The sequence below is a fragment of the Castor canadensis genome, chromosome 17 (assembly GCF_047511655.1).
Source record: "Castor canadensis chromosome 17, mCasCan1.hap1v2, whole genome shotgun sequence".
NCBI lineage: Eukaryota > Metazoa > Chordata > Mammalia > Rodentia > Castoridae > Castor > Castor canadensis.
Genome location: NC_133402.1, coordinates 69338199 through 69408661, shown reverse-complemented (window position 1 = coordinate 69408661; position 70463 = coordinate 69338199). Strand labels below are relative to the sequence as shown.

Sequence of the window (70463 nt, the reverse complement as noted above, 5' to 3'; positions counted from 1 at the left end):
ATGAAAACCATGAATGATGATCGCTATTTCAAAATGTAGAAATATGGGAAGTGACATAAAATTGAAGTCCTCTCAATCCCCCACCTAGAAATAGTCACTGTGCCATTCCGCTTATGTCCTTGTCATCTTACCTGTGGATCATCCCAAAAAAATGGAAAAGAAAGAAACCAACAGCAGGTGAAATGAGGAATCCTATTCTGTTTACCCTTGGTTTTTCTCATCTTACACATTGTGGCTGCTTTTCTGCATAATAAACGTTCTTCACAGTTAAGGGAATTGTTTTGTTCAGTTTGTGTTTTCTGAGGCAGGGTCTCGCTGTGTAGTTTGATACGCTGCAACTCTCATGCCTCTTACCTCAGCCCAGTGCTGGGATTATAGGCATGCACCATTACACTGGGCATTTTAAGGTCATGTTTAATGACTGCAGCAGTAAAATTAGTCAAGTTCAGGTTGGTGGTCATTTTGCTGTTTTTTTTCACCTGTGATTTTAGAAAAAGAAAAAATAAGTACCAATCCAGGAAGGTGGTGTGTGCTGTAATCCCAGCATTGCAGAGGCTTATGACTTCAAGCTCAGCCTGGGCTACACAATAAGATTCTGTCTCAAAAAAACAAACAAACAAAAAGTACCGCCATAACTCAGCTCATGCATAAGGAGACGAGCGTTTCCTAAGAATAAAGTTCTAGACCTTCGATGGAACAGCACAGGCATGGGCAGAATCTCATTTCAGAGGGTGAAGTAGGACATTTATACCTTGGAGCTGTCTACAATCAAGGGTCCATCTCTTCCCAGCATCCCCACCGCTGGAGGCTGTCCTGTCGGTCTTCTTAACACTACTGCTGGCTTTTTCTCCTGATGGAACCTCAGACCAGGGTCAGGCTGTGCTGACTGTTCATCACCAACTGCATGTGTGCACATGTGTGTGTGTGTTGGTGCATGCATGTGTGTGCATGAATGTTTGTGTGTAGTGTGTGCACATGTGTGTGCTGGCCACTGAGCTCAGGCCATTGCTCATGCTAAACTAGCCCCCTGCTCCTGAGCACCCCCCAGCACCCCTGCTGACTTCTAATCACACACAGTTACTGGAGGTCTCCAGCTGCCCGACCTCCCTTTCTGTGACTCTCACAGGTCATGTCCACTCGCCCCTGTACTTCTTATGTGGACACTCATGCCCACAGGGCTCAGAGCCCTCCTAGGGGAGCAGAGGAGCTGCAGGCAGGTGGTGACCTCAGCTACACTTTGCCCATGAGGATGGGGTCATGGAGGGAGGCCAGGAGCTCTGACTGCCGTCAGGGACATTGGAACGTCATCACTTGCCCTGCTTGTAGGTGGGAGAAAGAGGTGTTCTGTCTCACCTTGTCTTTCTCGTTACTTTGTGAAAAGAGGGCCCGGTTGGGTGCCCCTGGCTCATGCAGCAGGAACACTGGTAATCACACATAAGTTCTCTTCTGTGACCCACTGCACCTGCAGTGGAGGAGGGGATCTCTTCCCAGTCCAGCCCAAGTAGTGACCTTGGGAGGTCGGCTGTGGCAGGAGAGGCGTCCTCTTACTAGGGTCACCAGGGAAAGTACAGAATGCCCAGGTAACTCTGAATCTCAAATAAACAGCTAATACCTTGGGAAGGATTGTGTAAGTATATTCCAAATGTCACCTGGTGGATACAGGGCATGTCATATTGTGACTTGCTAATCTGACAGCTCTACCACTTAAGTCCTTTGTGAATCTGACGGCTTTATTCCAGAACCGAGGGTGCTGAGGGGAGGAGCACTGGTCAGGCTGAGGCTGGAGCAACAGCAGTTGTGCAGGGGGAACCAGGCTTGGAAGAGTGGACCATATTGAGAACAGGGTGGAATGGGGTAGGGAGGGAGGCCAGGAGCTCCTAGCCTGGCAGGAAGCCTTGGACTCCAGCCATTCTTTGAGGCACTTTTGTTTGCTGGAACAGGGACCCGAGGTGCCTCACAAAACTGGTTCTCCAAGGCAGTGTGTGCTCACCTGCTAAGCCTGGCTGGATACAGATGAGACACACACGGTCAAAAGTCAACTTCGTTTAAAGTTTCTAAGATTAAAAATAAACCTTTGCCAGCCAGGAGAGTCTTCAAGGCCACACATACCCTCCCCCCAAAGCAGCATGTTCTCAGATTTCTGAGATAATAAATAATGGCTCCAAACTTGCACCCTCTCACCTTTTAGGAAGAAAAGGACCTGCAACACGTGCGTTGTCAGCTTTCTTTGGGAAACAGCATGGTCTTTCAAGCCCAAGATTTTAATTAGATTGTCTTCCCCAGAAGGAAGTTTGTAAAGTTAGCAGTCTTTCCTTATTCTTGCCAGTTTGGTGACACTGTGTGACAGTCGAGGTGCTGAGTGATGTCACCTTCTCACACTGTCATCCCTAAGACCGTTACCGCCCTGTCTCTTTGTGTTGCCTGTAGTGGAGGTGAGGAATTTACCACTAAGTTAGGTGAGGTGCCTAAAGGAAGGATGCTGGATGATGCGGGCTGAGTAAGTCCCAAAGGAGAGGCTTGTCCTGCTGCCCGGCTCAGCGGGGTTAACTGGAGGAGCCCACAGCTCTGTCATGGTCAAGGGTGAGTTGTATGCAGCTATGGATCCACTCAGAGGTGGATCAGGACCCTGACCCTGAGTTCTAATCATAGCTACTCCACCGTGGATGTGAACACATTTGAAGTGGAACGCACAAGCCGTCAGGACAGCGGTCTGGGTCCTGGTTTGTGTAACATTTCAGAAGAGTCATGGACACCTCACTCCCATAGTTTGTGTAAATAAAATATGTGAAACGGCTTTATCGAAAATGACAAAAGCAAACGGATAGGGTCAGAAATCTACAATAAAAATAAATGTCTTTCTTATAGGATCTCAAGGTCTATTGAATTTTTTTAATGCTAAGTTCCATAGTAAGTCTTCTAACTAAAGTAAAATTAACTTGATGGAGAACGTACTTGTTCACTGATCAACAGATAGTGGATAGGTAGAACTCAGGCAATGAACCAGTGAATCAAACAAAATTAATAGTCCCAGAAATAAGCTGGGAAATAATCTCTGACCACTCAGTGGCCTTTGAGGGGGCAGGTGAACACTTTTAATCACAAAAGAGCTAGTTTGGATTGTCGGGAGGGCTTTTGAATTTAAATTGAATTGCTGGTTAGCATGTGGGGTTTGCCACACTACACAAGGATGAACTGTAACCCTGTGTGCATGGTCTAAGGAGTGTTGAGAAGACAAGACCCCAACCAACAGTTCCCGGATTACCTGGTGAGCACACATAGTAGGTTATAACTGTCAGGAATTCAGCCTTACAGTTGAACTCATATACGTCTATACTTCTGTTCCATTTCCAGGTTCAACTCCCCAGTGTTAGAGAAAGTTGTGTCAGAAAGAGGAGGATTGGATAAATTTCATCCCTGGAACTCACATTTCAGATGGGGAGTTTGCCGTGGACCACTGGGGGTGTGGATGGTGGAGCTGCAGTGGCCTGAAGGACATGCCAGGGCTGCAGACTAACCAGGGAGGTTTTCTGATCCTCCTGCCAACCTGAGATGATCAGAAAACCTCGTGGTCTTTCATGAGGAACAAGCAAGTGTTGCCTATTATAGCATCTATGTCTTCACTACAAAATTATCTTAAAATTATCTCAGTCAAATGAGTCTCAAAGCGACTCTAGCAGAAGAGAAACTCTTAACTTTAGCTGCACTCACATGTAGATTCGTAGTTAGAAGGACATTTTCTGTTAAAAGAAAACACAATGAAGCCCCATTCATTCAGTCAACCCCAGCTCCTCTGAAGAAACTTCTACCCCATCAAGTATAAATGTGCTTAGTCCCTGCATTCTTTCATGTGGTTTTATTTTGTCACACTTCCACACTACTATTTGCAATAATATGCACACAATTTACAAATAGCTTCTACCTAGATTCCCACCTTCTTCCCTTTTTGCCCCAATTGCATGCTCATTTGTGGATTGCCATATATATATATATATATATATATATATATATATATATATATATATATATATATATATATATTTAAATCAAACTCCAAACCCCTGCCTGTTTCTCCTAAAAACAAGGACATCTTATATTAGTGTCAATCCACAGTCCACATTCAAATGTCCATAGTTGCCTGGACAGTGTCCTTTGCAGGGACGGGGTTTCCCCGTCTGTCCTGCGGTGCGTTTCCAGATAAGGCACTTCTTGGGTTTCAATCTAGAGTTTATGTGCACCCATAACAAAATGTCAGCTTGCCTTGTTTTTCTTTGAGCAGTTCTGTGACACCGGCAAATACTTTGCTAATAAACTCCAGCTGTTTCCTAGGAGCTAAGCAGGGTGAGGCAGGGGTGCCTCATGGTCCCCCCAGGGACTCGCTTCTGCCCTGGAGCTCAGGGCGCCTTCACTGTTCTCCATCGCTGATTGTTGTGGTTCAGTAAGTCATCCCTGATTACGTGGAATCAAATTTAATGAAATAGATGAAATGACTCAGTCCAAATCTGTCACAGCACCCATGACCTTCACTGGGGGTTATTCCGCTTGGATCCTTACTTCATAAACAGATGTAATGTGGTCGTGTTTATTGGGCAACTAACAGGTGTCTCTTGTTTGCCTGTGTTCTGACGCATCTCATTATATGTGTTTGTGTGTGAAAGGGACTCTGTGCAGGAGGGAGAGAAGGGAAACCCTGTGTAAATTCCAAACCCAAGGCCCAGGAAAAGAAGGGGCCCTATTTACTGCTTTCTGCAAAGACCTTAAAATGAGGTGTCAGGTTACACATCTCCTTCAATGACAGGACATGTTTGCACAAGACTGACCCATGGCAACCTGACTCCACATTTATGTCCCCACCCTTCCCCACATTCTCTCTCTCTCTCTCTCTCTCTCTCTCTCTCTCTCTCTCTCTCTCTCTCTCTCTCTCTCTCTCTCTCCCCCTCCTTTCTTTCTTTAGAGAGGTTTACTTAGAGCTAATTCCCCTGGGGGAAATGAGCACATGTTCCATAGGGACAAATCACATTTATAGCTGTGGGGTTTTCCAGGACTCAGGCAATGCTCTGCGAATGGAATCAGCCCTGGGGCTTTCTCTTAGCAACAAGGGTGCAGCTGAGAGCCAGGCTGCTAAAGGAAACCCCTCCGCCCTCCCCAGCCCAATTGCAGAATTTCTTGGCCCCTTCTCCCCTGGTGGGGCAGCCGTTAGCCAGACAGAGCATGGAAAGTGGACCTCAGGGTGCTCTCACAGGATGCCAGGGAAACTGGTGCTGTAGCCTTGTTCCCTAGGCAGGGTGCCTCCTTGGCTGTTTCTGTCCCTGCAAACCAAGGAAGAAGCTCTTCTGAGAGCCCACTTCCAAACACAGCGAGCCTGTGACTCTGGGTTTGGCGTGTGTGGGACTGGGGGCCGGAAGTGAAGGCACACATAAATTATTCCTGATCTTTTTCTAAAAATGTTGATTCATTGTTGACTCCTGAGCTACTGTGTGCAGTGGAAGAGAGTGTGAGGCACAGGCTCCTTCTGTAGCCAGGATGACCCTGCAGTGTGGGACAAAAGGTGGCTCCTGTGGGTGACCGTGCTGGGTAGAACCAGTTCCCTGGTCCACCCTGTGCACTGCAAGCAGTCCGGTTCTGGTGTGTGTCAGGCCTGGTGTTCCCGTTGGACAGATGGGACAGTGACCAGCAAGGCCTGTCTGCTGCTGTAGCTCTCCTGCAGCTGCCCATGTGGCTGCCTGAAAGCCAGTTTGTCACTTGTCAGAATCCGCTCAGTGGATCTCAACTGGAGTGGTGTGTCTGCCAGGAGATGCTTGACCACGCCTGGAGACATTTCTTCTTGTCACAAGTGGAGGCAGAGGACAGTTGCTACTGATGAATAAAGACCAGGAATGTCACCCCACGATGGAAAACTGTCTGATCCAAATGTCCATAGAATCCTGACACTAAACAAAATGTCAGAAAAGCCCCTGGGCTTTTTTTCTCCTTGTCTTTTTCCTCTCTGTCCCCTCTGCTCACCTGTGGTGGAACTGGGAAATGACTATCTGCAACCCACTTCTGCAGTGAACCTCCTCCCCCCTCTGCCCCGCCCAGAAATCTCCGGCCCTCCCGGTCCTCCTTGCCACTTGTGCAGTTGCCCCTGGTCCTCAGGGAAAGTGTTCCCTGTGGACACCTGGAAGCTAGTACCGTGAGTAGTCCTGACTGTGGCTATACTACGTTTTTTCTTAGACGTACAAACCTGTGGCAAAGTTTAATTTATAAATCAGGCACAGTAAGAGAGAGTAGCAACAAAATATCAAGTAGAAAGGTTATAACAATGAACCATAAAACCTTCTGCAAACAAACGTGGCCTGGCTCTCTCGCCTTTTTTGTGGTGTCAGGTGATACTGCATTATAAAGCCTCTGCTGACTCCTGAAAATATGTCAGGAGGAGACTCGTCCACTTCAAATGAGCTGTGACAGTGTCGGGTGGGTAGCATATGCAGCATGGGTACGCTGGACAGTGGAGTGATTTATGCAAGATTTCATCATGCTACTCAGAACTGTGTGTCATTTAAAACTTATAAATTGTTTCTTTCTGGAATATTCCCACAATATTTTCAGCCTGGGTTGACCCAGGAAACCAAAGAAGGCAAAGCTGTGGATGAAAGAGGACAGCTACATTTGAGTTGTTTATGGCTGCAGCGTTCGGTCCTTCTTGACTGGAAACACAGCAAACCTGGGGCCAGCTGCTCCTTCCCACTGTGTGTCCTAGGATAGTGGTCCACAGCCTGGTGACCTTCAAAACCCCAACCCGAGGCCAGGGACTGGTGAGATTCAAGATTGCTGCTCAGAGACACCTGGCCAGTTTCACGTGCAGCCCTGGGCAGTTCACACACCTTTCTTGTTTTGGGTTGTACTGGGGTTTGAACTCAGGGTCTACACCTTGAGCCACTCCACCAGCCCTTTTTTGAGATAGTCTCGGGAACTATTTGCCCCGGCTGGCTTCAAACTGCAGTTCTGCTAATACCTGCCTCCTGAGTAGCTAGGATCAGGTGTGGGCCACCAGCGCCCAGCTGGAGTTCACACAGCTTTAGAGGCCTCTCTCTGACCTTGGAGAGCGCTCCCAGTGTAGATGACATGAGTGACATGAGCATTCTGTGTGCTCTGCAATGTCATTCCGGAGCACTGCCAACGATACTACAGAATGGGATGCGGTACAGTGTGTGTGTGTGTTTAAACTTCAGGTCTTGTTAGCTACCAGGAGGTGGAGGTCAGGAGAATGGCAGTTCGAGGCCAGCCTGGACAAAAAGATCTCAAGACCCCATCCTTAACCAATGGCTGGGAGCAGTGCCACTGTCATCCCAGCTACATGGTGAAACACAAACAGGAGGAACGTGGTGCATGGTGCAGCCCCTCCAGGCATAAAGCGAGAACCCCCCAAAAGTATCAAAGCCAAAAGGACTGCGGGAGCGGCTCAAGTGGTAGAGTAGCTGCCTAGCAAGCACAAGGCCCTGAGTTCAACTCCCAGTACCACCAGAAAATAAAGTTTTGATCGTGGAAGTGTAGCCCAGTGGTAAAGGCCCTGGGTTAGCTTCCCAACATGGCAAAAAAAAAAAAAAAAGGTTAGCTCTTTTCCTCTTGGAGATCCTCCGTGCTCCACTTGCCATGGCGGTGGCTTGATGGTCCTGGAAACACTGCGTTCCCCAGGATGGAGGGGGAGGATGCACTAGCACCAAAGTCCAGCTTGCTTGGAAGAACTGGAGTAAGCTGAGACTTTCAGAGCGTGCTTTGTCTAAGTTAAGGCAGTCACGGGTCTTTTCTCGAGGGTCATTGTGGACAATGGCCACAGGCATTCCTGAGTAAGCCTTTTCCACTGGTGCAGCTTGGGGACTTTCCCTGTTTCCCACACTTAGGCCGAAGGAAGAGTTGTGTGTGCGTGTCGCTTGTCCACCGAGGAATTCAGACCTGGATTTCCTGCCTGAGAAGGAAATTTCCCAAAACCACGCCAGCCAGTAACTTGTCGGTGTTGCCGCGAGGGCGTGGACTCGGCGTTGCTTGTGCGTGGACTTTGTGAGCGTGCGTGGACTGGATGGCAGGGAGAGGCGCAGGTGGTGCTTTTCTGGGTGCCGTTTGCCAGAGTTCACGTCGTCCCTGGGCTCAGTCCTGGGCAGCTGGGGTCAGTGGGCATTCTGAGATCTCTTCAGACCCAGACATCGAGGGCTTGCTTCAGCCACCCAGCCTGCCAGGCTATTTTTACGCGTGTGTGTGTTTTCAAACTCCTGAACAGAAATAACCTCACCCACTGCTCACAGAACCCCAGCAGGCCCTGCACTCCTAGCAACAGCCCGGACTTCAAACACGCTTCATGCGGACTTCTTTTTTCAGGCCTTACCAAGTTGGGAACAGAGCATGACAATAAATGTGGATAAATTTGTTTGTCCTTCTGATCAAGTTTAGTTTTGTGTTTTTTTTAATACCAGGCTTTCAAAATTAGTCCACGGTTCAAAATGTTGAACAAGTAATTCCAGTCAACAAAGCAAATAACAGAGACATCTTTCTGCCAGTTTCTGTTTAAGACTATGATCCACTTTAGGTTCAGAGGAGGTGGGAGAGACGCGCACTTCTTCCTGTAAGCCTCTGTCGTGATTACAGGAGGCCACTCTCCAGGGTGGGGGCGAGACTGTCATCTCTTTGCCTCTAATCCTCCCAGTGACGACAGCTAACACCCTGTATGGAAAAGGTACCCCAGGACATCCATGTTGCTGCTGAGAAATTCATCTGTGAAGGTTAAAGTTTGACCTTTTTGACATTTACAAGTAGGGAAAAGCAAAGCAGCTGCAGGGTTTTGGGGTTTTTGCTTTGGGCTGGTATTTTAGCCATTAGACACAACACCTTAGAAAGGTGCCCCGGTTCTACCCTCATTCTCGGGGTAGTGGGAGACCAAAGCAATAAGCAGGTTGACCTGCCAGGTTGTGCTCCAACACGTGAGGCTGACTCCTTGTTTCACCCGAAAGTGAGCCGTGTTTCTTAGCTCTTTCTAGACACCAGCACAGAAGGCTGGGCTCCATTCAGAATCCAGGAATTAACACGGTTGTTCGTGGCAAGGTTTGGGAGCAGAAATCGAAATCCTTTCAGTGTGGACTTCTACCAGAACCGTGTGACCCATAATCAGGAATGCCACCCTGAGTACAAAACAGGAAAGGTCTGGTTCTGCCCTAGGAAGGCAGCGTCTGCATCAGAGAGCCCATCCAGTCCCCCTTCCTCCTGTCTGCCTCATCATGGAGGGGTTGCCCTTGAACCCGAGGAGGCCATCTCAGGGAAGTTCAGAGGTCGTTGACAGGGGGTTAGCCAGCTCACTTTAACCTCAGCTAGCTGGACCAAGGTGTCTCCAGGGAAAGCGCTTTCCTGCCTGCAGAGCGCCGGGTGTGGGTTCCAAGGAGAAGGTAGGTGAGGGAGTGTTTTCCACAGTGCCAAGGACTCTCAGGCCCTTCTCTGGTCACACCAGCAGTCAGAAGAAGAACCAATACACAGCCACCCCACAGTCCACCTGCTGGTCATAGATCTGAGCCAGGAAGAAGCAGAAGCAGACAGCAGAAAGAATATTGCTATTTCCAAAATGGTCTTCATGGGAAAGCCAGTCTAGAGATAATACTCCTTGTACAACCCCACTCCCACGCAATTGAATTCTTTTTTTTTTTTCAATTAAATTCTTTTTAAAATCCCACAAGTTCATCCCAGCTACTTGGGAGGCAGAGATTGGGAGGACTGCAGTTCAAGACCTGCCCCAGGCAAAAAGTTAACAAGACCCCATCTGAACAAACAAGCTTGGTGTGGTGCTGGGAGGCAGATATAGGAGGATTATAGTCTGAGGCCAGGCCAGACAAACCCACAGACTCTAGACCCTGAGTTCACACCCCAGTAAAACACACACACACACACACACACACACACACACACACACACAGGTTGACAAAAGGGCAGGCCAGCTAGGACAGTTTGTAGTATTTGTAGGAAAAGAACTTGAGTTCTCCTCTCCTCAGTGTCGGAATGGGATAGGAACACACTACATCCCTGGTTCAAGACCCTTGATGTTGTCTGTGACAAGATTCATGATGAATGGAAGTTGAGACATGTGACCTGAGAAACTTCACTCCCCCGAACGAAAGTAGTTACGAGCACAATTTAATCCCAGGAACTCTGAGTGGGAAAATAACTCATAGAAGTTGGTGGTCCTGGGTTTGAACTCAGAGCCTTGGGCTTGCTAGGCAGATGGTCTACCACTTGAACTGCACTCCCAGCCCTTTTCAGCTTTAGTTATGTTTCAGGTAGGGTGTCGGGTTTTGGTTTTTGTTTTTTTAACCCAGCTGATCTTGAACCACAGCCCAATCTCTGCCTCCTGAGTGGGGATTATAGGTGTGAGCCACTGTGCCTCGCCCAAGTCTCATAAAAGTTTTGAGAAGGTGCAGTGACGCAGGTCTCCTTCTCTCTCTGCAGTATGCCACCACGGGCTGTTCCCTGACTCTGCACCACACGGAGAAGCCAGAGCACGAAGACGTCTGTGAATACCGTCCCTACTCCTGCCCTTGTCCGGGTGCCTCCTGCAAGTGGCAGGGCTCCCTGGAAGCCGTGATGGCTCACCTCATGCACGCACACAAGAGCATCACCACCCTCCAGGGGGAGGACATCGTCTTTCTGGCCACAGACATTGACCTGCCGGGGGCCGTGGACTGGGTCATGATGCAGTCCTGCTTTGGCTACCACTTCATGCTTGTGCTGGAGAAACAGGAGAAGTATGAGGGCCACCAGCAGTTCTTCGCCATCGTGCTTCTGATCGGGACCCGAAAGCAAGCCGAGAACTTCGCCTACAGACTGGAGCTGAACGGTAACCGGCGGAGGCTGACGTGGGAGGCCACGCCGCGCTCCATCCACGACGGCGTGGCCTCGGCCATCATGAACAGCGATTGCCTTGTTTTTGACACAGCCATAGCACATCTTTTCGCCGACAACGGGAACCTGGGGATAAACGTCACCATTTCTACGTGCTGCCCGTGAAGCACCGGGTGGCCTCCCTAGGCCGTGGAAATTACTCGGGCGTAGCACTCCATGTTCAGTAAAGGTCTTGTAGAGGTTTTGATCAGGATGCCATCGCAAGTTTGGGCTCACAGTCACCACCATCAGCCCCCGACAGAGTTCACGAAACTGGGTGAGGAGGATTGGGCCGTTAGTAATTTGGAGGCTGTCCTGTGATCTAGAGTCACGTCTAGACTAAAGTTCATTTACTTCCTGAACAGTTGCTCCACAGACCAGCGTGTTAGGGCTGGAGGTTCCTTCCCTGCCTCCCCGAATCAACCCTCAAGGAGACAAAGCGCAGTGACCCTGCGGACGCCTGCATTTTTGGTTTTAGGGGACAGGAATAGTTTAATGCGTTGTAAGCAGTGTCTCTCACCTGGGCGGCTGGCCAGGGCGCACGGAGCCAGCCCAGCTGGTCTTAAACGTGCAGCTCTGGGAGTCTGTGAGCTTCACCGTCCCCAATCCCCTCTGGGGGGGTCTGATGCACAGTGAGGTTTGAGGACTGCCGCCTGGGTCGTGGGGGGGGGGGGTGCAGATTTGAAGGAGCTTTGCCATCGCCCTCTGCAGGTTCTGGCAGTCTTTCTACTGTTTCAACCCCAGCCTCGCCCACTCTGAATTAAAGTCAGAACCATAAACCCACACACACACGCCTGAGACCCGGTCACTCTCTGGTGTTTGGGGTGGGTCAGCAAGTCACGTGTCCTTGATAGTCCTCATGTCATCAGTTAGTTCCTGCTCGCGGTCGGTGTGACCTGTTTACACAGGGCTCCCCCAGGAGCCCTCCCTGACTAGCTGGGAAAGACGAGGTTGGTACTGGGAGAAGCTCTGTACCCGTGTCACATGCGTGCTGTTTAAAGATGTGTGATGTGCTTTCTGTTTGTTTTTGGTTTTTTGCCACATTCACTTTAGTTTTTAATAAATATTTTCCAAAAATGAACGTTTTGCTTCATTTCCCCCGATGAATAATATGGATTTATGGAACACCTCCTGTGCTCAGTGGCGGGAGCCTTACTTCTCCCTGTAGGGTTGGAGCTCTCACCGCTTCCACGGGAGGAAACGGTCTCTCGTCCAAAGTCATAGTGCAGGTCCATGGCAGCACTGGAGCCCAAAACCACATCTGTGAACTTCAGACAGTCACTGGAGTGGCCTTGCGTGGCAGGCGCCTCTGGGTCTGTGCGTGCGTGCTGACTGCAGCTCTGGAGCCCGGATCCACTTTCCAAAGTCAGAAGGAAGAGGCTGGGCTGGTGTGGCTGCCCAGGGAACTGAGGCTGACCCACGGTAGGTTCCACATGCCTGGCTCTCACAGACCTCAGATGAGCCCAAATGCCGTGCGAGGACGTAGGACCAATTACCTTGGTGGCCTGGTGGCCTGCAGAGCACCAGGTAGAAGTGAGGGTGGGGACCTGCAAAGGGACTGAGGCTGTCATTCAAAGAAAGGTGAAAACGGGGCCAGGCATGGAGTGGTGCTGACAGTCTCATCTGCGGAATGATGAGAGCCACAGCTGTGTCACGAAGAGTCACATTTCAAACTGGTGTGTAGGCTCCCTGCAGAGGAACCACGATCAGGATGAGGAGCCGAAGGGCCCTGACCTCCGGGTGATCCAGGCAACACATGGTGTGAGCCAGTGAGCTCCTCAGCATCACTGTATGTCCACGCTGCACCCTGCCTCGTGTCCACACCACATCCCGCTGTGTGTCCACACCACAGGGTGATTCATATCCACACTGCACTGCACTGTGTGTCTACACCATATGAACAAAATTCTGATCATGTGTTTTCCAGACTTGAGCAGCTTCCTTTAATCTCTGACTCTGGAAATCACATCATTTCTGCCTGGCTTTCTCGAAACTGAATTTTCTGCCAGAAAATGAACAAAAACCCCTGGGTTATTCCGTCTTAAGAAGAAGTGAAAGCAGCAAAAAAAATTATGTAAATTGACATGCCTTTTTATACCAAAAGTGAAGTTTGAACACAATGGCAGTTATCTGTCAAAACTTACCGCATGGCCACTGAGCACCAGATTTTAAAATAAAACAGAACAAGAATTGTTTCTCTTCCTTGTCCCAGCTCAATATTCTAACTTAGTAAAAAATCTGAATGGGCAAGCAAGATGGAGATCCAGCCTGTGTCTGGAAAAAAAAAAAGAAGGGTTCCCAAAGTCCTTGGAAGGGTTAGCAGCCATTAATTCTTAAATTAAAAAAGAAGCCAGCTTCGTGGATGGGGCTCCCCATTCTTTCTGTGAGAAGGTTTGGTCTTTTTTTTTTTTTTTTTTTTTGGTGGGAGTAGGGTTTGAACTCAGGGTTTCATGTTTACAAAGTACTCTACTGCTTGATTCACACCTCCAGTCCATTCTGCTTTGGTTATTTTGGAGATTGGGTTTCACAAACTATTTGCCTGGGCTGGACTGGGCTGGTCTTGAACTGTGATCCTCCTGATCTGAGCCTCCTAAGTAGCTAGGATTACAGGCGTGAGCCATTGATGCCTGGCTTCGAGGTTTGGTCTTGGTCTCCCTGAATTCTGAAGATTTTAGGATTGGGAGGTGGACTGTCCATGGGTTACAGAAAACTTCAGAGAAGACCTGTGGGCAGAAGCCACCTTGGAACTCTCTGCAGAAGAACCTCGGGCTCCAGGCTACATCCAGACCAACGGCACAGCAGCCAAATCACGGCACCATCCCAGGTGATCACCTGAGGAATCTGTCCCTTACAAACATCATCCAGGCTCTTGTGACCTGCCATGTAGCCAACAAAGTGACCCTAGGTGGCTCAGTGACCTCTCAGGTCCAAGGCTCCTAACCAGCCACATTAGGTTTACTTCCTAAATGTTTTTGCTTTGCACCCAGCAGTTGAATTATTTGATTTTAAAGATGTGTGAGAGTCATTTGGACCAGCCTTTACTGGAGGTGGCTCTGGGACTCCTGTGGCAAGCAAGGACGGTCAGCATTGGCAGGTGAGTCTGCTCCAGGGACCTCAGGGCAGGGCGGGGGGGCAGGGGGACACGCGGCCCCTGGGTGCAGAGACCAGCTTTGTGGTGGCCCCTCCTGATCCATGCAGCCTCTGCTTTTCTTTTGTCTTCTGGTTTCATGGGCCTGTGCGAGGAGGCAGGAAACCAGCTCTCCATAATGCTGGACCTTCCTTCCACTTCTGCTGCCCACCAAAGACCAACTTTCCCTTTTTTGTAAATAAAATACTGCTTATTTGAATCTGAGGCAGGAAAGGACCTTGGACCCCACCAACCTCAGCATCACCCCCACAGTTCATCTTAAAAAAGTAAATAAAACTAAGTAAATAAATGAGCTCTGCAGAGGAAAAAAAGCCACAGCTCCAAACCACACATCTGGTGAGAGTTCCTTATCTGGATGAGGTGGTGTCTCCTGCATTGAGTCAAAGGGGAAAATTAAAACGATAAGCCAGCACTTCACATTAATTAATGCAAATGAACGAAATTCACTCTCCATCTTTTTCCCCCTTTCATTTTTTGAGACAGGGTTTCAGTGTGTCACCCAGGCTGGCCTCAAACTCTCAATCCTCCCGCCTCCACCTCCCCTTCCCAAGTGCTGCGATGACAGAGTGCAAAGTCCTCACCATCTCCATTGCCACCAGCTGGGCTGAACCCCTGCCAGAGTGGACCCCCGTCCTACCTCCCTGCCCTCCCTTCTGCAACCAGGAAGCTCTTTTGAAATGCAAATCATGGTGTTGGGTGTTCATTCAGCCTTTCAGATTGCCTTTTCCTTCATAAATTTACCACAATTGCCATTGCTTCTTTTATTCATCCAACATCTACTTCCCATCGACAAAGTCCAGGGCTGTGCGGTTTTTGTTCTTCCCGGTGTCCCTGGCACCTGAGACCCAGTTAATAGCCGACTGAGTAAACTGTCACTAATGGGCCAGTCTGACAGCGGCTCAGGAAGAGTCAATGCTCCTGGCCAAGGTGAGGGGAGGTGAGGAGATGACCGCCAGCCATGGCCTCCTGCAGCTGGTGGCCCAGTGCCCCGTCTATGCTCCTGTGTGGACATATGCAAACTGTTGCTACCCTTAGAGAAGTGCAATGTAAATATGAGCTTGTGTGTGTTCTTCCTACCCTCAAATATGAAGTAGAATAAGCAGTTTTATTGTTTATAAGAGAAAGGTGTGGTGCCTCACACCTGTAATCCCAGCTACTCGGGAGGCAGAGAGCCCCTGCCTAGCAAGCTCAAGGCTTAAGAGAAACACCAACCAGGATAAGGAGGTATCACATGTGCACTCACAGAGAAGACGCACACCTGAAGTTCACATCTGTGTGTGCAGGATCACACCGGCCGTGCTCTATAATAAAAGACAGTTTTATTATAGAAGTAATATATGGGCTATTGTAAAAAAGTAATATAACAAATGCAAAGAAGAAAATCACGCACAAATTCTCTCCCAGAGATGATCACTGCTGTGTTTTGAAGTCTTCTTGTCAGATTATCCCCAGACACCAACACATTTAATTTCACAGTGCCCCATCTCTGGAAGTGTAAGTCTCTTTTCATACATCACCCAATGTCATGTATTTTGTCATAGGAACAGAAAAGGAGGTAAGGCACAGAGGCCATCACTAGAGCCAGAGAAATGGCTCAAAAAAGCTTTTCTCCTTTTGAGATGAAGAATAACACATTTATGGGTGATCACACAACAAAAGGACCTAGGTCCAGGATCCTTAGTTTGGGGACCATTAGGGGTGTTCAGGGTGGAAGGCAGGTGTGTTTATCCAGGTCTACTGCAGCACCAAGTCCCAATCTGCAGTGATAAGGACTGCCTGGTCCTGGTTGGGGAGGGCACCCCATCTCCAGGAACCTTTTGTGACTCCTTGGAGGAAAAGGAAGATCAGAAAGTCCTCCCCAAAACTACAGATTCTCCAGTGCTCTCAGCTTGCACTAATCAAGGTACCAATTCAGCATATTTGGGGTGTCACATGTCTTCAACGCCTTCCTTTGTATAGTTTACAAACTAGAAATAAAATTGAGAAAAAGAAAAGCAATTTGCTGATCAAGAGGGAAGAACTGTCTAAGAGGCAAGGACTGGCTGCTCAAACCAAGAGCCCTGTAGGCTGAAGGCTAAGGCTGAGACTGCCAGATGCCCCAGGCCTTCAGACGGTGGTACCAGGTAACCTCTTCCTACGGGTCTAGTCCCATGGGGTAAGAACATTCTGGATGGGCTGTTGTGAATGTCCAGCTACCGTAGTTGAAGTCATTGACTTTCAGTCTCCATCCTCTGAGAGCTTGCTGTAGTTTGGATGCTGCGTGTCTCCCAAAGGTGCAAGTGTTACCGGTTTGGTCTCCAAGGTGGCTCTCTTGGGACGCACTGTGGTGGTGCAGAGCTGGAGGGCCTGAATCACCAGGGATGCTCTGGAAGGGGACTAAGGACCCAGTCTCTTCCTCTTCTGCCCTTCTTCTGCTTCCTGGACCATGAGGTAAGTGGTTTGCCTACTCACTCTGTCCTGACCTGTCACCCGCAGCAGAAACCCAAAGAGCCGGGCACCAGTGACTCACACCTGTAATCCAGAGGCAGAGATCAGGAGAATCATGGTTCAAAGCCAGCCCCGGGCAATTGCAAGACCCTATCTCAAAAAGGGCTGGTGGAGTGGCTCAAGTGGTAGAGCACCTGCCTAGCAAGTGTGAGGCACTAAGTTCAACTCCCAGTACCACCAAAAAAAAAAAAAGCCCAAAGAAATGGAGCCACTCAGTCTTGGACTGGAACCTCCTCCAGAACCAGGAGCCAAAATTAACTTTTTCTCCTTATAAATTTATTGCCTGGGATATTTCACTACAGCAATGGGCAGCTGACTCACACACAGCTCTATTGGTCAGTCAGCACCACTAAATGACGACATCCCTGGATATCGTCGGTTATGATTCTGGTCCTATGAGACTGGATGTGTAAGGCTCATTTGTCATGGAGTACTTAATGCATGGAGTGAGAGGACGGCCACAGGTGACAATCAGCACCATCACTGACACCATCATATGTCCCTCATGTGGTATGCTGTGTGTGGCAGGACCAGTCTTGGGCCACTTAACCTGCAGTGGGGTAAGGTGGGACAGACTCTGAGGAGACAGACAGCCACAGATGCTGGGGATGTCACATCCAATGAGCAGAAGATGCTGTCTGGCACACACTGTAACAGAAGACAGGTGCCAGTCCCGACAAGCACTCAGCCTCTGTTGGGGTAGCCAGCAGTGAGGGCTGAGGAGAGCACTGTCACAGCAAGCCCAAGAATAAGCAATGGACAGACAGACATCCAGGCAGGTGTTGACCTCTGCTCACCTTCTACAGGCAGCAGCACTGGCATCTGGCCTCTAGACGACATTTCTTTCTTTGATTCACTGCAGACACTTCCTATGGGGTGTCCATGCTCCCACACGTCTTCCTGGGATGTCAAGGAGACAAGGCCTGACTGCTCTTTGTCCAGAACCCTTCCTGGGGTTATCTTTTTAGCAAGAAACTTGAGGGCAGAGGCAATGTCTCCTTGGGGGACAAAGGCCAGGCCAGCCTACAGCTTACTGTAAAGTTTGTGGATCCTCCGAGCTCAGTGTAGCACAAAGTCACGGGGTGGGCCATGTCTACCCGGCCCATGCCATATCTCCCCAGGACATACAGAGTCCAGGGAACCCCTAGGCAGGCATGCTGGCCGCTCTGCGGGAGTGACACCGTCCTTCATTTTTGGCCAGGTGTCTCAAGTCTTCCACCAGCATTTGTGGACTAGCACGTTGGGAGAATCAAATCTCAACCCTGACAACACCTACCGTGTGCTTGGTAAGAAGCAGAATAGAAAACAGACAAGGAGCCTGCTCTCGTGACCACGCATCCAGGTAGGGAAGGCAGATAAACGAGAAAGTAGCAGGGGGTAAGAAGTGCTGTGCAGAGAGCATAATGAGGTCACAGGCTAGTGAGGATGCGGTGTCTATTTAGTTTGAGTGACCAGACAAGGCAGGAAACACTAACGAATGTCAAGACCACTGGGAGGAAGTTTTGTACGAGAAGAGGCAGCCTGAGACAGCCAGGTGGCAGAGCAGGTGGAGGGGACGGAGGTTTGAGGTGAGGATCCTTTCCCGTGAGGTGAAGGCTAAGGTCTGGGTTTCCTTCCAGGTGGGATGGGGAGCCGCTGGAAAGGTTTAAGAAGCAGCATGAATGAGCTGCTGGAGAGGCTGGCTCCTTTAGAGTTGGGGAAGTGTTCCTGGGGTGACAGGCTCTAAGACTGTTCTAATCACCGGTCCTGGTCCCTGTCTAGTAGAGGGGCCACTGAAACTCAGAAGTTTCCGTCACCTGACACAAAGGCATGGCTACCTGAGTGCTAGAATGGCAGTGACTTCTGCTGCCAACAGCCTAGGAGTGAGGCTCTATGCTGCCTGTCTCCTGTCAGCCTTCCTTCTCACCCATCCCCTGAGGGACCGGAAGAAGCAGGTCTAGGAGATAAGGGAATGAGTCATGCAGCTGTCTAGGGGACAGGAGAAAGAGCAAGCACAAATGTCCTGGTGTGGGGACATATGGTGTGTTCAAGGAACATCCAGGGAGCAGAGTCAGGACGAAGGGAAGCAGGAGAGGATGAGGTCAGAGAAGTGAGACATGCCCTGCTGTCTTACTGAAGCAGAGCATAGGCAAGTCTGCGCGTCTAACAGTAGCAGGGCTTTTTCTGGATGGCAGCTCTGTGACGGGGGCCTACGCAGCAATGTTGGTTACCAGATAAGGTAACCAGGGTGTCCTGGAGCTGACACGTGCCAACTTGCAAGGGTCAAATATACAGGACTCTTGAGAGCCAGTCGATAAACATAGCTAGTAATGAAAAGTAAATTTTACAGACTTTCAGTTTAATGAATCACTTTAAAGATGAAGGGAGTAAGGTAGTCACCTCTTCCCAGTTATTTTCTGCACCTCACCATTATCCAGGCTCCCGCCATGATTTGTGTCTTCTGCATCTGCCGGTGCAGATGTGCTGCTGTCCCGCTTCCTCGTCCCAGTCCACGTTCACCGATGTCACGTGGGTAGCTGGGGTAGGCTGTGGCCAGGGCAGCAGTGTTGACACCACAGGATGGTGGCAGAAGCCACTAAAGGGGCTTGATTTCTTACTTTGTTGTCTAAACTTCAAAAAGTCAAGGAGAAACTGTTAATAATTGAGATTTAACTTATAAGAATAAGAGTTGGAATGATTTCGTTGCACAAAGGACAAAAAAAAAAAAAAACGAGGAAATACTTTCTACTAGTCAACAACTATTACTCAACTCCGTGAGGAACTCCCGCACATCACGGCTGACCCAGATCAGCGGCGAGATCCCGACCAGCACCCGTGAGCTGAAGTTGCCTCACGTTTTGAGCCACACTGGCATCGGCCAGTGCTCGTGTCAAAATCACACTCGTCCAACCTTGTCACCCACAGCACGGCGACTGACAAGAGGACCCAGCAACGAGCAAGGAAGGCATTCGGAGGGGACCAGGGCACTTATGACAGGAATTGACAGCATTTTCTTGGGACTTGCCATAAATGATAGCATGCGTTTTTCTATTATTTGCAAATTGTGTGCCACAGTTCCCTTATTATCAGTGTGACTTGCTGAAAGTCATGTGGGCATAGATAGATAAATCCACACACGTTTATTCGTTGTTGTTAAACATTTACCTGTGACTACAAACCAATTTCAAATCTAATTTTGCAGATCTTAGAGACAGACAGAGGGGAGAGAGGCCTCCCAGCAGCCAAGAGCCTATGGAATGGAGTTGTTTTAAGATCATTCTGCTCTAGAATTGGAGTCTGCCAGGCCACAGACCAGAATTTCCCTTTTGTTTTGCTTTGATTTGGGATTTTTTGTTTGTTTTTTTGCTTCTGAGACAGTGTCTCACTTCGTAGCCCAGGCTGGTCTCGAACTCAGGATCTCCCTGTCTCAGCCTCCCAAGGGTTGAGATAACAGGCGTGAGCCACCACACCCAGCTAGGAATTTCCTTTTTCTTTTTTCTTTTTTTTTTAAATTATTCATTTATTTACATGTGCATACATTGTTTGGGTCATTTCTCCCCCCTGCCTCCCTCCCCCACCCTTTGCCCCTTCCCCCGCTCACTTCCAGGCAGATACTGTTCTGCCCTTATCACTAATTTTGTTGAAGAAAAGACATAAGCATAATAAGGAAGACAAAGCGTTTTTGCTAGTTGAGTTAAGGACAGCTATACAGAAATATTCCTAGCATTGCTTTTGTGTACACATGTGTTACAACCCATGTTGATTTATCTCTAAATGATCTTTACACTGGTTACTGATCCCCTTCTCATGTTAACCTCTGTCGCTTTAAGGTTTCTGTATTAGTTACTCTGCAGTGGGGACATCAAATACTTTCATGTTTTGGGTTTTCTATCTATTTCTATATCTCCTGTATGTGCTCTCCCCTTGTCATGTGATCCAAGTCCAACATTGCTGCATTTGCCCTAGATCTAAAGTCTGCATATGAGGGAGAACATACAATTTTTGGTCTTCTCAGTCTGGCTAACCTCTCTCAGAATGATGTTCTCCAGTTCCATCCATTTACCGGCGAATGATAACATTTCGTTCTTCTTCATGGCTGAGTAAAATTCCATTGTGTATAGATACCACATTTTCTTAATCCATTCGTCAGTAGTGGGGCATCTTGGCTGTTTGCATAACTTGGCTATTGTGAATAGTGCCGCAATAAACATGGGTGTGCAGGTGCCTCTGGAGTAACCTGTGTTGCATTCCTTTGTGCATCCCCAGGAGTGGGATTGCTGGATCATGTGGCAGGTCTATGTTTAGATTTTTTTTTTCATTTTTCTTTTATTATTCATATGTGCATACAAGGATTGGCTCATTTCTCCCCCCTGCCCCCACCCCCTCCCTTACCACCCACTCCACCCCCTCCGGCTCCCCCTCCTCAATACCCAGCAGAAACTATTTTGCCCTTATTTCTAATTTTGTTGTAGAGAGAGTATAAGCAATAATAGGAAGGAACAAGGGGTTTTGCTGGTTGAGATAAGGATAGCTATACAGGGCATTGACTCACATTGATTTCCTGTGCGTGTGTGTTACCTTCTAGGTTAATTATTCTTGAACTAACCTTTTCTCTAGTACCTGTTCCCCTTTTCCTATTGGCCTCAGTTGCTTTAAGGTATCTGCTTTAGTTTCTCTGCGTTAAGGGCAACAAATGCTAGCTAGTTTTTTAGGTGTCTTACCTATGCTCACCCCTCCCTTGTGTGCTCTCGCTTTTATCATGTGCTCAAAGTCCAGTCCCCTTGTTGTGTTTGCCCTTGATCTAATGTCCACATATGAGGGAGAACATACGATTTTTGGTCTTTTGAGCCAGGCTAACCTCACTCAGAATGATGTTCTCCAATTCCATCCATTTACCAGCGAATGATAACATTTCGTTCTTCTTCATGGCTGCATAAAATTCCATTGTGTATAGATACCACATTTTCTTAATCCATTCGTCAGTGGTGGGGCATCTTGGCTGTTTCCATAACTTGGCTATTGTGAATAGTGCCGCAATAAACATGGATGTGCAGGTGCCTCTGGAGTAACAGTCTTTTGGGTATATCCCCAAGAGTGGTACTGCTGGATCAAATGGTAGATCGATGTCCAGCTTTTTAAGTAGCCTCCAAATTTTTTTCCAGAGTGGTTGTACTAGTCTACATTCCCACCAACAGTGTAAGAGGGTTCCTTTTTCCCCCGCATCCTCGCCAACACCTGTTGGTGGTGGTGTTGCTGATGATGGCTATTCTAACAGGGGTGAGGTGGAATCTTAGTGTGGTTTTAATTTGCATTTCCTTTATTGCTAGAGATGGTGAGCATTTTTTCATGTGTTTTCTGGCCATTTGAATTTCTTCTTTTGAGAAAGTTCTGTTTAGTTCACATGCCCATTTCTTTATTGGTTCATTAGTTTTGGGAGAATTTAGTTTAAGTTCCCTGTATATTCTGGTTATCAGTCCTTTGTCTGATGTATAATTGGCAAATATTTTCTCCCACTCTGTGGGTGTTCTCTTCAGTTTAGAGACCATTTCTTTTGATGAACAGAAGCTTTTTAGTTTTATGAGGTCCCATTTATCTATGCGATCTCTTAGTTGCTGTGCTGCTGGGGTTTCGTTGAGAAAGTTCTTACCTATACCTACTAACTCCAGAGTATTTCCTACTCTTTCTTGTATCAACTTAAGAGTTTGGGGTCTGATATTAAGATCCTTGATCCATTTTGAGTTAATCTTGGTATAGGGTGATATACATGGATCTAGTTTCAGTTTTTTGCAGACTGCTAACCAGTTTTCCCAGCAGTTTTTGTTGAAGAGGCTGCTATTTCTCCATCGTATATTTTTAGCTCCTTTGTCAAAGATAAGTTGCTCATAGTTGTGTGGCTTCATATCTGGGTCCTCTATTCTGTTCCACTGGTCTTCATGTCTGTTTTTGTGCCAGTACCATGCTGTTTTTATTGTTATTGCTTTGTAATATAGTTTGAAGTCAGGTATTGTGATACCTCCTGCATTGTTCTTTTGACTGAGTATTGCCTTGGCTATTCGTGGCCTCTTGTGTTTCCATATAAATTTCACAGTAGATTTTTCAATCTCTTTAATGAATGTCATTGGAATTTTGATGGGAATTGCACTGAACATGTAGATTACTTTTGGGAGTATCGACATTTTTACTATGTTGATTCTACCAATCCATGAGCATGGGAGATCTGTCCACTTTCTATAGTATTCCTCAATCTCTTTCTTCAGAAGTGTATAGTTTTCCTTGTAGAGGTCGTTCACATCTTTTGTTAGGTTTATACCTGGGTATTTGATTTTGTTTGAGGCTATTGTAAACGGAATTGTTTTCATACATTCTTTTTCCGTTTGCTCATTGTTAGTGTATAGAAATGCTAATGATTTTTCTATGTTGATTTTATATCCTGCTACCTTGCTATAGCTATTGATGATGTCTAGAAGCTTCTGAGTAGAGTTTTTTGGGTCTTTAAGGTATAGGATCATGTCGTCTGCAAATAGGGATATTTTGACAGTTTCTTTACCTATTTGTATTCCTTTTATTCCTTCTTCTTGCCTAATTGCTCTGGTTAGGAATTCCAGTACTATGTTGAATAGGAGTGGAGACAGTGGGCATCCTTGTCTGGTTCCTGATTTTAGAGGGAATGGTTTTAATTTTTCTCCGTTAAGTATAATGCTGGCTGTAGGTTTGTCATATATAGCTTTTATAATGTTGAGGAACTTTCCTTCTATTCCTAGTTTTCTTAGAGCTTTTATCATGAAATGATGTTGGATCTTATCAAAGGCTTTTTCTGCATCTATTGAGATGATCAAGTGGTTTTTGTCTTTGCTTCTGTTAATGCGGTTTATTACGTTTATTGATTTTCGTATGTTGAACCACCCCTGCATCCCTGGGATGAAGCCTACCTGGTCGTGGTGAATAATCTTTTTGATGTGTTGCTGAATTCGGTTTGCCATTATTTTGTTTAGGATTTTTGCGTCAATGTTCATTAAGGAGATTGGCCTATAGTTCTCCTTTTTGGAGGTGTCTTTGCCTGGTTTTGGGATAAGTGTAATACTGGCTTCATCAAATGTGTTTGGCAGTTTTCCTTCCCTTTCTATTTCATGGAACAGTTTAAGGAGGGTTGGTATCAGTTCTTCTTTAAAGGTCTGATAGAATTCAGCAGAGAATCCATCAGGTCCTGGACTTTTCTTTTTGGGGAGACTCTTGATTGCTGCTTCAATTTCATTTTGTGTTATAGGTCTATTCAGGTGATTAATTTCCTCTTGGTTCAGTTTTGGATGATCGTATGTATCTAGAAATCTGTCCATTTCTTTTAGATTTTCAAATTTATTTGAATATAGGTTCTCAAAGTAGTCTCTGATGATTTCCTGGACTTCCATGGTGCTTGTTGTTATCTCCCCTTTTGCATTCCTGATTCTACTAATTTGGGTTTTTTCTCTCCTCATTTAGTCAGGTTTGCCAGGGGTCTATCGATCTTGTTTATTTTTTCAAAGAACCAACTTTTTGTTTCATTAATTTTTTGTATGGTTTTTTTGGTTTCTATTTCGTTGATTTCAGCTCTTATTTTTATTATTTCTCTCCTTCTATTTGTTTTGGGATTTGCTTGTTCTTGTTTTTCTAGGAGTTTGAGATGTATCATTAGGTCATTGATTTGGGATCTTTCAGTCTTTTTAATATATGCACTCATGGCTATAAACTTTCCTCTCAGGACTGCCTTAGCTGTGTCCCATAGGTTCCGGTAGGTTGTGTTTTCATTTTCATTGACTTCTAGGAACTTTTTAATTTCCTCTTTTATTGCATCGAGGATCCATTCTTCATTAAGTAATGAGTTATTTAGTTTCCAGCTGTTTGCATGTTTTTTGTCTTTACTTTTGTTGTCGAGTTCTACTTTTACTGCATTGTGGTCAGATAGTATGCATGGTATTATTTCTATTTTCTTGTATTTGCTGAGACTTGCTTTGTGCCCTAGGATATGATCTATTTTGGAGAAGGTTCCATGGGCTGCTGAGAAGAATGTATATTGTGTAGAGGTTGGATGAAATGTTCTGTAGGCATCTACTAGGTCCACTTGATCTATTGCATATTTTAGATCTTGGATTTCTTTGTTGATTTTTTGTTTGGATGACCTATCTATTGATGATAATGGAGTGTTAAAGTCTCCCACAACCACTGTGTTGGCGTTTATATATGCTTTTAGGTCTTTCAGGGTATGTTTGATGAAATTGGGTGCGTTGACATTGGGTGCGTACAGATTGATGATTATTATTTCCTTTTGGTCTATTTCCCCTTTTATTAGTATGGAATGTCCTTCTTTATCTCGTTTGAGCAATGTAGGTTTGAAGTCTACTTTGTCAGAGATAAGTATTGCTACTCCTTCCTTTTTCTTTATATTAATAGCACTGTCTATTTGCTGTAAGCAACGGTAACTATCCCCATCTGGTAGTGGTACAGTTTCCTCTTCAAACAAAGTTATTTCACCTAAAAAAAAGGCAAGCTCAAGAAAAATATTAAGTAACCAAAGTGGATTGCCATGGTGCACTGGGAACCCCATCGGTGATTGAGCGGTCAGGCTGTGGGGACTCATTCCTGGTGGGCACTGACTCCCCAGACATTACCGTGACCTTGTGTCCTTGTTCATCAGAGAAGGACCTCGCCTGATCCTCAGCGTTGTAGCAATGAGTGAGAGGGACCCAGGGAAGCCAGGGCCTGCACAGATGGGGGCTGGCGGAGGAGGGGCCTGGGCAGGGGTCTGCTCTGAGGCCTGGCTTCCTCCTTGACCCAAACCAGGCAACACCATCAACTTCCTGTGACCAAGAAAAAGTGTAAAAGACGCACACACATACACACGCATGCACACATACACACGCACACATGTGCACACATACAGAGTTCCCCACGCAGCAGAGCCAGGGCCTGTCCATGACTCAGTGTCCTCCCCAGGTCCCCATGCTTTTCCACTCCTGCAGTCCCTGCTGTCTCTCTGTCACCTCCAGTTACAGCCCCAACAGATCACTCAGTGACATGGCCTGGTCCTGCTGGTCACTCAGAATACAAAGAGCAGAAGCTTGTCTCCAACCGAGTGCAGGAGCTGGGCTGGCACACTGCCCAGTCAGCATGATGCCATGGGTCAGCGTGGTTCCACAGCCATCACCAGCCCAATCTCTGCACAGGCTGCCATTTGGAGGCTCAGTCAGGGCCTCAAGTGACAGGTATTTCTTGTTATAAGAACAACCACACAGCAACATTTGAGCTGGCCAGGCTCCCGTCCCCCCTCAAGCTCCATGACCTGGATTGTGAGTTACCTCTCTGCCCTGTCCTTCTGCCTCTATAAGGAGTGGCCTTTGGGGGGCACGGACAGATCAGAGTGAAGGAGGCTAGTGTCCCCTCCACTCCTATCCTGTGGGGCCAGCGGACCCGGCTGCACCTCCCAGAGCTCCAGTTCCTGTCCTGCGCCCTCTCCGGAGACTACAGGGGGCCCGAAACGGCTCCCTCCTGGCCGGGAGCTCCTGCAGCCCTTGCTGCTCCCCTTCACCTACCGAGACGCCTGCAGAAATCTCACTGTGCATCAGTGGCCCTCCCAGACCTGCTTACAGAGTGTGGAGTCCCTACCCGGTCCTCTGCACACTTTATGTCTGTGACCTCATTAGGTGTCACGTCAGCCACAGGAAAGGACAGCAGCATCAGTCTGGCTCACAAGGGAGGAAACTGAGGCACAGTACGGTCAGGTACTTGCCCAGGTTCTCAGTTCCAGTGGACACTGTTGAGTTAGGACATGGTGGGAACAGGAAGTGCTGAGTTTTGGGGATTCTGGACTATAGCTTAGAACCCGCAGGTCCCCACCCTCACAGTCTCCCTGGGACTGAAGCCTCTGCTTCCTGGGCCTCCATGCAGCTTTTCTACGCTCCTCTTGTCCTTGTTGCCTGGTCCTTCTGTGTTCTTGAACTTCTGACCTCCTCCAACTGCAGCTGACACAAGTCCCTAAGAGCTCACCACTCTATCCGGCCAGCCACAGTCCATCGCCCCTCTCCGGCATGTCCCCTAGTTGGGAGCTGCAGTTACCTGACGTGGGGGCCAAGGGAAAAATACCTAACGCACCTCGGGGCTGCCTCGTGGCAAGGAAGACAGAAGCACACGTGGGCGGGCCCTGCCAGGTCGTGTGCGTGGTGCTGGATGGGTCCTCCTGGCTCTCTTGATTTCTGGAAAGCCAGCTCTCCCCAGAGCAGGAAAGTGACACAAGGCCACCCTCCTGAGGCCGGGGGAGGCAGTGCTGTCCCCCAGAGCCCCGTCAGCAGACTCAGGCCTGACCCCAGTCCATTCCTGCAGATGTCTGCCATGGTCAGTGGCTCCAGGCAGGAGAGGCCACTTCACACAGATGCACAGGACCAGCTCTGTGCCACAGGAGGAGCCACCAAGGGCCCAGGCAGCCAAATTTTGCCAGACTCCTTTATCACACGCTAGGCTGCTCCAGTCCTTTCCCTGGAACTTCCCACCACTCCAAAACATGCCCCGTCTGCAAAAGTGCCCAGACACTTCTCCCGCCTTCCTGCCAACCACGTCCTGCTCAGCCTTTTAGAAGTGCCCACGCCAGTCCGTGGCACCCACCCATGCTCCACATTCTTGGTTCTTTGGAACAGCATTCGCCCACTACACTGCCATTTTTTAAAGCAATCTTTGTTCTCTCTTAAACCACAAGTTTTTAACACCATAGCCTGATTTCCTTTTCATGGTTGAGGGCCTTTCCCCAACCCAGGAGTGTACTAGATGTCTCCCTGCCAAATATTGAGCTAGGTGAAGAGTGCTGTGGCTTGAATATGTCCCCCCAAGTTCAGGCGTCATCCCCAATGCAGCTGTGTGGAGAGGTGGGGTGTCTGAGAGGTGGATAGGGCTCTGCTCTGGTGAGTGGATTGATGTCAGCGGGGCGGGTTTCCTATTTGTATGATGACTTCAGCCTGCTTCTTTCCTCTCTTTTCCCTTCTCCCTTTCTTGTTCCCTCTGATCTCTCTCTCTGTCTCTCTCTCTCTGTCGCTCTCTGTCTCTCATATGTTCAAGTCTTCTGCTACCCTTCCACTTTCCACCACGGGACGGCCAAAAGGCCCTCACCAGATGCAGGCACTCTGACACTGGGCTTCATAACCGGGGACTGATATTCTATTACAGAAACACAAAAGGGACCGTGACAAAGAGCAGGAACATAATCAGAATCCAGCAAATAACTAACTCTGACTCCCCCCCCCCCAGGAAGCAGAGACTGAAATGAGGATTAAATGAGCTTATTTGGGATAAACCCCAGGCGGCAGCAATGACGGGGTGGGAGAGGAGGATGCAGGCAAGGAGGGAAAGCCGCTGTGTGATCAGCGGTCACCACAGTGGGTGCCAGGTCCTCGCCCTCCAGCTCACATCACGGGGTTTGTGCCTCAGGTGTCAGACATGAGGAGGCCAGCATGTGTGAGAGCCACACTGAGGGTGAGGAGGAATCAAGAGGAAGTGAACGATTCTCATTGTGGCTGGAGCCAGAGCTGCCAGTCAAGGACATGTGGGATCATGGGGTCTGTAAGGCAGGAGATGGCAAGGCTGGCAAAGCAGGGTTGAACTGAATGGCAGATGGCCTTGAAGCTTTATTGGGAACGAGCCACTGGGGATCTCTGTGCAATGTCATAAGATAAAGGACAGCAGCTAAGAGGTGTCCTGAGTTGGTGTTACCCCTCCCGCAAAAACTCAGACAGCTTTCCCCCAAATCCCCGCAAAGGAATCTTAGTAGAAACCAATGCAACCGCATTCCCGCTTATGTCAATCAGGAGCCACTCCCAATCCTGCACATAGAAATACTGAGCACTTATAGCCAAGCACGGTGTCCTGGCACTCAGGAGGCTGAGGCAGGAAGAGCATGAGTTCAAGGCCAGCCTGGGCTACATAGTGAGAGCCTGCCTCCAAAGAAAATAAATACTAAGCCCCAGTTGGAAGCTACTGTCTCTCTTACCTTTCCATGAAGAAGCCCCAATAAATACATTTTAAATGTTTAGTTCCTTATTTGTGTATATCTTTAAGATCTAAAGAAAGAGGCGATCTGGGAGGTGACAGCTGGTGAGACATGGAGGATACTGCAGGGCAGGTGGCACCAGGAGTGTCCTGGCCCCTTCTAACTTCAAAGAAGCTCAGAGAAGAAATGGCGAGTGAAACGGAACAGAACGACCTTCAAATTGTCAAAGAATCAAGAGGGATCCCCCTGGAGAATCTGGGGTGTCAAGGACATTACTTTTTAACAGTTCTATCAGGACACACAGTTGAGAGCTGGCCTCTGGGACACCTGACGCTTCTCTGACATGTCACCACCTCAAACAGCCCAGGGCATTCCCGTTTTCCCTCCGGAGGCTGGTGGCACATTTACATGAAGGTCCTCCACAGTTGCCTTCCCTGTCTTTTCATGGTAAATTAGATTTCCCTGAATAGTCAAAGATCAAAGGCAAGATGAGAGGCAAGATTTATTTTCTTGCGTGAGTCACAGTCTGGATCACCAAACACAGAGTTCACCAAATGTTTTGAGTGGTGATGACAGTACTAAGACAAAATTATAGTGTTCTGGTGTGATGTTTAATTAAAACTCTTCGTCTGATCAAGGGCACTGTCACTGTTGGTGACAATGTAAATTACCCATCACCCAGAAATACTGCCTCTAGAAATTTATCCTAACGCACTCCTAAAGAACGTGAGCTAAGAGTTAGCTACAAGGATGTTCACTAGACTGCACCTTAAAAGAGAAAAAATATAGAAACAGCCTAAGTTTCCCAAAGAGGGGGATTTGTGAAGTAAAGATTCATTACCGTAAGCAGAAGTTGTGCTCCACATCGCCATAAATGAAAACCTATACACACACACTCATGCATTTGTACGCTGTACTCTGCCATAAGGTAGACGGAAACTGTGGCATTCCCCTGGTTTCTTTTGGTGGATGGGATCATGAGCACTTAAGATTTTCTTTTAGCTTGTTCTTTCCCCATTAGGAACATGAACTAAGTCAATTCATTGGGGTCCACACTGGAAAGCCCCATTGCCCATGCACAGAAGAGTCATCACCATCCCTCTTTTTCCAACTTCTGCCCCTGGAGCAAGTTGGTCCAGCTTCACCAGGACACTGAGCACACTGGGTACAAAGAAGAAGATGGCCACAGTCCCTGCCATTGGGGGCTTGGGGAGCTGGGCCTCAACAGGAACCCTTCAGATAGCTCAGGGGAGCCCAGGGGCTGAAGCTCTCCCGTGCCCTTCAAGCATTTTGTAGGGCAGCACTTACCAAGGAAGGCTTCCAAATGCCTCCCATCAGAGCAGAGGCTCATGGGAGAAGGTGGGCATGCTCCCGAGGACTGCACTGAGTGAACAGAGAGGGCTCTGTCTTCTCTAGGTGGAGAGAATTCAAGAAATGCTGCTGCTGACCTTCCAGAAGCAATAGCCCTCAATAGCTCCCTCTTGCAGAACACTACAAGGCCCTCTGTAAAGGAAGCGAGTTCTTTCCCTTTGCCATTTCCTATCTTCTGGTCCGTGTCAATGTCCTGTTTCTTTATTTATGCTGCCCCCTCATGGTCATCTGTATTGTTACACCTTATTGTAGTAGGTTAAGGGTGGATTGCAACCCCCACCCCCTACTTCCCAGAAAGGGAAAAGAATGAACTGAGAATGTGACAGAACTGTCAGAGGTATACAAACATCAGCCGTTTAGATCGTAACATGCTGCCCATGGCTCGTTTTAGGTCAGGGTAATACTCACTCATCACGTGCCAGACTCCATGCTAAGTGCACTATGAGTTTTACATCATTTCATCCTCCGACCGTGGTAAGAAGGGAGAACTGTTAGCTGCTTTGAGCTTGTGCAGTGCCTCACGATTCAATGGAGGAAGGACAGAATGTCACCTCAGAATGAAGAAAATCAAAGTTGCACAGGACCCACAGAAAGAAGAATGCTGGGTGACGAGCAGCCGGTGGCAGACTCAGGGTGTGTGGCTGTCACGTTTGTCATTATCAACGTCCATCCGGTGTCTTTCGGTGGCAAATAAGCCATTCTCCTAAAGAAAACAGCTTCGTCAATATCCAAGCCACGTATTACAACCACACAGTTCACCCGCTTAAAGTCGCCCTTCAGAGCATTTTCTGCATCGTGCAGATGTGCAGCAGTAGTCATGATCAGGTATAGATCACATTCACCGTCCCTAAAAGAAACACATGCTGTCAATATCCCAAAAGCCACAACTCTAGACAACCACCACTGTGCCTTTGCTAGCTGAAGCTTTGCCTATTTTGCCTAGACCGACTTCCGTACAAACAGAATCACACAACACATGTGACTGGTGTGGGGACTGGCCGTTTCCACTTACACAGTGTTTGCAAGGTTCACTCGTGTTCTACCATGTCTAATCCTTTTTGCTATTGCCAAGTAATATCTCGTGGTATAGACATGCCACGTTCTTTTTTCGTGAATACAATGGGATACTTTAGTGTAACTTAGTAAGTGAGATTCAGGAATATTCATTTGCATACAGGGTGGATGAAAGCAATAAACTATTTCTAGAAAACATGTCCGGGAATTTTCTTCACTCGACACACGAGGCTCCCACTTGGTTGTCTTTGAAGGCACCACTGTAGTTGTAATGCGGCCAGACACACTCATTACTAGTATAGAAATGACGTGTACTGTACAGATCAGACCTTACGCAAATTCCAGGGGATTCTGAGGGTCAAAGAATATTCTCCACCATGACAGTCTTAACCCTGACCGGTAAACACATTAGGATTGCAGGAAGATCCAAACTGTAGTTCGAACTTTGGTGTAGAGCACAACTACAGAAACGCAGAAGCCAAGTCGGGTGGTAGTTTGGAGGGATAACCCTTTTTTCCTTTTGTATATGAGAAATACCATACCACTCAACCTCTACCATAAGGCTGGTAGCCCCAAGAACTCCTTTTTAAATACAGTGTGTCATGCATCCCTACCCCCAAAGGGAAGAGGGGCAGACATTTCCCCATGCAGTGGGGGGACTTCTTGATTGGTAAGCCAAAGAGTCAGGAAAGGGCACTAGAAAAAGGAGTCTGCAGTCAGGATACGCTTGACTATCGCCAGGTATGGAGCCTCCAAAATGTGACTGATGCCTACCTCACTTCTGCCTTGCAAGTGCCGTGCAGGTTAGGGTGCTGGTGAATTCTAACCTGGAACCACAGAGGGAAGGGTTTCCAGAAAAGCAACATTCCTACCCTGTCATAATTCAATCTGGATTTTATTACGCATGCCACATTCTCATAATTCATTCATCACTTGGTGAATAGTTGGATTGGCTATGCTTTTTTTACTATTGTGAATAAAGCTGATGTGAACATTCATGTATACATTTTGGTGTAGACCTGTATCTACATTTCTCTTGGGTGGAACTGGAGTGGAGTTGCTGGGATATCAGTAACCCCATCCTCAGGGCATTGAGGACCTGACAATGTTTTCCAAAGCAGCTGCACCATTTTGCATTCTCTCCAGACATATATGAGAGCTCCAGTTTCTCTACATCCTTCTCAATGTTTGTTATTGTCTGTCTTTTTTAGTGAGTAAAAACTTGTATCTCAGTGTGGGTTTGTTTTGTATGTCCCCAATAACCACTGACGTGTAGACTCTTTTGCTGTAAACTCACTTCTTTTTGATACAGGTAATACGAGCCACACAGACCAAATTGGCATAAACCACTCCTACTTTTGCTCACATTCTGAACATCTCAGATAAAATACAAGTAAAGGATAACCAGAAGAGGTGAAGTTGAAAATTTTGAAGATGGCAAGTCATTAATTCGTTCATTTGAGCCCCTGTTTCAGGCAAAAGACAGTGCTGAGAACAGGTAGAACAAGCCACCAGGAAATCTCTGCCCTCAGGGAGATTAACATTCTGCCAGGGAGAATGGCGTGATGTGACATAATTAAACCATCACAATCATGAAGAACTCCATGCTAGAAAAGCAGTAGAGGCTCTAAGACACACAACTAATGGTGCCGACTTCCTTTCGGGCTCAGGGAAGCCTTCTCAGAAGTGAAGCCTGAGTGGATGTCTACAGGAGAGTTCACTGTCATGGCGGTGGTGGTGGTGTACTAAAGATACTGGTGGCCACTGGGTGGCATGGGAGCTGGGTAGGAGCAAGAGTCTGAAAGTTGGCCAGGGTGGCAGCAATGGAAGACCCAAGGAAGGAGAGGCTGGAGGCGCAAGCCAGATCATGTCAGAAAGACATCACTACCTGCATTAAGGAGTTTGACCTTGTGCGCAACAACAGAAAATGCTGGTGTTGAAAGCAGTGTAAGTTAGAAAGCCAAATGACAAAGATTGGATTTTCACTTAAAATGATCACTGGCAGCAACCTGGAGATGGCAGAGGGGTAAGAATTTCAGGATGTGATTTTAACACATCCAGGCCAAGCGTGAAGGCAACTAGGGTTGGGGACAGTGGAGAGGTAGGAGGAGTAATTAGGAGAAATTTTGCAGAAACTTAATGAGTGATTAGGTTTGGGGACTAAGAAGTAGAGGGTGTCAAAGATGACTCTACAATTGTATGGATGATGATGTCATAGACTTGACAATGGGAGCCCAGTGAAGGAGCAAAGAGGAGAGGAGATTATGGGTTCACTTCAGAAAAGCAAAGCTTAGGAGCCCAGCACATGCTAAGTGGGCAGTTGGATAAACGCGTTTGTAACTCGCAAGCAAGAGCCAAGCTTGAAAGCACACATGTGGGACCCTCAGAGTACAGATGGGCAATGTGGCCAGGGGTGGTGATGAGCTTAATTCAGGGAAAGGATGAAGCTCGAGTCACTGCAGTGTTTAAAAGTCATATAGAAGGGGATTCGCCAAGCTGAAGAGCTGAGGAGAGAGATGAGAGGGGTAGGATGAGAACTGGGAGAGTATCCAAGCCCAGAGATGAGAGCATTAAGGAGAGTGAACCACAACATCACAAAATGCCAAGAGGAAGGAAGAGAACAAGAGAGGGAGGACGGGAGGGAGAACGAAGACCTACGTTCATAAAGTTCTCATTCAGATATGAACAAAAGCTGTAAAGTGATATGCTGCACAGAGCTCTGTGAAATAAGAGCACAGTGAAATCTGTTTATGAGAGACATTTTAAGTCAAGAGCTTCAAGCGGCTTCCAACATATTCTGTTAGAATCAGCATGGGATTAGAGAATCAAAAGTGAAATGAAAGGGCCGGAGTGGCTCAAGTGATAGAGCACCAGTCTAGCAAGCATAAGGCCCTGAGTTCAAACCCCAGTACTACCAAAAAATAATAAATAAATGAATTTTTAAAAAGTAAAATGATTGTACTCATCTATGTTGAGTTTACCTGGTCTGGACGGTCATGATCCCATCAATCTAGAATTCTAGAATTCTGCAGCTGAAAGTGCAGAGTTCAACTATATTTTTGTTGTTATATGCACCTGTTTTCATCCACTCTTAGATGCAAAGTCAATGCAAGCTACTTGGGTTCAAGATCCAGTGTTCTTAAACTCTGCTCCCTGGACCAGTAACCTCACATCATCTTACAAACTGTTAGCAATGAAAATGTCCAGATCTAGTCCAGACCTACTGAATCAAAAAACCTTCCAGGTAACTCTGTTGCCAGCACTCAAACAGCAGGTGCCCTACTTCTGTATGAAAAGACACCAATGCTTCTCTCTCTGTCCCATTAGCACCTCCTGCATGACAGGTCATTCCCTACCTCTCTCAGTCACAACCATGACAGAGACTAGAATGGCTCCTCTAGATCCACCCTTCCTCTTCCTGTCATTACAATCTTGCTTCTTCACAACACTTAGCTAGTTGTATGGCTCCCCGCAAGAAATGACACATCCAGTCCTCTTGTGTCTAGACTTGGCGAGGAAGACAAGCTAGTTTGGAACAAGAGTGTCTGAATGGAAGTGACGCATTCAACTTCCAGATTAAACTAAAACTCTCCCCGGTTGTCCTCTTCCTTTGTGCTCTTCCTTGCCAGCTGGAATGCTGTTATGGCCTCTGAGGATGAAGACCACATCCTAGGGGACAGGGGAGCAACCAGACAGATGGAACTTGGTCTGTGTTAGCTCACAGATTAGAGATTCCCCCAAGACCTTGAACCCCCTTTGTCTAGACAATTATGTGAGGTGAATAAATATCCTGGAATTTTGTTGGAATTGCCATGTTTCTCTTTGTAACAACTACCTAGCCTGTACCTTCTTCAGAGAACGGTTTCCTTCCTAGAAGCTCCATCCTATTGCCTGTTACAAGGCTGAGATTCATGCACACATTCCCAGAAATCCACATGGCTTAGTCCATTCGTGTTGCTATAGCAAAATACCACAAACTTAGGACCAGATTCAGTGTTTAAGGTTTGTCTGTTTCCAAGATGGTACCTTGTTGCTCTCTCCTCACATGGTGGAAGACAGAAAGGCAAAAGGAACCAATGCTGGCTCCTCCAGACACCTTCGTTAGGTCACTATGCACTCAAGACATAATCACCTCCTAAAGGCCTTGTCCCTGAATACTGTCATGTTAGCAATTAAATTTCAACATAGGAGTTTTGGGGACACATTCAGACCACAGTACCACCATTTACATATATGCATTTGACTTAGTTCAGTGTGCAGTTCTGATCTGGGCCAGTGGGCTCACCCCTGTGGCTGGGTGTTGGGTCTAAAGACAGCTGCAACACCTCTCTCCACACCCCCCCCATGGTCTCTGGGGCTCCAGCGACCAGCCCCGGCTCTGTCATATGGTGTCCCGGCAGCAAAAGCAAGTGAGCACCCAGAGCCAACGCCTGGGTGCTTTCCAGCTTCTGCTCGTGTACTTGCTAAAAGCAAAGCAAATCACATGACCAAAGCCAGACTCAGGGAGTAGAGAAGTGGACTCCATACCTTGAGAGGAAAGCTAGAAGGTTCCACTGCAAAGGAACAGGGATGGGAGGAACTTGTGGTCATCTCAATCCACCAGACACCCCAAAGGTGTGTGAGGAGCACACCAAAGAGTGTCTCTTTCACAGATGCCATCACCTGGTCAGAAAGCAAGTAGCTCTGGTGTCCAGGGGAAAAGGTACACTCTTGCGGGCTCTTGTGCTCTGGGTGATTAAAGGGGAAAGCTGACCCCCTCAAGGGCCACCCTACAGAGGAGAGGTGACAGCGGTTCTATGACCAGGTTAACTGAGGCAGGTGCAATGAGAACAGAGGAGGCTAGAAGCTGTAGCCTGTGGATGCAGATGAGGGCACCCTGCATGACTCAGCCAGCAGGTGACGGAGTCTCTGAGAGAGATGCCCCAGGAGCCCCAGGATGCCCTTCACACGCCCTCGGTGCATTCAGATGACCACAAGCTTCTCCCTTCCAGGCCAGCCCAGGCTACCTGGACTGTCTCAAAAAACAAATAAAACAAAAAAATAAATGAAACTGCTTGTGTCAAAGGATGAAAACAAAACTTTGCACTTCATAAAATAGAGTCAAAATAAAATCTGTGCATATCACCCTATTCACAGATGCTGTGTCCATAAAAAACTTCCCACATCAATGTCCATAAAGCGTTGTTCTTTTGTTGAAAACCGCTGGGACGGTGGGGAGGCTAACAGGTGGGAGGGAGCCCCATTGGGCAAGAGTTTACAATCAAGCTGCCACTTTCTTCTCACCTATAAACACTCTGGTGTTTATACCTATTGCTGTTAAATCTTTTTCTTGTGACTGCTTATCTTCCTCATTACTGGCAAGTGTTGAAAGAGGCACCTACACGGATGGTCTACAAATCTTCGCTGCATTCTGACTTGAATGCAAGACACTGGATGATCAAAACTGTGCATTTGCATGTGCCAAGGGCCATTCTAAGTTGTTACATATATTCACTCAGTAAACCCTCATGGCCAGCCCGTGAAACAGGTACAAAGTGTAGGAGTGCCCATTTCAGGGAAGTTTCACAGATGTGGAGAAGGAGGGCTGGGCATCTTAGCGAGGTCATAGAGCTAGCCGAGCTGTACTGCAGACAGGGTTTAAGCCCAGGTAGTTCTGCTCTGGAAATCAATGTCTTCTCAATACCACCACATGCTGAGTGTTCATTGGAGAGACAGAGTGACCTAGGAAGTCTGGAAAGACAGTGACTAGGGTCCAGAAGAGCCTTCCAGGGGGAGGGCAGACAGGGGAGGCTGTGGAGTCCACGGAGACAGTCAGTCTCCTGCTAAGGAGGGTTGCTGCCCAGCATCTCTACCGATCGTGCTCTCAATTCCCCTCTGTCCACCATGAGCCTCTGTCCACCATGAGCCTACATGCCACACAGGCAGTTCCAAGCCAACAACCAGACACAGCAGGACCACCAGGGCAGACCTGCTTCTGTGGGTCACCAACTACTCCCAGAGCTGACTGGCTCAGTGCCTCCCTGACAGCTCTGCCAAATTTGGCTCTCCTGGACAGCCCTCTTTCACTAAGTCTTCCTTTCTCTCTTCTGTCTTCTCCACAGGGCTCACTCCTACATGGTGAGCAGTGACTCCTCCTGCTTCTTCTGGCTTCTTCTCCCATCTTTCCCCATCTGCCCCCATCTCCCCGTCCACCTTTCCCATCTCCCCCTCCATCTTCCCCATCTATTCTCATTTCCCTACCATCTCTCCTCACCATCTTCCCCCCAGCCTCCCCCACCATCTTCTCCTATCTCCCCACCATCTTCCCACCATCTCTCCACCATCTCCTCAGCATCTTCCTACCATATTCCCCCACCATCTTCCCCCAATCCCCCACCATCTCCTCCCATCGCCCCATAATATTCCCCCATATTTCCCAACCTGGCGTGTGTTTCTTGGAAGACCAAAACAACACAAAGATCTTGAAGAATGAGCAGACTTCTGTCTTGTCATTGCAACTGCCTTTGCAAACGCATAGGCAGTTCATACTGCGTAGTCGCCCTGAACCAGTGGTCTTTTCTGGGGTCTTGGTTGGCATCTTAGCTCCTTCGTTTTTCTCAAGGTGGGTGTCATGTTTGTTGGCCCACCCAAGATCCATATGCTGAAGTCCTAAAACCCTCCCAGTGACTGTGTTACTTCTAAGTAAGTAATTAAGGCTAAGTGAAGTCATATATAGGGCATCAATTTGATAGGATTTGCTGGTCCCTTTGTTAGCAGCCAGCTGTCTGGGTCCTTCTGCTTCACCCAGACAGAAGTTGTGGGTAGGTGAGGAGGAACTCTCACATTTGCTAGGGGTCGCTGAGGGGTATTTGCAGGCAGAGGGGTGGACGACAGTGGGAGGCAGTCAGCCCTGGGCCTTTAACAGCCAGGGCTACGGATGCACCTTGGGGTTTGGGCCAAGAGCCCTGACAACGAGGGCAGTGGGATGGAGTTTGGAGGGAGTCCCTGAGGGTTTCAGCTCAGATTTTTGGGGCAGTACCGGGGTTTGAGCGCTGGGCTTCCTGCTGCTCTCCTGCTTGAACCACACCTCTAGCCCAGTGGTGCAGCTCTTGTGCCCAGGGCAGGGACCTCCCTCTGGAGGGGTCTCTCACTGCCTTCTTCTCTTGCTGTTACCAGCTCAGCAAAGAGAAAACATCTTTATTGGGGCCTAGCATTGCAACACCAAAAAGGGAGCAGGAACCACGCCCACCTCCTCACAAAACGCGTTGAGGGGCTATTTATACAGCCACAAGAAGGGGGGGCGTGACAAGGGTCTCGTCTGCGCCAATCACAGCAGGGCTCTCGTGCAAATGAAGGAGGAGGTTTGCACCAATCACAGGTCTTCTATTGAGTCACGCGCTCCCCCGCTGGGCGGTGGAACCGGCTGTTGCCTAGGCGAAGTCTGGTCCCAGCCGCTTGCTGGGCAGTGCGCTCTGGAGCTGCAGTGGGCTTTGGGTGTTGGCCTGAGAGCAGTGCAGCTGCCTGGTTGGCAGGCCTTTGCCCACAGCAGACAGGGCCCTGGAGGAAGGGTCTGTCAGGTGCCAATTAGGGAATTCAGTCTTTTCAGACCCAACATCTCCGCACATTTAAAGGAAAAATAAACATTCAAAAGGGTGTGTACAGCTGAGCACCAGTGGCTCACGCCTGTGATCCCAGCTACTCAGGAGGCAGAGATCAAGAGGATCACGGTTCAAAGCCGGCCTGGGCAAACAGTGCATGAGACCCTAACTCAAAAAACCCATCACAAAAAAAAAAAAAAAGAGCTGGTGGAGTGGCTAAGATGTAAACCCTGAGTTCAAACCCCAGTACCGCAAAAACAAAAAAAAAGGTTTACAACAAAGGCCTATCAATAACAGTGCTTTAACCACAACAAAAACAAACAAACAAAAGGGCTGGGGCATAGCTCAGAAAGCAGGACACTTTTCCTGGCATGCAGATTGGTCAGCGGTTCAATCCCCAGTAATGGAGGGAAAAAATGATCCAGTCCTAAAAAACATAAAACACGAGGTCAGTTGTCCAGAAGAAAATTAAAATACTGAAGTCTATCTATAATGGTCCTGTGAAATAAGCGGGGAGGTACTGACTGTTAGTTTATTTTATGGGTTCACCCCAACTAGACACAGGAAAGGGCGAGAGTGCAGAGTGGCCCAGCATCTCCAGACTTACAAACGGGAAACCAGACACTGCTCTTTGTAGGCACGTGGACCAAAGGGACCGACATTCCTGATTCTTTTCAAAGGGAATGAAGCACAGTTCTCAACAAGCAGGTGTTTGACAGCATAGTTCCTTACGAGGTTACTGAGACTCCCTAGTAGACCAAGAAGGCCACTTCACAATTTTGTCTAAACACAAACAGAACTAAGTTCTCTGGGCCACCCCAAGTAGCCCACTGTGGTACTGCCCAGCTTTCTGACAAAACCCAGCTTGCTTAGCTTGTCCCCCAACCGTCTGAATAAAGTCTAGACCCTGTGACAAGATCTTGCAAGCATCCTCCCACTCGCCCTGCACAGCAGGCAGTAAAGCCACATTACCTCAGTGCTCTTGGGCTCCTGCTGGTCTTAGATGAACCGCAGTTAGCCACAGGCAGCTCTGCACACTCCTGAATACCCACAAACAGCTCGGGATGAGGACCGTTATGCCCAGTGTCCACTAGAGACACCGAGGCCAAAACAGGTCAAGTGATTTGGGGAAATCATGCCAAAGAGTAACCATGACGGCAAAAGGGAAAAGCTTCTGCTATAGCCAGCTTGCACGCTGGTCAGCTCCCTCTACCAGTTAATCAAGCTGCATCTTTCCCCCTTTTTGTCCACATGCTGGAAGAGTCCAAGGTCAACTCCCTTTGCCCTCCAATTAAACCAGCAGTCTTCTACGCTTATGTGTCTCTGACCACCAGAGAGAGTAAACCTGTCCACCGAGACACACAACCTCAGAGATGTGACACCTGGAGAATCAAGGTCAGCACCCACTCTGGGACATGCACTTCCTGATGTGGTCAAGCTGAGCCCTGACCTCCCCTTTAAAGAGCGGACATTTTCTCTCAGAAGGGGACAACAGAACTTTGAGAAGCTGACACTCCCTGTCCTCCTCTTCCTCTGATGAATAATAGATCTCGTTTCCTTTTCCTCGAAACCCTGTTCTTTGTGAACTGGCATTGAGGCTGGGCCTGCATTCCGGGTAACCATAGGGCTTCCAGAACGGACCCCTGTCACCTAAGGTAGGGGGTCTGTCAGCCGGTATCTGCTATATTCTCCTAGCGGAATAAAATATTTTACGAAAACCTTAAGTAAGTTCTCTGAACTAAAAACAAACCCCAAGAAGGAAGGTGGTGTCCATGTGCCTCCGCCTGGCCTTTCCACCTCCAGGGCGGGACAAGCAGCACTGGACCTGGAGCAAGCGCGACATTCCTCCTGTGCAAATGTAAGGGACACCAGACAGCTGCTGACCAAGCAGTTGATACTGACGGCAGTAGTTAAAAATCAAATGGGGGGGAGGGGACACTGGGTGTCTCAAGTGGTAGATCGCCTGCCTAGCGAGCCGCAGGCCCTCAGTTCAAACCCCAGTACCACCAAACAAATAAATTTTAAAAAATAAAAATCAAGTTGGCAAGCTACAGCCCAAAGGTTTTGCAAATAGGGTTTTATCGCAAGAGGCATCTGTCTACCCAGAAACCAAATCCCACAGAATCCGCAATACCACCGAAGGGCCTTAGGGGAGCCCATCACCTGAAGCCCGTTCTTGCACCACACTGAAAACTCCAGGGGTCTCGGAGACCCCACCCCCCCGCTACAGGGGTGCGGCGCCTTTAAGTCCGCGAGGCGCCGGGCCGCGGCTGTTGCCCCGGGAGACGGACGCGCAAGAGCGCGGCGCGGCGAGGGCGGACGGTGGCCATGGCACACTTGCGCCCGGGCCGCAGCTCGGGGAAGCCGGGGGAGGGCGAGGAGGGCCGGAAGGAGTCGGAGGCGGGGTGGGAGGAGCAGGTGCACGAGGAGGAAGTGAGGGAGGGACAGGCGGAGGGGGGTTGGGAGCAGGTGCGGGAGAAGCAGGTGCGAGGGGACCGGGTGCAAAAGGAGCAGGTGCGGGAGGTCGTGCAGGGGGCGAAGGAGAAGGAAGACCAGGAGGAGGGGAAGCAGGTCTCCGGGCTGTTCGTGGATGACGACCTCTGGAAGGCCGTGGACATCGATGATGACGAGGACCAGGACGACCTGGCCCAGCCCCGTCTCCGCTTGGTCAGCGTGGTCAGCCCCAGTGTGAGCTCCCTGCTGGCGTGCAGCCAGACGTCCAGCCAGTCGAGCCAAACGTGGAGCCCCACGTGGAGCGAGCCGAGGAGCCCGAGCGAGAGCCCCGGCTCCAGCACCTGCTCGCACAAAAGTACGCGGGCCGTGGGTGGCACCTGTCACCAGCCTGGCGCTGTGGTCACAGGCCTCGGCCTTGGCCGAGCGGGCACCTCCTTCCTGATGCGGGACACTGGGGGTCCCTGCGTGAAGGCGAACCGCGCCTGGGCAGCCTGGGCAGGAGGAGGCTGCAAGGGTGTGAGCTGTGAACCGGTCCTACCAAAAGCAAACGATAAAAGGCCCTCCTCCGTGCTTCAGGTCCTGGGCTCCTTCCTCCTGCCCCGGTCACTTCTTTATAAAGCCTGGCCCAGCTGTCATTGTCTAACGGTCCTTGCAGACCAGGTTTCTTAAGTCTGCAAACTTGACCTGGAGGTCTGGATATGGGAAAGGAGGCTGTCCTATGCATTATAGACTTTCAGCAGCATTCCGGGCCTCTACCCCTGGCTATCACACACACACACACCCTTGTGACAACCAAAAACGTCTCCAGACACTGCCAGATGGCCCCCTGGAGGGCAATGGTTTTGACCACACTGATTTAGAGTTAATGTTTAAATTTGTAAATGTTTTGCTCAACAGGTTTTCCTAAAATATTTCATACATTTAGGAAAGACATGTCTGAAGTGGAGTTAGATAGGTAAGATGTTTTCAGTTTTCACGTTATTTTTTGAAGTAGATAATACTTACCTTGCAACTTGACGTGTGAGGAAATAAAATAATCTAGGCATTGACAACTTATTTATTCAAAAGCTTTTAAAAAAAAAATCTATACTGGAGCTGGAGGTATTCATGTCTGTAATCCAGCTACTCAGAAGGCTGAGATTGGGAAGATCATGGTTCGAGGTCAGCGTGGGCAAAACGTTAGTGGAATCCCATCTGAAAAATGAGCCTGATGTGGTGAGACACAGCTGTAATCCCAGCTACCAGAGAGGCGTAGTTAGGTCGATCACAGTCTGAGGCAGCCTCAGGCAAAAACCAGACCATTTCTGAAAAATACCTAAAGCAAAAAGGGCTGGAGGTATGACTCAAGTGATAGAGCACCTGTCTAGCAAGCACAAGATCCCGTATCCAAACCCCAGGATTTATTTAAAATCAGCATCAGGGCACACGTTAGAAGAGATAAAGACAAAGTTCCTATATTTGCTCAACTTCTTACCTAGCTCCCAAGGGGATGCGTTCACTTACCAGTGCAGCACTGAGCAAGTGTATGACTGAACCACAGTCAGTACTGTGAAACTTAGAACGTCGGTCTCTGTTGGTGACATGAAAGAGTGGCCAGGGACACTTGAGGGAAAGTGGAAGTTATGCCTTTGTTGTCTCTCTCTCCTTTTCCTTGTGATTAGCCTAAAAGTACTTTATAAAACCATAGCAAATAACTTTGAGACTTCTTGATAAAACCTCCTTGAAATATCACACAAGCCTCAGTTCATACTGCACACCTGTGCTTTTTGGTTGCTTGTGGAGAGTTTGTTGTTGTTGTTTTGTCATTGTGTTGTTTTGTTTTGTTTTTGCTTTGGGGACAGGGTCTTGCTATATAACCCAGGCTGGCCTCTAACTCACCATGTAGCTTAGGCTGGCCTCAAACTGGCAATCCTCCTGCCTCAGCCTCCTGAGTGCTGGGATTAGAGGCCTGCACTGCCACACCTGACTAAACTTTGCTTTTATAAGCAACTTTTAAACTCTTAAGTGTAAAAGGAATTATTCTGTCTTACTTGTCTGGTTTCATTTATCCTTTTAATTCAAGTTTTTAATAAAAAGATGTGCATGGTTAAACAGAGTCTAAAAAGATAGGAACTTGAAAACACCCATGCCCTCCACCCCCACCCCCACTTCCAGAGTTAACACCATGGTAACAGTTTCTCTTTTCTTTCCTTTATCATTTTAAGTGACATTTTCCTTCCTCGACTTACCAATTTCTGACAGACCTATTGACGTCCTGCCTCTACATTTTAGAAGTCATATTATTTTTAGATTTTCAGCAGTGAGGACTTTAAAGTGTGTAAGCTTCTATTTCTTGATTTATCGTTTCAGTGAGTATTGACTGTATCATGAAAAATGAACACATTTTAATGTTCTTCTGGTTATTTCCCTCACCCCCCTCTCCTCTTTTCTTCTAATTTACAAACTATATTAAAATATGTATTCATAGACTGGAGTGGCTCAAGTGGTAGAGCACCTGCCAAGCAAGCGTGAGGTCCTGAGTTCAAACCCTAGTGCTGCCAAAAAGATAAAATATATATTCATATGAAATTATGTTACTTTGTAAAGTTTGGTTACATTTGTGTCATGTTTTGTTAATTACAATTAACCCTTAGTGCTGTAGGTATGGGTTGATTCAGAAAATTGAAAACCAGTAACTAATACTCCTAATTTCACGTGGGAAACCCATAATGTGATCATGTCCATGGGTAAGAACGACTGATCTTATGTCTGAAAAACTCTCTCCTGAAATGTGAAATATTCAGCTCAGTCTCTTCATTTTTTCTGAGATAGCTCTGTGGCCACTTTTCTCGATTTCCATTTTACTTTCCTTCCTTCTTTCTTTCTATTCCTTTCAATTTGCTTGAGAGATTCCTCAGGTGATGTGCTCAGGTAGCTCTCATGGGCTCAAATTTCCAAGTTCATGCCTCCTGGAAATAGCTTCATTTTGCCTTCAGACCTTATTAAAATGACAGAGCCTAGCTCAAAGCCCCTCTGGGATTCCTTCTCCTTCGTTTCATTAGCATAGGTTACTGGTAAATAGGGTTTCATCGTGATAGTCCTATATGTGCTTGTAATGTACACTGATTAAGTTCAGCTCTTTTTCTCCCCCTCCCCCTCTTAAACAATTTTAATGGGGTTTCATCATCTCTTTTCATGCATGTGTGCAAAGTGCTTTGATCTTCCTCCCTCCCTCATCTCTCCTTTCACCCTCCTCCTGCTGCCTTCCACCCCAAGCGGTCCCTGTTGTGCACTCCTGTCATTTTTTAGGTCTAGATCCCCCTATGAATATGCCCTTCCCTGCTTTGTCTCTCTTCTTCCCATCAGAACTCCTTCTGGAGGCTGTCGAACCTCTTAGATTCTCTAGTCTTTCATCTTCTTCTTCATATTGTCATCTACCACACAGTCCTTGTACAGAATTCTTTATTTTGGGGTTCATATTTGTAATTTCAAGAACCAGACTGTTCTCTGGTTATGGCTATTCAAAATAGTTTATTGTTAGTGCTTTTTAGTCTCTTTAAGGGCACCATTTTAATGAAATAATGTCTGACATGTTACGTATCTAATATAGCAGCATATTTAAACATTATACTAAGGTTCTCCTGTTTTCTTTATCTTCCTTCTTTTCTATTTCAGAGCCCCTGTTCTATTTCTCTTGCTATTTAGTTCTCTTCTGGCTGTGGATTGTTCTTATGTAGCTGGTAATCCTTGTTGTCCCTTCACACATATAAACAGACGACAGGTAGTTGTGTTTGTCAGAGGGAGGTTTCCAGGAGCCCTGTGCAGGTGGGGGAGCCTAGCCGAGCTGGCTTTCTGTGGGGTGCCTGGGCAGGAAGCAGCCAAGCTGGGTGACCCACACTACTAGAGTCAGGACAAGGGGCTTGTACTTCTGCTGCAGCTCCTGTTGGGGAAAGTCCCTTGCCTCTTGCTCCAGCCTGCTGGGCAGGTCCTGCTCTGCCTCTCACTCAGGCAGGCTGCCACCTGCCCTGTGGGAAGGGTGAGCAAGGTCCTAGCTGGCCCAGCTGGCCCAAGTCATTCCTTGAGCGAGTCTCATGACAGCCCTCCTTGTCTGTGTTGGGCTGGGTAGACCTAGAGCTTCTCAGGACTTCCCTTTGGGAAAAGCCTTACTTCTGTCTTGAGCTGTGTCTTCTCTGCTCCAGCATTCAAGCAACCATAACCATTTCTTTCTTTCTTTCAAGGACTTCAACACCACTTGTCTACCAGCCATGCCAGTTTTCTAGGGCTGATTGCTTGCTTGTTTGTTTTATTTGTTTTACTGTTATTTCAGTAAAGTTGGAAAAAGAAGAGAAGAGAAGTAGAAGGAAAGGGAAGGGAAGAGATGTGGAAGGAAAGGGAAGGGAGGGGAAAGGAAAGGAAGGGGAGAGAGGTGGAAGGAAAGGGAAGGGAAGAGAAGTGGAGGGGAAGGGAAGGGAAGGGAAGAGAAGGGGAGGGGAGGAGAAGGAAAGGGAGGGGAAGAGAAGGGAAGGGGAGAGAAAGGGGAAGGAGAGAATCATGTACTCACTTGTCATCTTGACCTAAGATTCCTACTTATAATTTCAAGTCCATGGAGCCTCTCTTTCACAGAGCAGGTTCTTAATTTATCCTCATAAATCTTCCTAAGAAGTTACTTTTTAAAAATATACATACACTTCAAAGTATTCCTTGGTGAATTTGGTGAGATTATGAATGTATTTAAAAGGATATGTCCTAAAAATGCAACTAATGTCAGCTTACCTTCTAACTGTCTCATCACAACTGTGTTGAATTAGAGCTAACTTTGGGAGGTGGATGACGGGGGAAGCCCAGGCTCTGGAGTCAGACAGAATTCCCCCAACCCCCCGGCCGTCCCATTATTGGTAATATCGATGAACCTAGTTGCTTTGTCTTCAAAAAGGAAATGCCAATGTTGGCTTCGCTTGGCTTTTGTAAAGTAGAGAAGAGCTGTAAGGTGACAGGCAGTACTACAAGTAAGTTCTCAGAAATGTTAACTTTGTGACCATTCTGCATCTCTGTCTTCCATCTTTGCACAGAATTCTGAAACAATCTCTGTTGGTGGTATAAGGAGGACAAAGAGGCATAAATGAATAATGCATTGATTTTTGTTAACTGTTGAATTGTGGGGAAAACACATTAAATATTATCTGGGGATTTTTCTTTCATGTGGCTTCACGCATAGTCCCTGTGGCTTGTTTCCCTGGGAGGTTGATCAACAGGACTCCCTCAGAGAGTTGCACAGGTGGCCTCCGCCAGCGAGTCTGTGCCTATTACAGGGCACAGTCATTTCAGAATCCACAATAAAAAACACTTCACTGATGCAATGTGCCAAGCAACAAAGCATCAAAAGGGAGGTGGAGTCAGGAGGAGAAAGCAACAAGGCTAGAAATTATCAAAGTGCTTGAGAAAGTAATTTGGTGATTTTAGAAGATATGCCAAACTAACTTTAAGAGTTGAAATGCAAAGAGACAAATGAGCTTGGAAAGCAGCATTGTTGACTTGCTACAGCAAGAGTTATTTTAACTAGTAAGACTCAATACATTCCTGACTTCAATAACTCAAATAAATGATTAAGCTACTTGAAGAAAGGACAGCTCAATTACAATGCATTTAACTTAATATCAGCCCTTGAAAAAGTTTTGATTACTTGGAAGCTGTTGAAAATGAACAATCTGTGGTCATTTAAATTGCAGTAAATGTTTAAGTGTTCACACCACTACCACCAACAATGACAAGCCACCCTTGCACAGACACCACGCTGGGGAACCCTTGGGGTGGAGTGGACAATATGGGATTAGCAGCCTGCAGGGTTCAGAAAAGAAAACTTTTCAAAGAACAGACTTGATGCACCCACAGCATGTAACTGCATTGAAGAGGTAGACATGGGAGAAAACACTTCAAAGAAAGCAGAATGGGGGTCTTCTGTGCATTTGCTATGTGAGTATTAAATGTGCTGGGTTTAGTAGACTTGTTAGTGACCATATACGTATTTTTGTGACTAACGCTGGATCTAAATTTCAGGAATATCTATCAGAGTCTGTATCCAGGAATTCCAATATCGGTTCAAACAGAAGATAGTTGGCTTCAAGACACTTCTGGTAGAAAGTCCCCAAGTGAGTAGGTTGAATTTTAGGGTGTGTGGGGGATGGGGGACATGTTGAAATCTTACAGGTGAGGAAGCTGGTAGAGCTGACCATGAAGGCCAGCTATGGCAAAAAAACGGCCACTGCAGTGCTGGGCAAGTCACGTCACCTCAACGAGTCTAGGTTTCTTCATCTCTCAACTAGAATAATACTGTCACAGGGTTGTTAGGACCAAATATTTAAGGACTGGGGTGTGGCTCAAGTGGTAGAGCACCTGTCTAGCAAGTAGCCCAGTACGGCCCCCTCCCCCCCAAAAATCATAAAGATTAAATATGTAAATTCCTTGGCACTTAGAAGTCAATAAATGTGTGCATTTAGGTTTACCGAGAAAGCATCTGCTCTTGTATTCTGAGACATATCTTTATTTTTTTCTTATAGAGGTCACAAATGCATAGTTTTAAATTCTCAAACCATTAAGAAACGATGTAAAGCTAAAATTTAATTATCCCAGTATCCAGTAGGAGAAGCCCATGAGAACTTGACACGAGCACTGCTTGTCAAATAACCCACAGGCTGGGATGGGCACAGCCCCCGGCAGCAGAAGGGAGCGAGAGCAAGAAGGATGTTTGCACCACGTGCTTCAGGCAGGAACAGTACCGAATGCGCAGAGAGTCGTGATCTGATTGCAGGTTCCCCTGTCCCCATTAACTGCGGTGTCGCCCCCAGAACTGTTGCAATGCTTCCTTGTTTGCCGCTGTATATGATAAACTCACTGGAGGTGGTGGAGGCTGTTGTGTGTCTCCCTCCACCAGGGTGCCAGCCCACCTGACGCCAGCTTTTTGCATGTTTGTCTTTTGTCCTTTCTCAGTCTCTCATCACTCCCAGTTAGGTTCAGTACAGTTCTTTCTTTCTTCCCTTCTCTCTTTCTGTTTGTGGTACTGGGCTTTGAACTCCGGACCTCGCAATGCTAGCCACTCCGCTGACCCTGCAGACTAATTCCTCAGACGTGATCACCAAATGGCTTCCTTTCGAGCTCTACATTTCGCCTCATTTCATCAAATGTTTACTGTGCTGAGCACCAACCACAGGCCAAGCTCTCTCCTGGGAACCAACAGTGAACGAAGCAATCTAACAAAGATCCCAAAGATCGTCTGTCAAAGTGTGGGAGGTGGAGGAGTTCTAAGCACATAATCCACAAAATAAGAACTGAAGAAGATCAAGGTAGAGAGGGGATGGAAGGTGTCAGGGCGGAGGGACCGCGGGCTCACACGGGGAGCTCAGCCATGTCCTCACTGCGAAATGGAGATGTTGGGGGGATGGTTTTCCAGGCAAAGGAACTGCCAGCACCCCCTTCTAGAGCAAGGACACCTGTGTGGCACAGTGGGGAGGTGCTGTCAAAGATAACGAACACCTGATCTTTTCCACTGGGAGTGAAGTGGGAAGTCCCTGGAGGACTTGCACAGAGGCGACACACGCTAACTCTCACTGCGATGACTACAGAGCAATGACGGTGAGGAGGCGAGAACCACTGGCCCAGCCCTGGAGCCTCCACTGTGAAGCTGGGAACCTGGGAAGAAAGTGAGAAAAGACACCCGATGACGTAGAAGAAAAACCAGAAAACTGTACTAGACAAGAAGAATGTGTCTCGAGGAGGAGGGAAGGTCCCCTGAGTCAAACGCCGCTGAGAGGTCGATGAGTCGAAGACTGAGAACTTACAACAGTACATGTCATGGTCACAGCTGGTGTCCAGAGGATCCCCTTCGGTGTCGCTGTGAGGGTGAAAACCTGACCGGAGTGGACTCGAGGGGGAGAGGACTGAACTAAGTGTGCCACAGAGAATCACGCCACATCCCCACCTCACTGCTAAGCTTTCAGTGGGACACTGGTGTGACCCATGCAGACATAGTCTCATTTTTTAAAAGTCCAAAATACAAATAAATCAATAGCTTGTTTGACCATTATCCCCAATTTCAGAGGTCACCACTCATGTGGTGCTGGCGTGTGTCTTTCCAAATATTTTTCTAAGCTTTTACATTGATATAGAAGTTTAGTCATTAGGTTGGCGCTTTTGTTTTGATGGTGTTTAGGTGAATAGTACCCCTCTGAATACGTTGTCTTGAAACCAGAGTTTTGGACCCCAGGCTCAAACTCCTGGGCTTCCACGTGTCAGGTGCAGCCATTTGCCCCTCTACACTAAATAAAGAGGCGTGGTGGAGGTGAAGATTTATTACACAGCTCAAAACACACAGTGGGAAGAGGCAAAGTCAGCACTCAACCCGTATTTAGGGTACAGACATGAGCTTGGCTTTAAACAGACAAAGAATTAGGGCAGGGGACAAAAGGTATGCATAGTTACACAGTCCCAATCACAGGTGTGTTTCAGTGGGTCACTGTCTTGGTCCTGGTTTTGGGACATCTTCCCCAGAAGTTGTCTTGTCCTAGAGATTCTGAGGTCCCCTTTCTTTGGGGCAGTTCCCTTCACCCCTCCTGCTAAATATGGATAAGTTCCGTCCTTCCTGAATTCCAAGGTGAATGGCTTAGACAAAGACACATGCAAAAGTGAGGCAGGGATGCCAAGCTTTTCTGCTGCGTTTAGTTAATTCTGGGCCCACGTAAGGAGTCAGTGCTTTTCAGTGAAAGCAGTTTGAGCACCTGGTACAGTCTCACCTGCTTTTTACCTTAGCAATGCCTTGGAAACTGTACAGGATCAGTAAATGCAGCTGTTCTCGTTCTTTTACTTCAGCATAACTCCATGTGGGATTACTTGCATGCAGCACCAATAGCGTGCAGAATTACTGCAGCATGCACCACGCCTATCAACTCACTCCCGTCTGAGTTAGACGACTTCTAGTTGAGTCTTTGGACTTAGATGTTAGACCTGATGCTGGAGCAAGTTAAGGGAGTACTGCAGGGGAGTGAGTGCATTTTGCATGTGAGGAGGATGTGAGTCTCAGGGGTCCCGGGAAGAATGCTGTAGTCAGATTGTGTGCCCTCAAAACGCCTGTGTTGAAACCTAATCACCCACAGGGTCCTATTGGAGGTGGAGCCTTTGGGGGTTAATCACGAGGGTCTGCCCTGGTGAGAGGGATTGGAGCTCTTGAGAGAGGCCCAGGCAGCTGCCTTGCCTCCTCCACTTTGAGAGAACACAGCTGGAAGGCAGCATCTGTGAACCCTCGCCAAACACCACGTCTGCCAGCACCTTAATCTTGGATTTCCCAGCCTCCAGAATGTGAAAAATACATTTCTGCTTTACGGTGTTTTCTACAGCGGCCAAAAGGGACTGCGACAGCCGTGCCACGTCTGGAAGGACTGGCTTGATTCTTTGAAACAACTATATGCATCCCTTGTGTGGACTTTGTTTTTACTTTATGTGATGGATTGAGACTGGCGTTTTGTTGTTTGCTTGTTGAGTGCCCCTCTTTAGCAAATAATACTGTAATGAAAAGCTCTGGGCATTATTTTTTTGTACACCTGTGTTGACATTTCTGTTGGACAAAATGTCTTAAAACGTATGTGACATTTTTTCAGATACTCCACTGCCCCCCCCCCATACACCGTGTTCTTCATGAAGCCTGTTCCCCTCCTGGATCACCTGCTGTCTCACCTCTCCTTCCTTTGCCCGTGACCCACTGTGGGCTCTGTTTCCCTCTCATTCCAATCTTGACTGCTTTAACTCTTCTAGACCTCTGCTGAAGTTTGCTGGTACTCTCAAGGCTGTCTTCACCGTTTCTGGCCCCGCTCTGTAGCCTACAGAAGGAGTGACCCTGGTGGTCTTGAACTAGAACCCCTCCCCCAGCTTGGTGACAGCCACGAAGCAGGAAGAGGAAGCCTAAACGCAGACGAAACCAAGAGGCTATGCAGAGATGATTACAAAAAACTCTGGGGCTAGAAAGGAACAGGGAAATATTTTCAAATGTGAGACATGGTTGGGGGGTAAGGAAAGTTTTCGGAAAAGGCAGAAAAAAATAGATAAAACACACACAGTAAAGGCACGGATTTTTCCAAGAGATGCAATTTCTCTTCTATGTAGCTCATTTCCACTTTGTCATGATTGGTGACAAACGTGCACTCTTTTTTAAAGGAAAGAAAACAGTCTTTGCTGTGCAGGAAGAAGTGCCTGAGCACCTGGCTTCTAAGTTAAGAGGTAAGTGAGCTGTGTCATCTGCTTTCTTTGCAAAGGCAAATTGCCAAGAGCCAACCCTGCCTTGCACTGTGCTCACCTTCAGAAAAGCAGGAAGGTGGTGAAAAAGAAGGGGTTCTGGATGTTTAAAGAGAGAGAGAGAGAGAAAAGATGGGCGAGGAGAATGGGGTGGGAAAGAATCTCCAAACTTGCCTTGTGGCTCACACCTGTAATCCCAGCTACTCAGAAGGCAGAGATCAGGAGGACAGCGGTTTGAAGCCAGCCCAGGCAAGTAATTCACAAGACCCTATTTCAAAAATACCCAACACAAAAAGTGGCTCAAGTGGTAGAGTGCCTGCCTAGCAAGCGAGAGGCCTGGGTTCAAACCCCAGTGCTGCCAAAAATAAAAATAAAGAGAAGAAAAAAGAAGAATCCCCAAAGTAGACAAATTAGGTTTTAAACTTTCCTTCTAAATCTATCCTTTCTCCTCAGAAAAATGGGTAATAAATCCAGAAGAGCTAAAACTAAGTATTTTATGTGAGTTTGAGGTAAGAAACGTTTACCATACCAATTAGTACCCTGTTCTCGTGGTAGAAATGGCTTCTCCCACCTTCAGCTCTCCTCTCTCTCTCCTGAAATGTAGTTTAAGGAAGACTTTATAACACTCTTCGAGTCCCCCCTGAGAACGCTGCCCAGCATTGGGCCACCGTCCATTCTGTCCTACAGACAGGAGCGTCCCAACTTGGACGTCCACTTCCAGGTGACTGTAATTCATGTCTCTTCTCGTTGCTGCAGCCAGGACATAAGGGGATGATGATTTGCACAGTGAGCAAACTCTTTTTAGAAAGCAAAAGGGCAGCGCTTACCGTAGCAAATGCCACAGGCCGGAAGGCTTGAAACAAAAGAAGGTTTTGCCTCGAGGTCCTGGGGGCTGGACCCCAGGGGACAGGGTATCCTCCTTTCTGCCAGCCTTGGGTGTGGGGCAATTGTGGCATCTCTTGCCTGGCAGCTACACCCCTCCACTCCCTTCCTCAGTTTCCACTGTGTTCTCTCAGTCCCTGGGTCCAAAGGTCCTTCTCTTCTGAGGACACCTGGCATACCTGATTAGGGCCACTCCAACGACCTCACCGTCACTTGATTTGCCTCCACAAAGACCAAGTAAGGTCCCATTCACAGGTCCCTGGGTTAGGACTTGAACACGTCTTTTAGGAGGACACAGTGGACATCTGCCATGTTTGATAGTGTTAAGTAACCACCTTGATGGGTGGGATGAAGTCACCTGAGCATCTCCAAGAGGATCGGGCCACGGGAGTGACCGACAGACCGCGTACTCCCTGATCTGAATCCCCTAATGACTTCTGGGGTATACTAAAGGACAGCATGACTGACTGACCAGGAGAGACACCGGTTCTGCCGGGCAGTGTCTCACAGAGGCTCACCGGGGGTGGATGGAAATCCCGTGTGGACACACCGAGTGGTGCTCACTGTCATGGTGCGTGGCACCCTGACACATCCACGAGCCATGGCATGTCATGCCAGCCACCTCTCACTGAGGTTTCTAAACTTAACAGATCCTCGAGACTCTTCAGGCTGAATTCTTTTACCTAAACACAGCACCTCCCTTTTTCTTATTATATCCAGAGAAGTCTCTGGCACTGGGGTTACTCTCTTTTTCCGTGATGCCCAGTGGTGGTCATGTACCTGATGAAAGCCTGGTGGCCTCTCCTCTGGGATATGTCCCCACACTGGCACCTGTACAGGGCCAGCTGCTCCTGCTCCCCAGGCTGACCTGTGGGCCCAGCATTGGCAGTCCAATGGCACAGTGAGAGGGATGAGAGGGACAGCTGGCTTGCCCAGCTCATCTCTCCACCGCTTCCTCTGCAGGGTCTTCTGAAGCAGCTGTACCTTGCTTCTCCCCCAGGGGAAGGGGGGAAGGGATCACAGGCTGAGGTCTTTACCACGGAGCCCCTGTATGGAGTAGGCTGTAGATGACCTGGCATTACCACACTGTCACTTAACAGCTGTCCTCAGGTGTTCACCATCATCTCTCCACGAGAAGACCTTGCCGTCCATGTGTTCTGCTTCAGCAGAGCGAGAGCTTGCTATGGGGTACTTTCAGAGGCCTAGACGCAGGGTGCCACTCTGGGGTGGTGAGCCCCGAGCTGCACTGGCCATGTCAGTCACCCTTAGCCCAATGTTGGGTGATTTCACCGGTCTCTCAGGACAGTTCGATGACAAATAGCAACCCAGGTGGTTTCGAGATGCAAATCATTGATCTGAGCCTTTTCTGGAGGGTGGGACTAAGGCTCAACTGCTTTGCTGCCAGAACCTCTGCCATCACAGACATTGACACAGTCACTGTGGCTCAACCCTCCCGAGTCACCTGCCCTAGCTCCATCTGTCTGGTCTGCCTCCCCGCCCCTTTCTCTTGCCCTCCTGAATTATCCTCACAGCACAGGTAGGATTCAGACCTCCAACCCTGGGCTCCCTTGAGGGAATGAAGTTATCATACGTGGTGGCCCACATTGTCACGCCAAGGCTGCTCCTTACCTACCACTTTCTGAAAGAGTGAATGGTTTTCAAACATCTGAGACCATTTGCATAAAATCCCGTGTCAGTGTTAGCCTTCTCTCTCTCCCTCTCTCTGGCAGTACTGGGATTTGAACTCAGGGCTGCACACTTGCCATGCAGGCACTCACTCCACTGCTTGAGCCACACTCCCAGACCTTTCTTGCTTTAGCTCGTTTTTCAGATAGGGTCTTGTGTTTTGCCTGGACTGGCCTCAGACTTGATCCTCCTACCTCTGCTTCCTGCATAGCTGGGATTATAGGTGGAAGCCACTACACCTGGCCCAGCCTTGTCTCTTGCATGTAGTTACACACTGTACCTCCCTGTCCCCCACAAGGGTCTCCTTGGTCAGTAGTCATTGCTGCAGCTTTCTTCCCGAGGTGGGGCCTCCTGAGGGGCTTGGCTCTGCTCTGGTGACTTTGCCAGACAGGGTCCTTCCAATGCCACCTTGGGCTCCTCAGTCCTCCCCAGCCCTGGAATAGAAGTGATATGAAATCCTGGACTATTGCAGATCTTCCTGGCCTGGTACAGGATCTCAGCCCCTTGGAGTTCCCCACCAAGAATTTCTGGGATCCCCGCCCAGGGGTCTGACAAGTTCCCAGACAGTGGGGCACCCCCCTTCACCTGTGCTGTCCTGCTGGGCACCCTCCACCCAGGGCCCTCTTCCTGCTGCTCTCAGGGCTGCTGGGACCCCCATGGGCTCCTCTTCTCTCTCTCTCTCTCTCTCCTCTCTCTCTCTCAAGGATGAAGAGGAGGAGCAGTCGCCTAAGTGTGAGTTTTGTGGAAGTGATCTGCAGGAGTTCATCTCCCACGTGGACTTTTGCTCTCAACCAAGAGAACTGGTAAGTTCTAACACAGAGAGAGCGGTGTCATTTCAAACACTGTTCCGAATGCGTGTCGCGGCTTCTCCTGCCTCTCACGCCGGCATCTTCTTCCCCGGGGATGTGACACATTAGCCAGGGGCACCACAAAGCCATCACCGTCCCCAGGTGGGGCCACTGTTGAAGGAGAGAGGATAACAAGTGCTGGCAAAGGCGTAGAACAGCTGGAACCCACACAGTGCTGAGGGGACAGACAGCAGCGCCCCACAGCCGCTAGAGAAGCTAGGCGTACGGTTACCGTGTGACCCAGTGACTCCACTCCGAGGTCCAGACCTGAGAAAAGGACAACGCGTGTCCACACCAGGACTTGCTCGCACACATTCGCAGCAGCAGGATTTTTGTTTTCTTGGTAGTACTGGGGTTTGAACTCGGGGCCTCGTACTTCCTAAGCAGGCGCTCTGCCCGCTTGAGCCATGTCTCCAGGCCTCTCCGCTTTAGTTAATTTTTGGATGGGGTCTCACATCCGTTTGACCTGCACCATGATCCTCATATTTACACTTCCTATGTGACTGGTGTGACAGGTGCTCACTACCACGCCCAGCTTTCTACTGGTTGAGATGGGGTCTAGCTGACTTTTTTTTTGCCAAGGCTGGCTTTGAACCACGATCCTCCTGATCTCCACCTCCAAGTAGCTGGGATTCCAGGCACGAACAACCATGCCTGGCTGCAGTGTGATTCATAACAGCAAAAAAAGTGGAAACAGCTGACAACTGAATAAAGAAGATATGGTGCCTACGCCATGAGATATCACCCGGCTAGGAAAACTCACAAGTCCTGAAACACGCATGCCACGGATGAGCCCTGGCAACACTGTGCGGGTGAGGATGCCTCGGGTCCCCTGACGTGAAGTTAAAGAGCAGGCAAATCTGGACAGACAGAGGGAGAGACAGAAGGGAGACGAGCGGTTCCCAGCAGCGGAGGAGGGATGCGCTGTTAGTGGGAGCAGTTTCGTGTTCTAAGCTTGTGGTGCCAGCTGCACAACCTTCAGTATATTCAATTGAATCCGTGCCTTTCAAACGGGTGGATTTTATTTATGTGAATTTCAAAAAAAGTCATAATAGGCCAGGCACCAATGGCTCACGCCTGTAATCCCAGCTACTCAGGAGGCAGAGATCAGGAGGATCGCGGTTCAAAGCCAGCCTGGGGAAATAATTCTGGAGACCCTGTCTCAAAAATACCCACCACAAAAAGAAGGGTGGGGCCGATGGAGTGGCTCAAGTGATACAGCGCCTGCCTAGAAAGCATGAGGCCCTGAGTTCAAAACCCAGTGCCACCAAGAAAATAAAAGGTGTAATAGATTGTTATCCAAACCCCATTTGTCTGGTTTTTGTCCCCTATAACTGTCTTCATCAAGGACGAATGAGATGAAAATGGCCTCTTTTCCAGGTTTCCTGTTGTCTTCATTTTCAAAGTCTGGTCGACTACATCTGTGAGGAAAATGAAAAAGCAGAAAGCCCTAAATCTGAATTAATCAGTATTAAGCCTCACGCAGCCCATGGCAATGAAGTGGATCGACTGAAGGCCAAAGAGAAAGCCATACAGAGGTAGCGAGCCAGGTGCCAAGTCCACAGGCCAGCTTGCACAGACGGCCTGGGTTCAAATCCCAGTGCCACAAACAAAGTCTCCCGTGGTGGAACGTTTGCCTCACGTGGGCCAGGCCCTGGGTTCCACCCAGCACTAAAAAGAAAGGAAGGAAGTGTGTGTGGGGGGAGAGAGAGAGAGAGAGAGAGAGAGAGAAGGGAGGAGGGGAGGGAAGGGAGGGAGGGAAGAAGGAAGGAAGGATGGAGGGCGGCAGGGAGGGAGGGAAGGAAGGAAGGAGGGCAGGGAGGGAGGGGGGAGAGAGGAGGGAAGGGAGGGAGAGAGAGAAAGAAACAGAGGGAGGAAGGAAGGGAGGAAGGGAGGAAGCTCCCAGAATCTCAGTTGCCAGTCCTGTGATGAGATTTGCCCAATGACCTGGGGAGGGACTGCACACAAGCTCTGCTGAAATGAGCCGGATAAAAGCAGCACAGGGTGACATTTAAGCGGGTGAAATCCGTGGTCTACCGTTTCAAATCCCACCCACGCTTCAGATGACGCTCAATGTGTTTGGCTTTGTAGGAAACAGGAGCGACAGCTGGCCAGACATTTCACAGTAATAACAAATGAACAGAGCAACTCACCTGAAGAAGGTGAGTGGGTCAGCGCTGAGGTCACAGACCAGCCGGCAGCTGCTGGGGCCCTGAGTTCAAACCCCAGAGCTGCCAGAAGGCTTTAATGTATTTAAGAATAATACTGAAAAATTTCACTTCTAAGTACCATGAAGCCTGCATCAATAAAAATGGCTCAGAAAACCTGAGGTTTCAGCCATCTTACTTTGGGAGTTGGGGGTCTTCAGCTCATTGTTAATGTTTCTTAAAATAAATTCACAATGTGCATCAAGCACTTTATGGATGGCTGCAAAGAGCTTTTGCACTGGCGGCTCACACCTGTAATCCTGGTTACTCAGGAAGCAGAGGTCAGGAGGATCACAGTTTGAGGCCAGCCTGTGCAAAAAGTGAGACCCTATCTCGAAAAAACCCATCTTGCACACACACAATACAAAAGGGCTGGTGGAGTGGCTCAAGTGGTAGAGCACCCACCTAGCAAGTGCAAGACCCTGAGTTCCAAACCCTGTACCCCTGAGCAAAAAAGATATCCAGATACATGTTTTTGTTTGTTTATATTTTTATGACTAAATCTCTAAGATTATGTAAAGTTTCTGGTAGTCAATTGTCTCTTACCAAAATGAAAAACCAGGAAATTCCTCTTAATGAAAGTTGTCATTTTTCTGTTTTTTAGCATCTCTTGCTTTTAACCAAGAGAAACCTCTCCCTAATTTAATGAAGGACCTCATTTTTCTTCCTTTAAAAAATTGTCTGATAAAATAATTAGCAATGGGTTTGAACTTTTATTTCAGAAAATTTAAAACAGAAACGTACTTTCTTTCTTGTGATTCTTTTCCCACCAGAGTCAAAGCACTTAAAAACGATTTCTTATCAACTCTCTGTGGATGTGCCAGAAAAAGAGGAGACTGAAGACAGACTTGACTTTTACGTAAAAAACTGTAACATGTCCATTGTTGGCTGTGATTCTAGGAAAGCCTGTGGGAAGGTAATTAAGTGGTAATTTTTTTTTTTTTTGCCCATTTAAAAAATCAGTTTCACTTAAATGACAAAAGCTCTCATGAAACTCGCCCATGTGACACAAACATTGGTACAGGGAGGGGTGTGGTGGCACCTACCTGTAATCCCAGCACTAGGGAGGCAGAGGCAGGAAGAGGCAGAGGTCTCCAGTTTGAAGGTAGCAGGCTATGTAGTGAGACCCTATCTCAAAAACACCAAGAAACCAAAAAAGAGAGGACAAAGAACTTGGCACTTCAACTTTTGCTAGTCCTTATGTCTCGCACAGGTTTCGATGAAAGCATTTTTACCTTCAGATGTGATCGGTGCACGTGAAAGAATGTTGGGAATCCTTTGGACAATTAAAAAGAAGGGGAGAAAATCACCCGAAAGCCATGACGGCTCCTCAAAACGTCCTTAGCACTTAGTGTTGCCTAGAGTGGCGGAAGCAATGCCACCTGTGGCTATTTTCACTTAAAATAATTAAAATTTGATAGAATAGCAAGGTGAATCCTCAGCAACAGAGGCCACACCTCAAGTCCCTGTGGCTGTGTGACCAGAGGCCACCGCCGGCACAGACTGGACTCTGTGGTCAGCAGAGGTCCCATCTTGGGGGCTTTGTCACTAGGCCTCCAGTGCCTCACGGAATATTTATCTCTTTGTAAGCTTAGTTGTAAAAGTACAGTCCATCATATTATTTCGTTTACATTAACATCATGATGGCTGTGATTTGTTTTGGGTTTTTTTTTTTTGCGTACTGGAATTTGAACTCAGGGCCTTCACCTTGAGCCACTTCACCAGCCCTTTTTTGTGATGGGTTTTTTTTTTCCAAGATAGTCTTGTGAACCGCTTGCCTGGAGCTGGCTTTGAACCGGGATCCTCCTGATCTCTGCCTCCTGAGTAGCTGGGATTACAGGCACCCCGCTATGGCTGATTTTTAACCACTTCCCTGTTATTGGACAGGGGTTGTTCAGTTTTTTTTCTTTTTTGCTGTACTATCTAGCATTGCTTTGAATGGCTTTGTGTATAAATGCATTTCTGCACATGTCTAGCTCCTCAGAATTGACTCTGGGAAAGTAAGTTACTTAGGCCCGGGTCGTTTGTCTTGGGTGATACAGAATTTAAGGGTGGACCACAGACCAGGTGCCTGACAAGGTGAACACCCATTCAACCTTGACCTTACTCTTCCACATCACTGCGAAGTTCAGCTGCCAGCACACAGTGAAAAATGACAAGGACACAAGGAAACGTAACCCAAGGCAATCCCAGAGGAGTCATCTCGTCAAAAAAGGCCCATAAGACTGGAAAACAAAGCAATCCAGCTGTGCTAGACAACAGACCAGCGTTCCTGAAAGGAAGAGAAAACTGTGAAGAAACATGGCAGGTTTGGAAAATGTGGACAAATGAACCTGAAAAAAAACACACAATCAAAATTTAGAACCTAAAAAATGAGAGTTAAGAAGCAAATTCAGGGCTGTCAGAGTGGCAAAAATGGTAGTAGAGTGCCTGCCTAGCAGGAGTGAGGCCCTGAGTTCAAACCCTAGTGCCTCAAAAAAAAAAACCCAAGAAGCAAGTTCAGGAGCCAGGCGCAGATGGCTCACACCTGTAATCCCAGCTCCTCGGGAGGCAGAGATCAGAAGGATCACAGTTCGAAACCAGCCTGGGGAAACAGTTCAAGAGACCCTATATCAAAAAAACCCATCACAAAAAAGGGCTGGTGGCGTAGCTCAAGATGTAGCCCTGAGTTCAAATCCCAGTACTGCAAAAAAAAAAAGGTTGATTTTAAAATGTATGCAGGACTGTAAAGAACCTAGAATCACCAAGACAGTCTTGGGAGAGGGGAAGGCACTCGGCCAGAAATTCAGATCTGTTACAAAGGCAGTGGTCACAGCAGCATGGCTGGCAGAGGTAAAGAAAGAAACTCGTGCATCCAGGACATCTGACTGTGACAGCAGAGGCACCACAGGACAGTGGGGACAGGGTGTCTGTTTCAGATGGAAGAGTTGAGAGGATTCAACATCTAAATATGAAACAGAAGCTACGGGGATTTTTAAATATTGGAGAATCTATAAAGGATTTGAGAAAAACTGTGAAAGGCAAGCCCAGAAGGGAGAACTATTTGAAGTGCCTGTGACAGTCAAAAGCTTTGTATCCTCGGTGCACGAAGGAGTTTATAAATCAGCATGAAAAAAGTCAGTCCTTTAGGAAAATGAGCCAGAAAAACCCAAACAACCGAGCTTGAACAAGCACTTCTGCAAGCAGAAAATTCAGCTGACCAGTCAGCAGCAGGGGCCCGGCCAACCCACTAACCTGACAAGTGAAAACTTGGCCACCTCGGGAGACCTGAACTCACCAGTCATACTGGCAAAATGCCAAACCTACAATGGCGAACTTTGGAAACAACACAGAGCAACAGTCGCTGTTACTGCCTCTAACGGACGTGCAGACTGACACAGTCGGACAATCGTCCAGCAAAGCGTAAGACTGGCATACCTTGGGATCCTGCAATTTCACCTCTGGTTCAAGGTCCTAGAGGACCTGGCCAGTGACAGACGCGCTTAACAACGTCCCTGCCCCTGCAGGGAACAACGTCTAACCAGAGTGAGGGAGGGAGGAACAAGTCCACACGGGGACCGGGGACGGGGACACCGTGCGGAAAGGCAGGTTACCGCACCAGCAACGTTGACACTAAAAATACAAACGTTCAACCCCAGTATTGAAAAACAAAGCCGTGCAGGGCACAGCAGTGTCCTCCCTGCCAGCCTCGCAAACCACGGCCCGGCCGCACCTGGGAGAGGAGCTGAGCCCAGTGGGGACTGCCAGGGACCCTGGGGACAAGAGCTACAGCTGGCACTGGTGACCCTTGTCTGAGACAGGGGGGTTTCTGCCTTCCCTGGGTCAAACCACCTGCTCAAATGGGTAGGGACAGGCATGGGGCAGCTGGCACCATCTGGGAGACCAGTGAAGTTCCCCATGCCTGCTGCCACCCCTGCATGGACACCTGGGGTAACAACTGCCTGGACATCCTCAAGGACAAGTGACCCACCCTGTCTGGCACCAAGAACCATGCTGCTTGCCATCCAGAGCCCATCAGGAGACCCAACATCCCAGCTCTGGAAAACCCACAGCTGCAAGGAAGCCCTACAAGACCCAATCAAGCAGGGCCCCAGCCAGGAGCCCGACCCAGCCGCCAGCCTCCCCTGGGGCCCTCTTTCACGTGTCCCTATTGGTCTGGCCTTTCCTTCATTTCCGTGTGGACTCTGCTTGCATCTTGAGCTGTGGTATGGGTTCTCTTGTGTTTCTGGGTTTTTTTTTTTTTTTAATTAAATCTCAGGTTGAACCCTGGTTGTTTTTGTTAAAAAAAAAAAAAAAAAGAAAAAGCCAACAACCGAAAAAACAAAATATGATTCTGTTTCTGTCAAATTCTACGCTTTTTAGAAATGATGAAAGTACAAAGAAGAGCAAAGGAGTCACTATGAAGTCAGACTGGCGTTTCCTCTTGGAAGGAAGCGGTGGACAGCAGACAGGAAGAGGGTGAACAGTGGGGCAGCAGGCAGCAGGACAGGGGAGTTCAGACAGTAGGATGGAGGCTCTGGGACTGTCATTTTGTGCCATTTCTGCATCTGGATGGTGACGACAGGACACTTGAAGGAAATAGCCTGATTTAACCCTCGCTTGAGAGTGTTCTGTACTTTACTTTTTAAAAAGTGAGAACCTGAACCTTGTTTCAGGGAGGGAGGGAGGGGGAAAGGGAAGGGAAGGGAAGAAGCGGGCAGTGGGGGGGCGGGTGGCTGGTGGTTCATGCCTATAATTCTAGCTACTCAGGAAGCAGAGATCAAGAGGATGGAGATTTAAAGCCAGCCAGGAAAATAATTTGACATCTTTTTCTTTTTTTTTTGCAGTAGTGGGGTTTGAACTCAGGGCTCATGCTTGCGAGGCAGGCACTCTACCACTTGAGCCACTCTGCCAGCCCTAGGAAAATAATTTGAGAGACCCCATCTTGAAAATACCCAGCACAAAACCGGGCTGGCAGAGTGGCTCAAGCGGTAGAGCGCCTGCTTTGCAAGTGTGAAGCCCCTGCCCCCACACACAAAAAGCATTCAATGATGGGGCATTGAGTAATTTAAAAAGAAAGACATGTGTCATTGCCCAACTGTCCAGCAAGCAACCAATGTCCGTGTTGTCACACTTCATGCTGTCTGGACGACCAGTGTCCATGCTGTCACCCCTCGTCTGTCTGGGACAGCCAGCAGCTAAGTGTCCTGCTCTGTTCTTGGACCACAGGTTGTGAGTGACGAGCTGTTGGAGAAGCACTACAAGCACGGGAGCAAGTTCCTGACCTCGCTTCCAGACGGGACAACCCAGATATTGTATCCTTTCCTTCCTCAAAGAGAGTGATAAAGACAAACTCCCATCGTGATGCACAATCCTCCCACGACGCTAGACTTTATTTCCCGTATTTTGTTGAGGTTTTCTTTGACATCTTGGAAGTATATTTTGATCCACATTAAAAAAAAAATCACAAAATCCTTTCATACTAAAGTAACTCCCATTTTCAGAAGGCTTTATAACTCCAAAGAGCTCACTCATAAATGGGATTTATTCCCAGTATGGTGAAGGGTCTTTAGAACAACCCCATGACCTTATCTGATCTCAGTTACCCGTCTGGAAACCTGGCCATCATCCGAGTGCCCAACAAGACCAGTGGTTTCACCTCCATAGTCCAAGAAGACGCATCCACCGACCCCGCCATCCTGGCCGTGCTCAACTCCTCGGGCAGAAGCTCCTGCTACCATCCCAATGGCAACGTCTGGTAGGCTCCAAGTTCCTTCTGCAGCCATCTCGTTTTGTTCAACTTCATTTTGCTCCTTAAAGAATGGTTTGGGAAGATTTATTCAAGTCAGTGGTCTTTAGGCAGTCATGCCCAACTCAGACACTCTTGTGGGTTCTGCCAGTTCATATGCTTCCCAGTGGAAAAATCTTAGCGAGAAAATATGAACGATGGCGGTGTGGCTCAAGCAGCAGAGCAGCTGCTGTGCAAGTGGGAAGCCCTGAGTTCAAACCCCAGTCCCACAAAATGAAAAGAAAAGACGAACGATACAATTGCAGTACAGAAAAATCTCTTACTAAACGGTGTGTTCGCTCCCGGGCTTTGGGACACGAACCCAGGCAGTCTCTAGAGCCTGTGTCCCATGCGTTCCCTAGACACTGCCCCGTCTAGGGAAACACATGAAGTAACCGTTGGTGACAGTGACTGCTGTGTTGCCACTGTGTGCGATGCACTCCTGACTAGCAAGCTCCCTGTGGCCACAGCCAACAGTGCACACAAACAAAATCTCTGAAGAAAAACAGACCCTGATCCCATTTTGGTCCACTCTGTGACTCCATATTATCTCATTTAGTATGACAACGTGGACTTTGGGTTCCAACCATCAAATACAATTTAACCTTTTTCTTTTTGGTGGTACTGGGGTTTGAACACAGGGCCTCACACTTGCTAGACAGCTGCTGTACCCCTTGAGCCATAGCCACAGCCCTAAAGGTAGGGTCTTGCATTTTTGCCCAAGGCCAGCCTCAAACTGCCATCTTGCTACCTATGCCTCCCACGTAGCTGGGTTAACAGCGTGACTGTTCGTGATTTTTAACTTCCCTGCAGGGTATACATCAACTTCCTAGGAGGTCAGTATTCGGACGAAGCTGGCAACAGAGTAAGGGCCTGGAACTGGTCAGGCTCCATCGCCTCGTCTTCGTCCTTCGTTTCATTTAAACCTGTCTTTCTGGCTTTGAACCGTTACGTCGGAGTCCGCATCTTAGAGCAAGACAAGATCGCCATCACCTTCCTGGCCATGGGGCAGCAGGCACAGATCAGTGTTGGAACCAAAGTGAAGGTAGGCACATTGAAAAAACAGCTCACAGCGCAGAACAACGCTCTGCCAGTGTTAGGGCCGACAGGTTGAACTCGTGCAAAACCTGCTGTCCACTAAGAGTCTGGGGATTCCACGGAAACACAGAGTGTGGTTTCATACAGAAAGGAGCCTGCCTTATTCACTGCCCCTCTCCTCAAACTGCATTTGGTTCAGACTTGGATCCAGTACTGTTTGTTGAGTGCTGAGGAGTGCAGCCTTGGAGTGTTTTGTTTTAGGACTCGTGTTGTGGTTATTTTGTTCTTGTTTTTCCCTCCCTGCTATGGTGGAAGCCCGGGGCTGGGCAGGAAACTTGAGTTCCAGTGGTGTCCGAGAGCAAGCATTAGCCCTGTTTCCTTGGAAACAGCTCCCAGACCCTCGTCCAGTCAGCATGGACCACGTTCCTCCTGGGGTCCCGCAGACTTGCCTCTGCCCCTGCGTTTGCTGAGCCAGGCTGTCCTGTTGGGCCCCCCAGGCTGCCTTTCCCACAGGAAGGCGCCCCTGAAGCATGGAACCCCTCTTGCTGATTCCTCTACCCTAGAGCCTTGCCTGGGCTCAGCCCAGGGTGCGCTGACCGTGACGGCAGTAACGCACAACAGTCGAGAACGTGACTTCAAGTCACGGAGTCTGTGGTGTCAAACCCCAGCTCTGCTGCTTGGCTGAGTGAAGTTGAACTTCAGCCTGTCCTCCACGAAACAGGACGATGATTCCTAGCTCTCAGCTGCTGTGAAGCTCCAGCGAGAATGCAAAGCGCTAAGCGTGGTCGTTGGCACCCAGAGAGTACTCAGTAAACGAGAGCTCAGTGCACATGGAGCGATCTTTACAGCTCCGTAAACACGTTACATGTGCTTCTGTGGACACATGTAACATACACAGCGGGTGACTTTGGAAGAGTCCCTGAAACTCTGAGGACGCTTGTTTAGTCCACTTTTAGAGGACGAGGTGATTCAAAACTTCTAGTGTCCCCAGCTCCTAATAGTGTCTGGTTTTTGTGGAATTAAGAGCTCGAGATTCAGCACAGGCAGAATATCAGTCGAATGAGACTTCAGTTCAACCAACAAAACACCAGGGTCTGTGACGTGTGAGCCCTTCTCAGCTACCATAGTCAGTCCAGATTCTGGGCTCCAGACCAGCTTCTTTCCTGGTGAGGAATTCACAGCCTCCTTCTGGTGCGTTAGGCTCACGGTAAATAGATTCTTACCTAAAACATAAAAATGTAGCCGGGCCCTGGTGCTCACAACTGTAATCCCAGCTACTCAGAGGCAGAGATCAGGAGAATCGCAGTTTGATGCCAGACCAGGAGAATAGTTCGGGAAACCCTATCTCGAAAAAACCCATCACAAAAAAGGGCTGGTGGAGTGGCTCAAGCAATAAAGCACCTGCCTGAGTTAAAAAAAAAAAAACAAACATAAAAATGTATCTCTCCCTCTCCCACTTCAGGATCAAATTTTAATAAGAAAAAGCCATTTTGATGCAAAAGGAATCAAATCCCAGTCCCATTAAAAAAAAAAAAGACCCAATCGATGCAAAAGGACTAATACAATTTTTTTTTTTTTTGCTTTTTGCCTTTTTTCCTTTGGATTTTTTTTCAAATTGCAAAAGGCACAAGTAAACACATGCTCTTATTTGAACATTCAAATAATATCAAATTACAGAAAATTTAAAAGTAAGATTTTTAAATGTATAACTTCTTTTTCTTTATTTTTTTTTTTCTGTTCTGGAGGTAGTGGGGTTTGAACTCAGGGCCCCAAGGTTGCTAGGCAGGCACTTTCCACTTGAGCCACTCCGCCAGCATGAAGGGGAGGGTTTCTATTTGGTTTTGATCCCCACTTAACAAACACTGAAGGCGTCCCCCATGCTTTTATCCTCCAGCACGTGAAGTCCCTTTTATGGTGACGTAGCCGTGTCATGTTTCATGTGCTCATCTGTGAGTTCACGTTTATCTCTACTCCCCGGGTGACCCCACTGAGCCTCACATAACATCTACCTGCCGGGAACCTTTTGTTTATACCTCCACGTGGGTCCCCCACAACTCAGATCCCTACTTTGCAAATCTCTAATCCCAATTTAACACCCCCACGTGACGTGCAAAAGAGTGTCAACAACGTAACACAGCCACGCTAGATGTCCAGGCTTGCTGCTCCCTGGCCCGCCCCGTCCTCCCCACAGGCTTTGTTTTAGGCAATAAAATGCTTAATATTGCCGGACACACAGTGGCTCACTCCTGTAATCCCAGCTACTCAGGAGGCAGAGATCAGGAGGATCGCGGTTCGAAGCCAGCCAGGGCAAATAGTTGATGAGACCCTATCTCGAAAAACCTTTCACAAAAGTACAGCTGGTGGAGTGGCTCAAGGTGTAGGCCCTGAGTTCAAGCCCCAGCACCACACACACAAAAGTTAATATTATCACTATATATTATCACTAATTTTCCCTATAATGACAGGTTGAATTTTCTGCCTGCTTTCCTTCTAATTTTCTATTTGTTAGCCTTTGCTTGATAGCTATTTGTATCCTTTGGTCGTCCACCTTTTCATGTAGTTTTGGGTGACACACGTCTCTTGTGAACAGCATGTAGCTGGATTTTGTTGCTTTCCTTCACCTACCAGACTCAGTCTTTTAATGCACTAACATTTTAGAGGTTGGTCTAAATCGTCAGCATATCACTTTCTTCTCCATGAATAGGATTTTCTTCCGCCTCCTCTGGCTGATTCTCTTCCTTGACAGAAATGTGGCCCGTGGCCTCTGCCTCTGCCTGGGAATTTCTCCTCGGTCTGAGGTTCTCTGCTAGGCAAAGCTGGTGCCGCCTCTCCAGCCTCAGACTCCTGTGATTCTTTGCATTTGGAACCCTGTTTCCCTGGAGCTCTGCTGGAGCTTGCTCCTGGCAGCTGCAGAGCTGCGGTGTGAGCTGCGGACATAGCCCCGGTCCACCTGGGGGCACCGGTGCCCAGCACAGAGGGCATCGCCGGGGGGGCTGCCTCCAAGTGACCATCCCAGCGGTCACTCCTGCTCCTCACTTCTGTTGACTGTGCCCAGGGCGTGCAGGTTCGGGGTCATCAGTTCATGCAGTCGTTTCTCTCTCTCTAGGTGTAGTGTCATTTGCTTGTTGGAGTTCCAGGAATTCCTTAAAACCATGCCGCTGCTGAGCTTTTTGTTATTAGAACTGTCATTATTTAACCTCTAGAAATGTATCCCACCACTTTCTGGGGCTTGTGGTGACAACCCCAGTGCAGTCTTCACTTGAGTATGTCTTGCCCTTCCCTCCCTCCCTTTCCTTCTGTGGGGGAGGGAATGCAGACCCTATGAGTTCTCACCTCTGGGGGCAGCTAAGTGACCCTCTGCTTGCAGAAGGTAAGGTGGTCTTCAGAGGCCATCAGCCCTCCCCACTGAGGCTAAACGCCACTCCTGAGCTGGTCCTGAGGCCGCAGACTGTGGACACCCCTCAGGGGAGCCCGGCTGTCCTGACAGGTCCTTCTCTAGTCTCAAGGAGACATCAGCCTTGAGCCATCAAAGCCTGAGGAAGTGGGGAGGGCAGAGGCCGAGGAGGGCAAATAGAGAGGTGGATTCAGAATGGCCTCCTGGAGGAAGGGACGTGGTAGGGAGTGTTGGGTCCCCCTGCCCCCAGCTCTGTCTTCTCTGAGGAAGATGCCCCCTGGGTTCCTCCCCCAAGGCACTCAGCCATCAGACCTGCTGGCCATCGTCCCCCAGGGCATCTCACTGCAGTAGACACCGTCCATTGCCTGGATAAACTGTCCCCAGGTGAAAGGATCCAGGTTCCACACGAGTCTTGTGTCTCCGTGGCACTTCAGTGCTTTCCCCCTTCAGATAGAATGAGACCACCGTCCCAGGCCCCGTGTGCGCCAGGACCCGCACCCAGCCTCCCGGCCAGCCCCACTCCAGCTCTGAGTGTCCCTTGTCTTTGTCGTTGCCAGCTCACCCACTCGGAGGACATCCCCGCGCTGCAGCACCTGAGTGAAGAGGACCTTCTGCTGCTGGCCAGCCTCATAAAGATCCGCTGCCTGTTCTCCAAGCTGGAGGGGTGCGTGAGCTTCCCCTCGGGCCAGGCTTGGGAGAAATTAAAGCAGCCGTCCTACCTTTCTTCACTTTCCCTGAAGCTGTTTGCCCTCTGTCGCAATTCGGGAGCAAATCAAGACATAATGGCAACAGTTAGAGGCTTAATAAATGGAGAGATTTAAATTCGAGCCAGGCCTCCCGTTTGTTTTAAAGCTCTTTTGGTTTGTTTCCTTTTTAGGGCTTCTGGGATCTGAACGCAGGACTTCATGCTTGCTAAGTCGGCTCTCTACCACTTGAGCCCCTCCACCAGCTTCCCTTTGTTTTGTTAAAAGTTTTCTGTTGTTTTTGGCTTGGGGTTTGGAAGGATTCAAACACAGTACCAAATGACAGGAAATGGCAGGAAGTACATGATTTTATACATTTAGAACTCACCGTTCACATTTAAATTAACTCACTTCCCCAACACCAGAAAGCCAGCAATCAGCAAGAATCCGGGTGTGGGTGGGATTCCGGGAAAGGGGGAAGTGGGGGGAGTCCATGCTCTCTGCCCCTGGAGGAACAGGAACCAAAGCCTTCAGGAAACATGGCTCTGAAGCCCCCTCAGGAAGCCACAGAGTCATCAGGACAATCTGGAGTGAGTGTGGCCGTCCACCACACCACTGAGAGACTGGTCAACGTCTGGAACTTGTCACAGCATCACAGGACAACGCAGGAATGCAAGTCACCACCTCTGCCCCAAGGTCCACCTCCTCCTGCCCAGGGGGGACAAGGGGTCTCCTCCTCCCCACCGACCAACATCACACAGGTTCCTGTTGCTAGGAAACCCCGGGAACCCGCCGGCAGAATGACAGAAAATTATACACTTCCCCTTGTGGTGTGGGGAGGAGGAGGTGCTGGATCCCTGCTCGGCAGGGAGATTCAGTAGAGCAGCAGCGCCCAGAGGAGCAGGTGGCAGACCCTAAAGACACAGGGGACATCTGAATCAACCAACCTGGACTTCCTGCCTCTTAGCTCCCTGTTCTCCAGGCAGGAGAGAGGTGCGATTTCAGGGGACACCCCTAAATTCCACAGCTGCCACTAGTGTGTATCAAGAGGGTTCAGCCTACCCACCACTCACAACTTAGTACTAAATGAAATCATCCCTAATGGAGCTGAGAGGAAGCATGGAGTAGTCCAGGACCCAGGTGCCAAGGAAGGGGCCCGGTTTTTGCTAGGAAGCTGTTGACCACCTGTTTCTGTCTTCTTCCCTTTAGCCAGCTTACTCTCTAGGAACTTTGTTGGTGCAGAGGACTGTAGTATTTTATTTTTCACTTCCAGTCTTGCTAATCATGGCTGCTATCTTTGTGAAAACGAGGCTTAGAGACTCACGTCTTAATCAGTGCTAACTGGTTCTAGTTTTGCCCTTAGCTGCTTCCTTTCTGTTGTCGAGTGAACCTTTAGTTTCTATCCAGTGAAAAAGAAATATTAAATTAATTGAACTTGGAAGTAAGTATGGAAAGAACTCAAAAAATTCAAAATAATTCCCACGTGACCTGGCCATTCCACTTCCGGGTAGAGCACATACCTGAAAGAATTGAAGTCAGCTAACTGTAGAGATACTGTGTACGCCATGTTTATCGCAGCACTGCTTTGGAGCCAGCCTAGGTGCCCATCCACGAATGAGCGGATAAAGGGACTGTGGTAGAGACACACCGTGACCTTTACTCGGCCTTGAAGAATGAAGTTACGCCACTGGTTGGGAAATGGGTGAATCTGGAGAGGCGCTAAGTGAAATAAGCCAGGCCCACTAAGGCAAGTACACGTGTTTTCTCTCATTTGTGGACGCTAAGGGGCAACAATAACAAAACAACTAAGGTCATGAAAGTGAAAGGGGGATACTGGGGAGGTGGGAGGAGGGAGACAAGAAAGAGTAATAAGAGAGGGTGAAACTGGGGGCCAGTGGCTCACACCTGCAATCCCAGCTACTTGGGAGGCTGAGGATGAGAGGATTGTGGTTCAAGGGCAGCCCAGGCAAATAGTTCTAGAGAACCCATCTCCAAAATAACCAGAGCAAAATGGGCTGAAGGTGTGGCTCAAGTGGTAAAAAGCCCTGAGTTCAAACCCCCGTCCCACCCAAAGAACAGAGGAGACAAATATGACCAAAGTACATTATATGTCTGGATGGATGGATGGATGGATGGATGGGTGGGTGATGGAAAAGTCATGGTGAAACCCCAACGATTTAATATACACCAATTAAAAAAAAATAAGAAATACCTTGGTTTGAGCCTTAATATGGTTTGTCCAGTCTGAAACCAGTGTTGGAGATAAGTCCCATTGTGAGGTATTAAGAGTGGAAACTTAAGTTGACTATGGTATTTCAAGGCAGGGGCCGTGGGAGGAATTATGACAGATAAGGTCATCAGGGTGAAGGACCTGGTGACTTTCTAAGGAGAGACCACACACTCACAGAAGTGTATACTCCCTGTCTCTCCCTGTCCAATGTCCTCGGCTGCCTTCCGGGCTCTGACAGCAAAAAAATTCATGAACTGTGGACCAGAACTTTGAGCCAAAATAAACCTCTGTCTTTGTAACTTAAGCAGTCAGTGAGTGATACAGTATTATTCACAACACAAACTGGACTCGTACAGAGCGGATGGCAAATTAAGAGCAGGTGATAAGACATGCCACTAGCCAGGTAAGAGAACCACCAAAATGTCCATGCAGTAGGCACAGCGTGGAGAAGTCAGGGAGAAGGTGTCATCTATTCACACCACTGCTTACACATTTGCTCTGTAGGTTGGGCTCTGCGAACTGAAAATGACAGTGTAACATCCATCCAGAC

General features: G+C 48.2%; 3 protein-coding genes and 1 non-coding gene across 5 annotated transcripts in view; 3 read left to right on the top strand and 1 right to left on the bottom strand.

Moving 5' to 3' along the window:
- The window catches only part of Siah2 (siah E3 ubiquitin protein ligase 2), a 19054-nt gene extending 7083 nt beyond the window's left edge, over positions 1-11971 (top strand). The window contains exon 2 of the mRNA XM_020156331.2: positions 10459-11971. Coding sequence (XP_020011920.1) covers positions 10459-11016 — 558 coding nt within the window. The 3' untranslated portion in view covers positions 11017-11971. The remainder of the gene's footprint in view (positions 1-10458) is intronic.
- Positions 11972-31413: 19442 nt separating this feature from the next.
- LOC141418740 (small nucleolar RNA U109) lies at positions 31414-31544 on the bottom strand. The gene has a single exon (XR_012443385.1). It is a non-coding gene; the product is annotated as a small nucleolar RNA U109 (small nucleolar RNA).
- A 9317-nt stretch (positions 31545-40861) lies between these two features.
- LOC141418517 (uncharacterized) lies at positions 40862-41593 on the top strand (the record flags this gene model as incomplete). The annotated part of the gene is made up of 1 exon (XM_074059301.1): positions 40862-41593. A coding segment is annotated over one exon (732 nt), but the record flags the coding sequence as incomplete, so codon positions are not given.
- Positions 41169-67821, top strand: LOC109681526 (glutamate-rich protein 6). 2 transcript variants are annotated; one of them, XM_074059076.1, is made up of 14 exons: positions 41169-41279; positions 41822-41879; positions 46958-47049; positions 51101-51163; positions 51632-51687; positions 51783-51899; positions 54451-54549; positions 55975-56132; positions 56686-56756; positions 57575-57717; positions 62010-62095; positions 62383-62538; positions 63382-63613; positions 67558-67821. In XM_074059076.1, exons 2-14 carry the CDS (start codon positions 41857-41859, stop codon positions 67819-67821), a joined length of 1560 nt encoding a protein of 519 aa, XP_073915177.1. In that variant the 5' UTR covers positions 41169-41279; positions 41822-41856. The 2 variants fall into 2 exon arrangements, with proteins under 2 accessions (XP_073915177.1, XP_020011915.2); XM_020156326.2 differs by lacking the exon at positions 41169-41279 and having other exon boundaries at positions 41806-41879.
- Positions 67822-70463: the final 2642 nt, after the last annotated feature.

Bases quoted from the DNA above. Each gene is read 5' to 3' on its own strand.
- LOC109681526 (XM_020156326.2), top strand. From the start codon at position 41,806: ATGTTTTGCTCAACAGGTTTTCCTAAAATATTTCATACATTTAGGAAA. The intron at 47,050-51,100 runs GTGAGTAGGTTG...TCTTTTTTAAAG, and splicing joins TTCTGGTAGAAAGTCCCCAA to GAAAGAAAACAGTCTTTGCT. The intron at 51,900-54,450 runs GTGACTGTAATT...CTCTCTCTCAAG, and splicing joins ACTTGGACGTCCACTTCCAG to GATGAAGAGGAGGAGCAGTC.